This window comes from Acomys russatus, chromosome 11 (assembly GCF_903995435.1).
Source record: "Acomys russatus chromosome 11, mAcoRus1.1, whole genome shotgun sequence".
In the NCBI taxonomy this organism is placed as follows: Eukaryota; Metazoa; Chordata; class Mammalia; order Rodentia; family Muridae; genus Acomys; species Acomys russatus.
In genome coordinates this window covers 40,213,902-40,276,602 of record NC_067147.1, presented here as the reverse complement: position 1 = coordinate 40,276,602, position 62,701 = coordinate 40,213,902, and the positions used below count along the sequence as shown (strand labels likewise).

At 42.4% G+C, this 62,701-nt stretch overlaps 4 protein-coding genes across 7 annotated transcripts in view; all 4 read left to right on the top strand.

The window, feature by feature from the left end:
- The first annotated feature begins 2,636 nt into the window (after positions 1-2,636).
- Positions 2,637-33,901, top strand: Ddx50 (DExD-box helicase 50). 4 transcript variants are annotated; one of them, XM_051153134.1, is made up of 16 exons: positions 2,814-2,975; positions 7,225-7,334; positions 7,680-7,970; positions 10,578-10,653; positions 11,002-11,180; positions 13,054-13,171; positions 13,277-13,462; positions 13,906-14,051; positions 19,181-19,330; positions 22,405-22,566; positions 24,448-24,567; positions 25,286-25,359; positions 25,569-25,728; positions 29,457-29,591; positions 31,241-31,285; positions 33,398-33,901. In XM_051153134.1, the coding sequence occupies exons 3-16, from the start codon at positions 7,788-7,790 to the stop codon at positions 33,674-33,676; spliced, it is 2,013 nt and encodes a 670-aa protein (XP_051009091.1). In that variant the 5' UTR covers positions 2,814-2,975; positions 7,225-7,334; positions 7,680-7,787; the 3' UTR covers positions 33,677-33,901. The 4 variants fall into 4 exon arrangements, with proteins under 4 accessions (XP_051009090.1, XP_051009091.1, XP_051009092.1 ...); XM_051153135.1 differs by lacking the exon at positions 2,814-2,975 and adding an exon at positions 2,994-3,427; XM_051153133.1 differs by lacking the exon at positions 7,225-7,334 and having other exon boundaries at positions 2,637-2,975.
- A 1,969-nt stretch (positions 33,902-35,870) lies between these two features.
- Positions 35,871-35,984, top strand: LOC127195640 (dolichyl-diphosphooligosaccharide--protein glycosyltransferase subunit 4-like). The gene has a single exon (XM_051153142.1). It carries the CDS (start codon positions 35,871-35,873, stop codon positions 35,982-35,984), a length of 114 nt encoding a protein of 37 aa, XP_051009099.1.
- Positions 35,985-39,122: 3,138 nt separating this feature from the next.
- Ddx21 (DExD-box helicase 21) lies at positions 39,123-57,774 on the top strand. The gene is made up of 15 exons (XM_051153143.1): positions 39,123-39,302; positions 41,504-41,941; positions 44,733-44,808; positions 45,499-45,677; positions 46,727-46,844; positions 47,936-48,121; positions 49,137-49,282; positions 49,903-50,052; positions 50,653-50,814; positions 51,682-51,801; positions 52,329-52,402; positions 54,509-54,668; positions 55,275-55,409; positions 56,555-56,599; positions 57,026-57,774. The coding sequence occupies exons 1-15, from the start codon at positions 39,216-39,218 to the stop codon at positions 57,281-57,283; spliced, it is 2,334 nt and encodes a 777-aa protein (XP_051009100.1). The 5' UTR covers positions 39,123-39,215; the 3' UTR covers positions 57,284-57,774.
- Positions 57,775-61,440: 3,666 nt separating this feature from the next.
- The window catches only part of Kifbp (kinesin family binding protein), a 20,656-nt gene continuing 19,395 nt past the window's right edge, over positions 61,441-62,701 (top strand). Inside the window, exon 1 of the mRNA XM_051153137.1 lies at positions 61,441-61,929. Coding sequence (XP_051009094.1) covers positions 61,516-61,929 — 414 coding nt within the window. The 5' untranslated portion in view covers positions 61,441-61,515. The remainder of the gene's footprint in view (positions 61,930-62,701) is intronic.

The following is a 62,701-nucleotide window of genomic DNA, read 5'->3' as shown; positions in this document are numbered from 1 at the left end:
CAAGTGCTCTTAACAGCTAAGTCACAGAATTAATAAGCTAAAGCCAAAAGGCAAAGGGATTTTTAAAAAATAGGCCCTTTGATAGAGAACAGCAGGAAAAGAAGACGTCTGACTTTAAAGGGTGTATCAGTAACTCTTGAGACAGAAACTGGGTCAGCAAGATGGCTTCACTGGTAAAGGCTTTGGCCACGGAGCCTGATAATCTGAGTTTCATCTCCGGGATGCACAGCATGGAAAGAGAACTTCTGCACACAAAATAAAATGTGGAAAACCAAACCAAACCTAAAGCTGGGCCTCGGGGTACATGCCCTTCTCTAGCCCTAGCCCTGGGAGGCAGGAACAGGCAGATTCCTGTGAGGTGAAGGCCAGCTTGCTGCTCCTCCATAGTAAGTTCCAGGTCATTCGGGACTACATGGTAACGCTCTATCTAAAACAAACTAAATCTTTGGAAAATGAAGTTGTATTTGGAAGTGGGGACGACCACGGTCTGTGCCTGTAGCTCCAGGCACTAGGAAAGCTGCCTCAGGCTAATCACTGGACCCCATGAACTGATGATGTTTTGAATCCATGTCCGTGATGGTTTATACTGATGGTCATCTCGACAGGAACTGGACTCCCCTGGGCGCGGCTGTGAGAGAGCCTCTGTATTTGGTTGAGGTGGGGAGACCCACCTAGCTGCCAGGCAAAAGGAAAAGAAGGTGGGTGGGTACCACCATTCACCTCTGCTTCTTTCTAGTGGATGGGATGGGACAAGCTGCCTGGTACGCCCGTAAGCCACGCCTTCCCTGCCGTGAGGGACGGTAGCCTCCAACTACGTATGAGCCAAAACAGAACTCTTCCTTAAGTCCCTTCTTAGCTATTCTGTCACAGCAATGACAAAGATAAATGACGTTTGAATTCCCGTTGGTTCCAAATCTCATGATCAGCCATGAAACGAGTTGGACAGTATAGCTCTCATTCCCACCTTTCTTAGCAGTTAAGCTGATGGCTAAGCTCCACTCCTTGGGCCAGTCACTCATGTGTTTATATCAGTCTCCACTCTCCTTTTCCACCTGCCTAGGTAGAGGTCAGAGGATTGGGTCAGATCCTTAGGACTTAAAAAGGCAACATTTGTTGTCACAGAGAGCAGTCACTTGAGGAAGGAGTGTTGAGTCACCTAGGCCCTCCTTTTTTCAGGTTTGCCATTAGAAGTTTTGGCATGAGGAAACAAAAAACTAGTATCCCAAAGAGCTGAAATTTGACTTCATCGGTGTGACTTTCAACCCCATTCTGCGTGTGGCTATTAACCTTCTATGCGTCTCGTATTCTGCTGTAGGGGCACAGCGACGATCACTGTAGACCTGGGTGTAGGTGTGAAGAGATAAGGTGCAGAGAAGCCGCTTAGACTTAGATTTACAAAGATCTAGGTATAGAGCCCGGCAACCGTTCCTCCAGCCTTCGGAAAAGCCTTTTTTCTACCGTTATTCCTTAGCCACATCTAGTGTTCATAGAACTGAATCCCTAAAACTACATTGAGACAGTCATTGACCTTAAGCCAATCCTTAACTACACGGAAGTCCGGAAGCTACCACAGACTTACTATTGTGATTCCGGTTATTCAAGTCTAATCTCCAAATTCAGCACGTTTCGCCGCCGTATTGTAATTGTGCTAAAGCCTATGTTTGAGCCTGAGGTTCCAAGGCTGCTGCCTTACACATTGTCAAGTTTTCAAGAATGCTCCCGCATCTCCGTCTCAGTTTCACTTTCCCCCAGGAATGAAATAGCTGATCGACTGTGTGATCATCAATCAATGGGTTTAAGGGCTGGGGTTGCCGTTCAGTTGGTAGCAGGATCACCTGCCCTGTAAGGTGCTGTGGGGATCGCACCCAATCTTTGTTAATACGCACAAAGACCAAGAAGTCAATTCGCTGACACTGGTATCTTTTGTATAAATTTGTAACTCAAAGCCGGCTAATCCTAATCAGTAAGATTAAATGTACTTATTACTAGTAGGTAACGTCAGACACATTGGCCTTGTTTGTGTTTTTTAAATCTTGGATTCCTTTGGGTTTCTCCAATTCCTTCTGTTTCATAGGAGCAATCGCCTTCCAACTTTGGGAAACTATAGCTCTGAGAGTGGTGTCCCCATCTTGGATTCTGATCAATTTACTAGTCTTGCCAGCACTACTGATTTTGGACAAATAATCTCCTTTCTCGGGTGGGTTTAGTTTCTTCTTGGGAGCGTGAGAACCAAAATGAAGCCGTAACTTAACGCCTGCTTAAGAGGCTGGCCTCCGTGAGGCTCGCCCTCCGCCGCAGACCCACCAGACTCTGCAAACCCCAGCGAGCTTCAACGTTAAGGCCAGTCCACCGGTCTAGCGGGAATCCGTTACACGCTAACGCTCCACCCACTACGGGGGGCGGGGCGAAGGGCTGCAGTTTCCGGCGGCGAATGGCTGGACGGCGCGTGGCGCTCCCGCCTGCCCCAGTTCGTGCTTGCACACGAGCCGGTGCGTCGCGCGTCAGCCCCTGTCCCCCCGCCGCCTGTGAGGGGGCTGCTCGAACGCTGCAGGGCATGCTGGGAAGGGAGGTGTTCCAAGCGGGGGAGGAGGACACTTGGAATTCGTGCTGCGCCGGGGCCCGTGCTCTAGAGCAGCCTGTCACTTCAGAGCATGGGCGGGCCCATCGGGTCCTCTCACGCTTTCATTGGCTGAGGGAGGCTGCGGCTCTCTGGAAAGAGTTTTCCTCCCCGAGAATTCGGGCTGCTTTGCTCCGGCCGTGCGGTGCGTGGCCCGGAAGTGACGCACGTCTTTGGCCGCCGGCCGCCCTGCCCCCGCTTCCTTTCACGCTGTCGGTGCCAATAGGTGGTCGTGGCCACCGCACCCGGCGGGAGGTGGCGGCGGCCAGTAATGCCCGGGAAACTCCTCTGGGGAGACATCATGGAGCTCGAGGCACCCTTGGAAGAGTCCGAGAGCCCGAGGAAGGAGAGGCAAAAGGTGCGCTGCGGCTGGGCCGCGCCTCCCTCGGGCTGCGCTGGCCTGGGCGGGGAGGGGAGCGGTCTCTGAAGGGGACGACCTGTCAGGATCCGGCGCGAGCTTCCAAGGGAAGCCTTCCCCTCGCCATGCTCTGCCCTGTGAGGTCTGGGGACGCCATCCCCATCGCCACACTCCCGGACCTGGAGGAGGACGGACCTAGGCTGCGGCTGGGCTTCGTGGCACTTCAGCCCGACGTCTGCCTTTACGCCTGGATCTCTCCAAAGAGATGGGCAGACTTGAGCTCCCGTCGCCGTGGGATCTGCTCATTTACCCTTTCTATGGAGGCGAGGCCCTTCATTTGATTTTCCAGGGCCTTCGAAGAACATAATTAAGAAACATGATGGCTTTGCCTGTGTGTTGCTTCTCTGTCGCGGTGTCGTGTCTGCAGCAGTCTCAGGGAAGGCTATCCTAGGGTAACAATCCTCCATAATTGGGTAATAGAAGCTTAAGGAATAGTGTCACGGCCAGGGTTACCAGGGTTTGGCTGTGATGGACTTCGTGGGGTTGTATTATGATTAGCCTTTACTGTCAGTATTTTCAATCCACAGGTATTTATTGAGGCTAATTTGTTCCAGACTCTTTGCTGAATACCAAGGAGCGTAAACTAATTTATGCAAAATGGTCCCTGCCCACCAGGAGCCTGTAGAGGATATTTTAGAGCCTCTACCCCTACCTCAGTCCGGAAAAAAAAAAAAAAAAAAAAAAAAAAGAAGAAGAAAAAGCAAAAACAAACCAACAAAAATTCTCGAAAAATAGAGTTTTTGTTTTTGTTTTTGACATTGGGTTTCTCTGTGTAGCCTTGCTTGTCCTGGACTCACTTCGCTTTGTAGACCAGGCTGGCCTCGAACTCAGCGATTCGCCAGCCTCTGCCTCCTGAGTGCTGGGATTAAAGGCGTGCGCCACCACGCCAGGCCTAAAATAGATCTTAAGGTGCTAAGAAAATGCATAGGTACATTTTTTACTGGAGACATTTGACCTGGAGTGGGGGGGGGGGAGAGAAGCTGAGGAGGATGAAAAGACTGTGGGGAAAAAGACATTTGATAAGAAATTTATTCTGTAGAGTGCTAGACATCGGGGATATACCCCTAGGACTTACTTATCACCAAGGTAAAGTTTACCTTATAGCTAAACAGCGTGCTCTTCCTCCTCTTGTGTCACCTTCCTAATGAGCATTGGGCTGAGGTCACTGGCATGCCTGACAAATACTCAGCTTTGAGCTATTTCCCAACCCTCATTTTTCTGATTTTGTAGAATATGCTAAATTTTGAATTTACATTTTGACCTTTTTCTTTTAAAGATTTATTTGTTTAGTATACAATGTTTTACCCGTATGTATGCCTGCAGACCAGAGGAGGGCACCAGATCGTGTTATAGATGGTTGTGAGCGACCATGTGGTTGCTGGGAATTGAACTCAGGACCTTTGGAAGAGAAGCCAGTGCTCTTAACCTCTGAACCATCTCTCCAGCCCACATTTTGACACTTCTATTTTTCAGTGCTAGGGTTTTAACTGGACCACAGCCCACATTTTTTGTTTTGTTTTTCGAGACAGGGTTTCCCTGTGCTGGCCTTTGCTGCCCTGGACTGGCTTTGTAGATCAAGTTGGCCTTGAAACTCACTGGGATCTGCCTGTCTCTGCCTCCCGAGTGCTGTGATTAAAAGGCGTGTGCCACCATACCCAGCCACAGCCCACGTTCTTAAGTGTATGACTTGATGACGTTAAGTGTAATAGAATTGATCTGCTGTCATGGCCACCAACCATCTCTAGAACCTTTTCATCTTTCCAAGCTAAAGCTCTTTGCCCCTTGAATATTAACTCCCAAGCCTTTGATTTTTACTACTATAAGCTCCCAGGGTAGATTATACATGTAATCTCCAAGCAATTACTTTAATTTTAGTTTCTCTTGAAACCCTTATTTTTCCTTTCACACCCAAATCCTGCATCTGATAAGGTATGGATAATGCTTTTTTGTTTGTTTGTTTTTGTTTTTTCGAGACAGGGTTTCTCTGTGTGGCCTTGGCTGTCGTAAACTCACTTTGTAGACCAGGCTGGGCTCAAACTCACAGAGATCCACCTGCCTCTGCCTCCTGAGTGCTAGGATTAAAGGTGGGCGCCACCACGCCTGGCAGATAATGCTTTTTTCTAACACACCAGTGTACAGTAGTCTCATTCCCTTCCAAGGTTTTGTTCCACTGTTATCTTTACGATTGGCATTTTTATGTGCTTCCTTGTAAAGTTTACTTTATACAGTTTGAATAGTTCCAAAGATTCTTGAGGAAAGTGACTGTATCTTTGTGTATCCTTACATTTCAGTATATTCTTTTATGTTGGTAGCTTTCACGTTGTAAATTCTCCAGAAATATGAAATATGATACTTGTTGATTGTCCTTTATGAAAGAGAACTAGAAACTTGGAATTGGACTAGAATACCAACTTGCAGGAGTAGAACATAGGCTAAGTCTGGCATTGAGATGAAGATAATTCTAGTTTGGATATGTTGAGATAGGGAATTCATGTTCTTAGAAAATGAAGGAAAGAGAACAGAGTCTGGAAGTGTGTGTTGAAGGCAAAGACTTGTACTTCCAAGTAAGGCTGTTCAGGACACACCAAGAAGGCTGAGCGATAAGAAGACACACAGAGTGATGGACACAGAGATAGTCAGGACCTGAGCCCCAGTAGAGAGGAATGTTCATTTTTAACACTTTAGGATGTTGCAGGGTTTAGAGTTAGGTGTGTCATGTTGACTTGCTCCATCTTCTCCCTAAAGTACAGGGCCCTGGAGCAGCCCAAACCCCGTTGCTGACTATATAAATAATTGTTTTTCTATAGGACTTGCTGGTATATGGATCTATGGACTAGTACAATTAATTAAAAATGAAATAATGTAGAACATTTTTAAGATATTTTCACATATTACTCAGTTTTCTCAACTATTCTATGAATGAGAAAATTTTATGCTAAAGCACTTCAAAAATTGTATCAGTATGGTGAAAGTTCAGCGCATGTAGTTTTTAGTATAATGAATTACTGCTATCTAATCAATTAGATTAGTGATTTATTTATTTGACCAAGTGATTCTGAAGGACTAAATTTCCAAATCATTTTCTTGTGGTCTGTAAATATTAAAAAAAGAACTTGCCTCCAGTTTAGTATTTAAAAAAAAAAAAAAAAAAACTAAATATACATTTTTAAAAGTGTGTATGGGAGCCGGGTGTGGTGGCGCGCACGCCTTTAATCCCAGCACTCGGGAGGCAGAGGCGGGCGGATCGCTGTGAGTTCGAGGCCAGCCTGGTCTACAAAGTGAGTCCAGGACAGCCAAGGCTAACACAGAGAGACCCTGTCTGGGAAAAAAAAAGAAGTGTGTATGGGTATTTTGCCTGTCTGTATGTTTGTGTACCGTGTGTGCTTGTCCTCCGAGGCCACAAGAAGCTGTTAGAGGGTATAGAGCTGCCATGTGGGTGCTGGGAATTGAACCTGAGTACTTTGGAAGAGGAGACAGTGCTCTTAGCCACTGAGCAATCTTTCCAGTCTTAGTTTTACATCTTAAATTGAAGTTACAGAATAGTGCCTTGGTGTTTGGCTTTTTGTTGTTGTTGTGTTAAAGAGTGTTATAGTCCTTCATGCAAGTGTAACAATTAGTTTTATATAAATTACATAGTTTTGTTTTTCTTTAATCAATTGTCAGAGTTCAGAGAAAGCTACATCTACTAGTACATGCCTGTAATCCATGCACTTGGAGGTGGAAGCGGGAAGGTCAGGTGTTAAAGGCTACTCTGAGCTACATGAGACCCTGTCTCGAAACAACAATGAATTCAGTGAGGACGTGTGATAAGCAAGGAATGTAGACTTCAGACCAGGCAGGGCTACATCCCATTCGTCCCACTTCCACCAGCAGAATATCCTCTAGAACCTTGGCGAGTACTTGACCTTTTAATGATGTTTCTTCATTTTAAAGTGACAAAGATAATACAGGTTCACCATCCCTTATCCAAAATCATTGGCGCTAGATGTGTTTTAAAATTCTTATAAGCTGGAAATCGTTAGAAGGGTTGGGAACCTGCAGCCTTATATTAAATATGGATAGTCACACTAAATGGGATAAGGCAGTGAGTAGCTTCACCTTCATTGTAGTTAAATTTTGCCATCGAGTGAACTCAGATCAGATAAGGTTTTGTCTCCATATAAGTTACAAAAACACTTTCGGTTTTCAGAGCTTTATGGATTTCGGAATTTCGGATAAGGGATTATGGACCTGTACTTCCCTGATAGGGTTGTTATGAAGATTTAAACAAGATAAGCCGAAAACATTACACAATGATGGGTAGGTACTCAATACATTTTTTTTCCTTTTGAAGATGTTAGAAGTTTTGTGTTTTAATTTAGAATTTTGAGACTTCATTCTTTTCCTGAGGATGAACTATTTAAGTTTCCTAAAAGTCTTAGGATGGGCATTAGAATTGTAGAGATGAGGTCTTGAAAAGGCAAGAGATGGCATGATAAGTAGAAGCAAGTAAGATGCAGACCCCGGCATTACTAAGCAGCGTGGATTTCTTCCAGGTAGGGTTGAGTGTAATTGTAGGCTGAGCTTAGCAGGCTGGGAGTCGTGCTTGAGCTGCTTTAGAGTCCTAAAAGGAAAGCTCGTCATTGTTTGTTTCCTTGTCTACAGAGTGATAGAAGGAAGTCAAGGCACCATTCTGAATCAGATGAGAAAACAGAAACAAGAGAAAATGGTGCTACAGATGACCTGGATGCTCCCAAGCCCAAAAAAGCTAAAATGAGAGAGAAGCTAAATGGAGACACTGAAGAAGGGCGCAGCAGATTTCCACATGAATTCTCCCCGTCTCAGAAGTCAAGACGGAAAGACCTGCCAAATGGAGATGTTGATGAGTATGAAAAAAGGTCAAAGCGAGTGTCATCCTTAGAAAATTCTCATAAGTCAAGTGATAAAGTGGAGGAGGTACACAATATTATATTGCGTATGGTGTTGTCTTTGAAATGTAGGCCAGCCTGATGTTTTAGGTTCATTAGAATTATTATATACTATTTCCTGCTTATTGTCTAGGTTTCTTTCTTTTGTTTTTTGTTTGTTTGTTTTCTTGTTTGTTTTTCCAAGACAGGGTTTGTCTGTGTAGCCTTGGCTGTTCTGGACTCGCTTTGTAGACCAGGCTGGCCTCAAACTCACAGTGATATACCTGCCTCTGCCTCCGTAGTGCTGAGATTAAAGGTGTGCGCCACCACGCCCGGCTTTCTTTCTTTTTTTTTAACATTTATTATTTATTTTGTGTGTGAAGGTCAGAGTGTAACTTGTAGGAGTCACTTGTCCTTCTGCCATGTGGGTCCCAGGGATCAAGCTCAGGTTGTTAAGCTTGGGCAAGCAGGAGCCTTTGACCACTGAACCCACTTGCTGCTTCTCCACCTCCTTTATTTTTCCCTTCTTGAGACAGAACTCTGGGTATTAAATTTTGGGAAGTATAGAAGACATGCTTAGTATAGACTCTATTCCAAGACCTGCTGTAGTTGTGTGTATTCATTTGTTTGAGGTGGGGTCTCATTATAGTAGCCCAGGCTAGTCTCTGACTTCCCAGGTAGCTGAAGGTGGCTTTGGAGTTTTTTATTCTCTTGGCTCTATCTTCCATGAGAATTTTTTTGGGGGGGGGGTGCATTTCAAAGAGACAGGGTTTCTTTGTGTAGCCTTGGCTGTCTTAGACTCATTTTGTACATCAAGCTGGCCTTGAACTCAAAGCAATCCACCCGCCTCTGCTTCCCTGAGTGCTGGCTGGCGTGCGCCATCGTGCTCAGCTGTGTTGGATTTATATCTACTGTACCTCTTAGAATAGTTATTTTGTTTTAGTTGAATGTATATTTAAGTATACTTGTGCATTTCTGATGCCTACTGAAGCCAGAAGAGGATGTGATCCCCTGGAACTGGGTGTGACCTGCCATATGGGTGCTGGGAACCCAACCTATGCCCCCTGAGTGCTGGTACTAAAGGCATGCACCACTGTGCTTGGCCTCTTTATTTAATAATAACTTATAAACCTCAAATCTGATGAAAGCTAATAATTTAAGCCTTCATTATTTCTTTCAGCTGTACTAGGGATCAAACCTTGGGATAGGCCCCAAGATCCTTAGAGGATTGTAGAGAGAGATATTGCATCTTTGTATTGATATCCTTTGTTTTTCTGTTTGTAAATTTACTTGCCAAGAAGCACATATACTAGCTGAGTTTAGTAGAGTGAATAGTGAAAAGTATAGTGAGTTTAGTGAGTGTATAGATTGTTCCTGGGTTTGTTGGAATTTGCTTAAGGCAATATATAATAGACTAAACTGTTGGTTATTGTGTGTGTTTGTGTGAGCCTATGCCACATGGGTGTGGGAACCCAGGGGAGCCAGAAGAGGGTGTTGGATACTTATAGTAATAGTTATTGGTGAGCCACCTTACATGGGAACTAGAAACTAAACTCAAATCCTCTGCAAGGGCAGAATTAGTTTTTAATGTTGAGCTGTATTTGGTTATTTTGTTCTGAACATAATAGATTTCAGGAATTACATAAGGGTATAGATTATGCTGTGTACAAAGCTACATGAATTAAGTATAATCTAATGGTGGGCAGTTAGTTAAATAAAATATATAGTCTATGCAGTAGAACACAGCTATCCCAAGAGTGTGCAAGAGGGGTTAGAAAGACACTTTGTGTTTTGCTAAGCAAAATTATAAAACAGTTTATGTAATATTTTTCAAATTTTCAGTTGGGTGCAGTTATGCACACTTGTAATCCCAGCACAGGGGGAGACAGAGGCCGCTGTGGATCTCAATGAGTTCAAGGCCACCTGGTGTACAAAGGAGTCCAGGACAGCCAAGCATACATAGAGAGAAAGCCTCTCAACAACAACAACAAAACATACTTTGCAAATTTTCAAAAAGACTTTCTTTGTGTGAGACAGGGTTTTTCTGTGTAGCCTTGGCTGTTGGGACTCATTTTGCAGACCAGGCTGACCTCGAACTCACAGAAATTCACCTGCCTCTGCCTCCCAAGTGCTGAGATTAAAGTCGTGCACCACTGTGCCTAACAAAAGACATTTTTACAAGTGTATCTATGAGTGTTTTGCCTGCATGTATGTGGACAAATATGTGCCTTGAGGCTGATGAGTCCAGAAGAGGACCCTAGTCCCAGCTTGTTTTGTCTTACTACTTAGAGCACACTTTATTAGTTTCTTAGTCACATTCATGTAGATATTATATTTTTTATTTGTTTGACTTTTTTTTTTTTTCAAATTTCAGAACAGCCAGGGCTACATAGTGAAATTCTGTATACATGCATGAGTATATGTATGTGAAAAATAAATAAGCTTGTCATTTATAGAAATGTTTAGCCATGTACAACTGTAATCAGTGATTTAGAGGTAGAGGCAGTCAGAATTAAGGACAATCCTTTGCTGTATAGCATGTTTGACTAGCCCCAGCTACATGAGACACTGTCTGAGAAGCTTCCTCTTTGCCTCTCAAAATGTGTAAAAGATAATACAAACTATATTATTTAGAATTTTGGTTTCATCTTGACAGACTCTAACTTGTGAACAAAAGGAAGGAGCCTTCTCCAATTTCTCCATTTCTGAGGAGACCATAAAGCTTCTGAAAGGTACTGTGCTTTTCATGTCGTTGAAAATCTGTTGCTGCTGATCTTAGACAACCCTGATGCCTTTCTGACCAAAGAAGAATATGAAAGCTAAATAGCCCCCTCTTTTTAATTGCAGTTATTTCTACATCATTCTTTTCTTTATTCTGACTTGTTTTAACTGTAAGAGTTAAATGTGTTTTGTCAAATCAGACCAATTTTATCTAATTCCTGTTTGGGGTAGGAATAACTGTAAATATAACTAGGTAGTGTGTCTGTAGGAGGTCGTGGAGGAATAAGGATTGTCTTTTTCAAATGAATTTATTTTTTCCTAATGCTAGTCACAAAATTTAATGAAATCTCATTTTACAGGTCGAGGGGTAACATATCTCTTTCCTATTCAAGTTAAAACCTTTGGTCCTGTATATGAAGGAAAAGATTTAATTGCTCAAGCCCGGACAGGAACAGGAAAGACATTCTCTTTTGCCATACCCTTGATTGAAAGGCTCCAAAGAAATCAAGAAACAATTAAAAAAAGCCGCTCACCAAAGGTAACGGTTATTAAGGGAGTTAAAGCGCTTAACATTAATGAAAAGGGACAGAGGAAAAATGGTAGTCTTCTGGTTTCGCTTTTTGTTTTTTGTTTTTTTTTCTTGGTGCTGGGATCAAACCCAGGGCCTTGTGCATGCTAAGCTCATGCCCTCTCACTGAGTTGTACCCCAAACTCTGAGAGCAGTATACTAGTCTGCAAGTCAGGAATACCCCTCCCCTCATAGAGTCATTACCCCTTTTTTAATAAGTTAAATTTTGATTCTTAGAGTAAAAATTTTGTTGTTTTCACATAGGAAAAGTTTAAGGAGAGCTAAAGTAGATTAGTTAATAAGCACAAATGTAATATCTCTAGATGTATAGGTATCTTCTATAACTTTGTATTATGAAGTCAGTTTACCTTATAGAAATATTTATATTTAGTATTTTTAGTGAACTTTCTCTTTATTTCTGACCTTTGCTTTTAAATAATGAATTTTCTAATGAGGTATTCACTTGGCAATTCAGTAAATGTTCAGTATTATTTCACAGGTTGACTTTTTACGGAGACTATTACAGCAGTGATATTGCTGTTACTGAGTACTAGACATATATCTTATTTTATAAATAGTGAAAAATCAATTAACAGATGGAACTAGTAAAATTCTAGTCTAAAATTTGACATTTTTAGAACCTGTGCACTTTAAGGTTTGTAACAGTGAAGAAGAAAAGTCATCATAATGATTTCAACAGGTATGTTTGTGCTTTTAAATGCGCCCAATGTCACATTATAAAAGCAAATCCACATGTATGTGAGGAGAATGACGTCAAATGATTTAGGGTCTCATTTCATGTTGGCTGTATTAAGTAAATTGCTTTTCTTTCTTGAAATTTGCAGGTAATGCAATAATTTTTACACAGTTGCAAGTAATGCAGAGAGGAAATATTTGGACCCCAGCTTAGTCTGTTAGAAGACTGTTTCTGAGGTCACAGTTCCACTACTTCTAGTTATTGGTCCTTACAGCTTCACTGTGACTCAAGTTCCATGTCTGTAAAATTGGATATTAGTGACACCATTGTTTCTTCATGACAAAATTCACTAATTTACACAAAGCACAAGCACCTAGTGTATGGACCATCTTTACTTTGACAGATATTTTGAGTATTTGTTCTGTGCCAGCTGCTTCTTAACATGCAGAGGGTGCAGCAGCTCACCTGACATAGCCTTCTGCATCTGAGTAGATGAGCTGGACAGTCAATGGACATCGTCTTGTCTCTCTGTCTATAGATACATAACTGTATTTTAGGGGAGTAATATAAATGTGAAGAGGGGGGAATAGAGAGGGGCAAGAAGTCACAGAAAAAGGCTTGGGAACCTCATGAAGGTAGTGCTCTTATTTATTTTTTTATTTGTTTATTGAGATAGCGTCTTATGTAGCAGGCTGGCCTTAAGGTCACTATATAGTTAAGGACAATCCTTTTGCCTCCACCTCCCAAATGCTAGGATTGTAAGGATACATTACCACTCTTACTTCTATGCAAGGCTAAGAGGAGTGGACACTAGGCTTTGTGCATGCTAAGCAAACACTCTGCCAACTGAACTATCCTCAACTCAGGACGGTAACTATTGAAGTCTGATAGAGTATGCTATAGTAAATGTGAGCTGTTTATTGTTGATATTTGTGTTGTCTGCCCGCACATCCTGGGGCTGGGCATGAAACCCGGTTTATGTATGCTAGATGATTGTTTTGCTGCTAACAGTACACCCAGCTCTGTCTTTAAGTGCTTAAGTTAATGTTGAGATTCTTATTTGAAGTACATCTTTATAGAAATGTCCTTCAGGTTAAATTTTTAGAAAAGATGTATCTTTGTTTTTTTAAAAAATTTCTTGCTTAGGTACTTGTTTTGGCTCCAACAAGGGAACTGGCAAATCAAGTAGCCAAAGATTTCAAAGATATAACTAGAAAACTCACTGTGGCGTGTTTTTATGGTGGAACATCATATCAAAGCCAGAGTGAGTAAATATTTACAATAGTTCACAGTTGTATTGATTAATTTTAAATCTATGTGAAAGTATACATTTGATCTTAACATATTCCTGGCATTTCTCTCCTCACAGTTAATCAAATTCGGAACGGTATTGACATCCTTGTTGGGACTCCAGGGCGGATCAAAGACCATCTGCAGAGCGGCCGTTTGGATCTCTCAAAGCTGCGCCATGTTGTGCTTGATGAAGTAGATCAAATGTTAGATTTAGGTTTTGCTGAACAAGTTGAAGATATTATTCATGAATCCTACAAAACTGGTATGTCCTAGTTGAAATAAGTATATTAATTAGCAGCTGTTTTTTGATATAAGCTTGTGAATTTGTGTCATAAATTGTGTCTATTACTTTATCTCCTGATACTCTAACAAAATTAAAGTTTTTTGGAATCCTCTCCCTGAAAAAGCAAGTACAGAACTATACTTTGAATCTTCTCCTGATTATTCTGTAATCATTCTACGTAGATGTACTAACTCATTTTTATCTATTTCTTTCTTAAACTCTTTGCTTTTCTTTCTAGTTAAGTTTTCTTTTCATTTTATTTGAAAGTTTAATAGTTGCATTGACGCTTGTATGTTAAAAACTTGCCCCAAGCTTATAGTTTTTCATTTTTTGGTTTTGTTTTGAAGTTTGGGGTGATTTTTAAATGCTGGCTACATCATGGGACATTAAGAAAACATTTGAATTCTTTTTGTTTGTTTAAGATTCAGAAGACAATCCTCAGACCTTACTTTTTTCTGCAACTTGCCCACAGTGGGTGTACAAAGTTGCAAAAAAATACATGAAATCCAGATATGAACAGGTTGACCTTGTTGGAAAAATGACTCAAAAAGCTGCAACCACTGTGGAAGTAAGTAGCTTTGCCAGCATGTAGATTTAGCTTTTTAAATTGGTGTTTACTTTTGAAATTTGATGAAGCTTCAACTCAAGTTTGAGGTATCTCTTCCAAGCCTCACCTCTTTTCCTGCCCTTAGTAAGATACATACGTAGTGCTGGGGACTGTGGCTTAATGGTAGAGCACTTGGTTAGCATTCACGAGATTGTAAGTACAATTCCCCACTCTCAAAGGGAAAGAAATGTCATGTGTATTTCTACAGTTTGAAACTGAGGGACAGAATAAATAGGATGGTAGGGGTGGGGGTGGGGGTGTGAACAGGAAGGCTTAATGTAAAAGCAGCTGTGGAAACACGACAGTAACATTTATTGCTCCAGAGGCCAGGTGTGATGGTGCATGCACCGAGGAGACCGAGCCAGATGTATCCCATTAAGTTACTGTGGGCAGACGCTACATAGGAGGTACAATATAGCCTGAACTACAGTGTGAAGAGCCATCTCAAAACCAATAACACATCCAGAGAGAGAGAGAGAGAGAGAGAGAGAGAGAGAAAAGAAGAAGAAGAAGAAGAAGAAGAAGAGAAGAAGAAGAAGAAGAAGAAGAAGAAGAAGAAGAAGAAGAAGAAAAGAATGTGATAGAAGGCAGTTATTAATGAGAAAAGAGTATTACTGGGACCAGTGAGATGGTTTAGTAGGGAAAGGTGCCTTTGACTAAGCCTGATGACCTGAGTCAAGACCTATATAATGAAAAGAGAGAACCAACTTATGTAAATTGTCCACTGACCTCCACACATGTACTATGGTATATGCAAACACACACACATAAGTGTAATTTAAACAAACTTTAGAGTAGTATTGAGATAGTTAGCTAAACATAGCTAGAGAGAGGGCTCAGTGGGTATAAAGTGCCTTGCAGGCATGAAGACCTGAATTGCATCCCTACAATCCACAGAAGAAACAGACCCAGTGTGGTGGCTCTCCTAGCTGAATTGGTGCATCCCAGCCCAGTAAGAAACCTTTGCCCTCAAAAATTCAGTGAATGCTAACTGAAGAATGATACCCAATTGTTCTCTGGCCACTACACACATGTGCACACCCAGGCACACATACATATCCAAAGTTTTAAAAAAATCCTCCTCTCATACCGTATGCTGAAATTGTTTCTTGAAAAATTAATAAAAAAGTGAATGGCTACTTGATTGCCTGAAGAGGGAGTCTTGTTTTTGTTGATGCAAAGTTGAGGTTTACTAGAAAACCTTTTAAATGTAGACTTTGTTTGGGCTAAGAGAAGGAAAGAGGTGCACAAGAAGAAAGTAAGACATACAAGAGAATAGGTGTGGGCTTTTCTGAGAGATTTGCCAAGGAAAACTTCTAAATATAGAACTCAGAAGAAGAAACCTGAGGGAAAGGTTGATAATGTGATGTTATTAAAAGAAAATTGAGAATGTTTATAATAAGAGAATTAAAGGTGTTATGTGCAGTATTCGTGACTATAAGGAATATGTCATTTGGTAGGCAAAAGAGATGGCTAGAACAGTAGCATAGCCCACAGAGTGCATGCAGCAATTAAATGGGATGATGAATTTGAGTGATTCAAAACCAAGTCAGATGGGTTCCATTCCAGCACCACAAAGGACAAAAAAATTACAGAATGCTATATATAGAATCATACTGTTTTTTAAAATACATTATTATTGTTAACATGTCAGCAAATTAAAAACATAGACAATGATAAATGGGTTTATTTGGCATTACTAAAATGTAAGCACAAAGAATGAATAGCAATATGAGTACTTTTTTTTTTCCCCCTCAGATTTTTTTTTCCTTTTCATGTTTTTTCAAGACAGGGTTTCTCTGTGTAGCCTTGGTGTCCTGGACTCTTTACGACCAGGGTGGCCTCAAACTCACAGAGACCTGCCTGCCTCTGCCTCTCTGAGTGCTGGGATTACAGGTGCCTGGCTATTATTATTGTTTCTTGAAAAGGGTACATTGCAGTGCTAGATGGTCAGAGGAAGCTTCTTATATTTTATAATGTTAATGGTTTTACAATAAAAGTATAGAATGTAGGCTGGAGAGAAGGCCCAGAGGGTAAGAGCACTGGTTGCCCTTCCTGAGGTCCTGAATTCAATCCCCAGCAGTCACATGGTGGCTCACAACCATCTATGCTGAGATCTGGTGCCCTCTTCTGGCATGCAGTTGTTCATGGAGACACAACATTGTATATATAATAAATAAATCTTTTCCAAAAATGTAGCAGGTACCAGTATAGAATGTAGCAGTGAAAAACAATAATTAGGACATTTTCAAACATACTCAAAGATTGAATGGCATAACAAATACATCCTATTTACTAGGCTTTAACAGTTTTTTTATCCTCATTTTTCACTCTTACGTTTGAAGTAGTGGCAGCCATCATTCTATTTTCATTTATGTAAGGCTGGTTTCAGACTAACTTGTTAGCAAAAGATGACCTGCTGCTTTTATCTCCCACGTGTTGGGATTATAGGCAAGTATCGCTACACTAGATGTCTGTGGTACTAGAGACTGAACTCTACCCTAGTTCATGTCCCAAGTCTTGAGATTACAGGCATGCATGCAACACTGAGATTGACCTTATATTTTATGTGTATGAGTTTTTGCCTGCATCCGTGGCATTAGGTCTCCTGGACTTGGAGTTAGATGGTTGTGTGGGTACTGGGCACTAAGCCAAGGTCTTTTGGTAGAGCAATATGCTCTCTTAACCTCTGAGATATCTCTCTCTCTTATCCCTGTTCTGATTTTGAGAAAGTGTCTCACTGTGGAGCCTTAATCTGTCTGGAACTTTGTAGACCAGGCTGGCCTTAAATCATGTTGCCTGCCTCTTGTCTCTCTAGTGCTGGGATTGAAAGTGTGTACCACCATATCTTGTTTTTAAGTGTCTTGCTGTGCAACCTAGTTTGGTCTATATCTTGTGATCATACCCCACTTCTTGATTTTGAACTACTGGTGTGCTATCATGTCTGATTCCTGTTCCCACCTTCTACTTTTTTGTAGACCAGGCTGCACTCACACTCAAAGAGATCCACTTGCCTCTGCCTCCCTGAGTGCTGGGATTAAAGGTGTATACCACCATGCCTGGCTCATCCTTTCTGTTTCTCATCACTGTTTTGTTTAGTTTTACTTTATGAATGACTTGCCACTCAACATGTTCTAGAAAAACAATAGTATATATTAAAAAATACTGTTAGGACCAAAACTCAGCTAAACATGGTGACTGGTGACACATTTCCTCTAAAATGGATAAACTAAGGCAGGATGGTTGTGAATTCAAGTCCAGGGTGGGCCACATACCTTGTCTCAAGTCATCTTCTATAACTAACTGTACAGGCATGTGCTACTGTGTCAGTTTATCATAAAGTCTTCAGTGTATCTCTGTCCTGTTACTTTACATATTGGTTAAATTGTGAGGTTGGTCTGATTAGTTTGTTTGTTTGTTTGTTTGTTTTCTTTTTAAAAATATGTTTTGCAGGTAGTCTGTAATTGCCATATCACAATTATTTAAGATTAAAAGAAAATCTGTGTTAAGCCAGGCTTGGTGATGCATGCCTTTAGTTCCATTGTTGGTGTTGGGGGTATGGGGGCATAGGCAGGCAGATCTGCATAGCCAGTTCCAGGTATGCCAGGGCTACTTAATGAGACCCTGCAGAAAATAAAAATGGGGATAGTGCTGGAGAGATGGCTCAGAGTCTTGGGTACTGTATGCACACAGTCAGACAAAACAAATAAAACAGGTTTGTAATTCTTACAGATATTTCAAACAAATAAAATTATATATAGCTGTATAAAAGGGCCAATGAGCTGATGTAGTGGGTAAAGATGCTTGCAACCAACCTGATGATCTAGATTTGATTCTTGGGACTTGCATAGCAGAGAGAGATACTTGACTTCCACAAGTTTGTTCGTTCTTTCTTTTTCTTTTTTTCCTTTTTCTTTTTTTGAGACAGGGTTTCTCTGTGTATCCCTGGCTGTCCTAGACTCACTTTGTAGACCAGGCTGGCCTCGAACTCATCGATCCACCTGCCTCTGCCTCCCGAGTGCTAGGATTAAAGGCGTGCGCTACCACGCCCGGCACGCAAGTTCTTTCTTTCATTCTCTACTTATGCAGTGTGGCGTGTGCTTATGTGTAAGCATGTATATGCTAAAAATACACAAAAGATAAAATGAATAACAAAAAAGAATATTAGATTTAAAATACATTATAACCTTTCCCAATATTTTATTGTGTGAGATTTGTAAGCTTTCAGATAGGTTGAAGGAATTTTATAGTGAATATATACATATATGTATGGAGCATCTAGATCCTAGTGAATGTTTTATTTCCATTTTTATATTATCTTTTTGTTTTGTTTGGTTTTCTTGAGACAGGGACGTGGATCTTGCTATGTAGTAAAGATTGCCTTGACTGATCTTGGTGCTTCCTACTTGAATTGTGCTCTCCTTATCTCCTTTTGAGGTTGGATCTGGCTATGTACCTTGGGCTGAGCTCAACAATCTCAGTCTTCTAAATGTGAGATAGCAGACAGGGAGGCTGGGTAACATCTGGCTTTTATTTGGCTTATATTTTATTTTACTCATTGTTTTTGGTGCTGAGATTGAATCCAGGGCCTGCTCTTGTAAACTGAGTATCATCTAGTATATTTACGACACATAACCACACTTCTGTCTTCCTCATCCCAAAGTAGCTCTGAAACTTAGCGAATCATTTCTCTATCTGTTCTTCATTAGTAGACCCTGGCAACAGCAAATCGTATTTCTTTGTGGATACCTTTTAGGATATTTCATACAATGTTTTTGTGTCTGATTTTTTTTTCTTAGCTAAATTCATATAATATTTATTTTTGTCTTCTCCCTTCCACCACTAGGAGTTGGCCCTAGAGCCTGGGCCTACCATTCAGTTGCATCCCTAGCTCTCCTGTCTGAGACTAGGCTAGCCCTGAGACTACTGGCTAGAGGTATATGTCGCCAGCCCTGGGTCATGCAGTGCTGGGAACTATCCCAGGACTTCATTTTTGCTATGGAAACACTCTGCCAGCTGAGCTTACATCCGCAGTCCCTTTACAAGATAATTTTTGATGAAACATTTTTTTTTCTTTTCTTTTCTTGAAGCATTTGGCTATCCAGTGCCATTGGTCTCAGAGACCAGCAGTTATTGGTGACGTCCTTCAGGTCTACAGTGGATCTGAAGGGAGGGCTATTATCTTCTGTGAGACCAAGAAGAATGTTACTGAAATGGCCATGAATCCACACATAAAACAGGTAAGCTTTCTTTTTCCTTCTTTTAGATAATAGAAATGGATCACTAGGCAAAAATGCACATTACTCTTTGTGGATCAAACTTGATATTCTATTCAAAATAGAGCATTCAGAGAGACATTGTAGTAAACTTTTTTCTTACCTATTAAGTTATAATATTTTTTGGGGTTTTTTTTTTTCTTCTAACAATCAAACCATGGCTCTATGCATGTTAGGCAAATAGTATATTACTGAGCCAGCCCCAAGAAATTTAAAAGTCATAGCATGGGGCTGAAGAGATGGCTCAGTAGTTAAGAGCACTGGTTGCTCTTCCAGAGGACCTAGGTTCAGTTCCCAGCAACCACTGGGGATTGAATGGCAGCTCACAACTCTGTAACTCTAGTTCCAGGGGATCCGACACCCTCTCTGATAATAAAAATAAATAATTTTTTTAAAAAAGTACTCTCCCAAAAAGTACCACAGGACTCAAGTTCAACTCCCAGCACCCAAATAAGACAGTTCACAACCTGTACTCCAGTTCCAAAGGATCCCTCTTTGGTACTGGTATTGCTCATGTTTACATGCCAAACACTGATACACATATACACATAATTAAAATTAAAATAAACCTTTAAAGAACTCATATAAATTGGTTGTGTTTTTGAAGTTTATATGGTATTAGGAGAAAATTATTATTATTATTAGTTTTTTTTTTTTAAGATTGATTGATTTATTATTTGCATAGCATTCTGTCCACATTGTGCCTACATGCCAGAAGAGGGCACCAGATCTCATTATAGATTCTTGTGAGCCATCATGTGGTTGCTGGGGATTAAACTCATGACTTTTGGAAGACAGACAGTGCTTTGAACCTCTGAGCCATCTTTCCAGCCCCCTTGTTTTTGTTTTTTGAGACAGGGTTTCTCTGTGGAGCCCTGGCTGTCCTGGATTTGCTTTGTCAACCAGGCTGGCCTCAAACTCAACAGTGATCAGCCTGCCTCTGCCTCTGCTTAGATTAAAGGTGTATCAGTTTTCATTAGAAAATTTTTCAGATGCTATTTTAGTATGTGTGCGTGCATACAGGAATGCACACACAGTCCCACAGAGGACACCGTCAAGTATCCTACTCTATCATCTTCTTGCCTTTGTCACTTGATTCAGGATCTTTTAATGAACCTGTTCCTAAGCGAGCTACTAGCATGTTCCCTGCAACCTGTCTTCACCATACTCCCCACCATACTGGCGTTATAAGTCTGAGCACAGTCATACCTGGTTTTTCACATCGGTTCTAGGGATTTGAACTCTGATCCTCAGGTTTATGCAGCAAATGCTCTTACCCAATGAGCCATCTCCCCATCCCGTTTGAAAGACATTTAAAATATGATCTAGAAAATATGAAAGTTGGTAAGAGTTTTAGTTGGTGGATCTCTGAGTTCAAGGCCATCCTGGTTTACAAAGAGAGTCCAGATCAACCAAGGCTACACAGAGAAACCCTATCTTGGAAAAAAAAATTGTAATATATTAAGCTTGTGTTATACAAGTGAGTTATAAGCTGGGTGTGTTGTATTCTGGATTCCATGGTATGTATACTCCCTCATATACAAAATAAGTGAATATTAAAAAATTATTTAGGAAACAAAAAAGCAAGCAGTCAGCCAACAAACAGAAATGTTGTTGCCTAAGTATTTTGTGTATATACACACAAACTAAAACCCCAAATAGTCACTCTGTATAACAACGAAAAGTAACTTTTGACTTAGTAATGTCTGGAAAATTTCCCCAAGAGAGGAAAACCTTAAGTTCACAGGAGCTATACATACCAAATATTCTTTTCTGATAAAAGAAACAATTACAGGAAGTAGTTATTTGTTTCAAGTAATCAGTGCTGTTGATGGAACAAAAAATGAAAAATCCCAACTTGCCCATATGCAGCAAACTTTTCATTGGAATATAGTTTTGTTTGTTTGGTTGGTTTTCAAGACAGGGTTTCTCTATGTTATCTTGGCTATCCTAGACTTGCTTTGTAGACCAGGCTGGCCTTCAACTCGCAGTGATCCACCTGCCTCTGCCTCCCAAGTGCTGGGACTAAAGGTGTGCGCCGCCACTGCCTGGCTTAGTTTGTTGCTCGTTTTTTGTTTTTTGCTTTTTTAAATAATAGTAAATTTAAAATTCAAGATCCAGACCCAGTATATCCATAAAGGAAATAATTACTGAGCTTCATCTTCTAGACAAGAATATAAATTTAATTTTTTAAAATGTATTTATTTATAACAAATACAGTATTCTTCCAGGGTGTATGCCTACATGTCAGAAGATGGCAGCACCAGATCTCAGTATAGATGAACCACTATGTGGTTGCTGGGAACTGAACTCGGTTCCCTCAGAAAAACAGCCAGTGCTCTTAACCTCTGAGCCATCTTTCCAGCTCACAAAGTTAAATTTTTATTTATTAATAAAACACAATTTTTGTTCGAGGATAGCCTGGTCTACAAAGACAGTCCAGGACAGCCAAAGCTACACAGAGAAACCCTGTCTCAAAAAAACAAAAACATATACCACGATGGCCTCAGTTTCTCTGTGTAGCTTTGGCTATCCTGGACTCACTTTGTAGACCAGGCTGGCCCCAAACTTATAGAGATATGCCTGCCTCTGCCTCCTGAGTGCTGGGATTAAAGGCGTGTGCCACCACGCCCAGCAGGTTTTCTATTTGATTAGATTTACTCAAATTTTAGCTGGGCAGTAGTGATGCATGCCTTTTATTCTAGCACTTGATGAGGCAGTGGCAAGTGGATTTCTGAGTTCAAGTCCAGCCTCATCTATGAAGGGAGCTGCAGGACAGCTCTGGCTACACCAAGAAGCCTATCTTGGAAATAAAAGTAGAATACTACATATGTGCAGGCGTGCAGGACAGTCAGGGCTACACAGAGAAACCCTTTCTTGGAAAAGAAAGAAAGAAAGAAAAAAAACAGTTACACATTGTTACAGATAAAATTGGAACCCCTCCCCCAAACAAACAAAAAACAAGAAAAGGCTGCCGACTGCATGGTGTTGGGATACTCAGTTGATCGATACCCGCATCTTTTTCTTTTTTCGAATAGAACGCCCAGTGTCTTCATGGGGATATTGCACAGTCACAAAGAGAAATTACATTGAAAGGCTTCAGGGAAGGGAGTTTTAAAGTTTTGGTGGCAACCAATGTGGCTGCTCGTGGTCTGGACATTCCTGAGGTTGACCTGGTGATTCAGAGTTCTCCTCCACAGGTAGGAAGTGGGTTTGATTTTAGAGCACCTTTATAAATGTTGCTTTATTTACAAAGTATTGTTTGAGATATGAAAGATACATCTTTCATTTGTTGTTGATCTTTAGCCTCTTTTGTTAGGATGACATCACACTGTCCAGATGTGCTATCCTTGTAAATAAGTAGCTTTATTGTTTGCATCTAAAAACTGATCAGCAAAATCATACAAGGAGCCAGGCATGGTGACATCTATTTAAAGCTGCAGCACTTGGGAGGCAGAGGCTGAAGGATCACTGCAAGTTCCCAGCCAGACTCAATAGACATCAGATCCCTGGACAAGACCAAAGAGTGATGGCAACAACATGCACATCTCATTAAGCAGCTACACAACGTTTCATATACAGAACTCTAGTGCACTTGGACTAATAGCTTTTTATAAAATATACAACTTTTTAAAAATGTATTCATTTATTATATGTATAGTGCTCTGTCTTGATGTAACAGCTGTAGGCCAGAAGAGGGCACCACATCTCATTGTAGATGGCTGTGACCCACCATGTGGTTGCTGGGAATTGAATTCAGGATCTTTGGAAGAGCAGCCAGTGCTCTTAACCTCTGAGCCATCTCTCCAACCGCCCAGCTATATTTTAGATTAAAACAAAATCACACCATTTCCTCCTTCCCTTTTCTTCCTTCAATCCCTTCAAAATACCACTCTTAATTTCCCAAATTCATAGCCTTTTTTCCTTTGTGTCTACACACATACTTCTAGATACATAAATACAACCTTCACATTCATTATAGATGGTTATGAGTTGTTGGTTTTTAAAAAAGATTTATTTATTTTATATTTATGAGTGCTCTATCCAGGTATACTTGCAGGCCAGAAGAAGGAATCAGATCACATTACAGATGGCTGTAAACCATCTTGTGGTTGCTGAGAATTGAACCCAGGACCTCTGGAAGTGCAGACAGTGCTCTTAACTGCTGAGCCATGCTTCCAGGCCCCTTATGTTAATCTTACGTATATAATTTCAAGACAGACCTCTTGGTATTAGATAACCAAATGGAGGACTCTTCCCTGAGGAAAACTATTTCTCTTGCTCTTAGCATTCCTTCCTCACCTGTAGTTTCTTGCCTAGAGTTGGGGCCCTGTGATGTTTTCTTTTTCTTTTTTTCTTTTTTTTTTTTTTAAACATGTCTGTGGTTGTCCTTATTTGGGTCTTAGATAATAGCTTTTCTTGTTTGTTTGGTTTGGTTTTTTGAGATACTGTTTCTCTATGTATCTTTGTCCTGTTACTCACTGTGAAGATTAGGCTGGCCTTGAACACAGATCTGCCTATCTCTGCCTCCTGAGTGCTGGGATTAAAGACATGTGCTACCACCACCCAGCTAGATAACAGCTTTTAAACTCAAAAATTTACTCCAGAATTTTAACATATAAATTACTTGTGGTGTCATAAAGTACAGAAGAACTAAATTTAATTATACTTTTTTTGAGAAATTATCTCAAACCAGGCAGGTCTGAAATTCACAGGCTGGCTTTGAACTTGATGCCTTAGTAGACTCCTAAGTACTGAGGTTATAGGACTGCACTACCATGCCTAATTCCTTTTTTGGTGTTTGTTTTGTTTTGTTTTCCAAGTCAGGGTTTCTCTGTATATCCCTGGCTGTCCTGGAATTCAGTCTATAGACGAGGCTGGCTTCAAACCGATAGAGATCCACCTGCCTCTGCCTCTGCCTCCCCAGTGCTGACATTAACAGCTTTTTTGGAGTTGTTGAGACAAGGCCTTAGACTTGGGTCAGCCCTCTTGCTTCCGCCTCCTGAGTACTGATTATAGGAGCATCATTATGGTGGCTCGCTTGTCAAGTTTATAAAACGATGTTTCTCTTTTCTTCTTAGGATGTTGAATCTTATATCCATCGCTCTGGGCGCACAGGTAGAGCTGGCCGGACAGGAATTTGTGTATGTTTTTATCAACCAAGAGAAAGAGGTCAACTGAGATATGTAGAACAGAAAGCCGTAAGTAAAGTTAAATTATCTAAATGGTACCTTAGAAAAGAGTTTTTATATTTGTTTTCACAAATAAATCTTAACATTTCTCACCTTAATGTGCATTTGGAAGCTAAGCATATAGAGAGCTTAATTTTATATTAGTTGCCAGACTTTGTTTTATACAGCCTTTGTTGTGAAGTCAGAAGATCTGACATGCTTCTTCTTTCTTTATTTCTCCCTTGATATGAAAGTTCAAAGTGTGTTAATGGTTTCAGCATCTTGTAAGCATTGTGGATGGTAACTGACTTTGATTTGGTACTGCTGTTTTAGATAGGTTGATAATATAATAGCCAGCTTTATTAAAATACAGTTTCTATGGTCTGCATTTTCTTGTACTCTTCTGCATTTTACCAACTACCTTTATGTTTATATCTAATGTATTTAATAAAATGAAAGTGGTTAGAAAAGATGTTGAAAGGTTAAAATGGCACCTTTTTCTCTCTTTGAATTAGCTTTGTTTTGCAAATTTAATTCCACGATTTAACTAAGGAACAATTTTTAAAAGTTTTTTTTGTTTTCTCGTTTTAGAATTGATTATAGATGACTTGTTAGGAGAAGCAATTTTTTCATCTGCTAGGGCTTGGAAATTTCCATTTCCAGGAAATGGAAATTCAACAAACTATATTAATTTAGAAATTAACTATGACTACTTCCTTTTTCTTTAATATAATTCTTTCATTTTCAGGGAATTACTTTTAAACGTGTAGGTGTTCCTTCTACAATGGATTTAGTTAAATCTAAAAGCATGGATGCCATCAGGTATGCTTTCTGACCTTGCTGAGTAATTTCTCTTCTGTATTAGGCTGTTGATCCTTAAGCTGTCCTAGTTCAAATATAAGAAAAATTTTGTCAAGGTTTTAGTTACATTATTATATGAAAACGTTACTCTTTCTTTTCCCATTCATGACTTTGCCTTTACTTTTCCCCCTGTATCTTGACCAAGAATGTTTACTATTTTTAAACCATAGGTCTCTGGCTTCTGTTTCTTACGCTGCTGTTGATTTTTTCCGACCATCAGCTCAAAGACTGATAGAAGAGAAAGGGGCAGTGGATGCCTTGGCTGCAGCATTAGCTCACATTTCTGGTGCATCAAGCTTTGAACCACGATCTCTGATCACCTCTGATAAGGTAGAAAAGTGTGGGCAAGTGATATTTGGCTTGAGATGATTAGAACTGAGCTGTGGCAGTTATATAATACATTATTGAAATGCTGCACCTGATTCCTTCAGTATATTAGAGTTGTTGCTGCTGTTACCTGCAATCCTAGCACTCAGGAGAAAGACTAGTACAATAAATAACATCTACCATCCACATTAATTCAACAACTCTTAAATATTATATAATATTTTATATTCATATATATTTTCTCTGTAAACTATTTAAAAATTGAAACATGAAGACAGGCCTGCAATGGTGGCGCACGCCTTTAATCCCAGCACTTGGGAGGCAGAGGCAGGTGGATCTCCGTGAGGTTGAGGCCAGCCTGGTCTACAAAGCGAGTGCAGACCAACCAAGGCTACACAGAGAAACCCTGTCTTGGGGAAAAAAAAAGAAAAGAACAGGGAAGACATCATTCCTAAATATATCAACACTCTACTTAATCACAATATCACCATCTAATCTGCTTACAAGGATGCTTCCATATCAATCATCTGATATCTATATCCAGATGTTTCTTTCCATATAAAACATAGCTCTCACTCCAAAGGGAGTATGAAATAGTTTTATTTTGAGCTGTCTGTGAGTTACCATGAATTTAGATTTAGGTCAACATAAAGGATATGTTGAATGTGATTATTAGTGCTTCCATAGTCATAGAAGTAAAGAAAGTCTTAAATTGTAGGCTACATACATTCTTGGGGACATCAGGCAAAGGCTATAGCTAGACCGGAAAATCTCTTCTAGATTTTAGATGATACATGATAACAGTCTTTGCTTTTGTATCCCCAGAAGATACTGGTCTGCTAAGATTGTAAAAATTTTTGGTTTTTTCCCCCCTGAGAGTTGAAAGGCTGTTAGGTCAGATACAGAGGTGGGCATTGAATGATTTTGTTAGTTTAAGTGGGAAGGTAAAAATTTTTGCTCTGGATTTGTAACATTTCAGTTTACTAAAGTTTTTATCATTCATCCAGCCAGCCTGGCAGATTCTTTTTCTTTTCTTTTTTTTTTTTTTTTTTTTTTTTTGGTTTTCGAGACAGAGTCTCTCTGTGTAGCCTTGGCTTTCCTGGACTCACTCTGAAGACCAGGCTGGCCTCAAACTCACAGAAATCCACCTGCCTCTGCTTCCCGAGTGCTGGGATTAAAGGCATGTACCACCACGCCCGGCTAGCCTGGCAGATTCTTAAACACAGGTGTGGCTTGTGACTTTCCTGCCCCTTGCAAATTTAGTTCTGATTTTTATCACTCCCAAAGTATCTTAACGATTTCTAGAAAGAAAAGAAAACCCTTTTTGCCAAATTGAAACTGGCAGTTTTCATTTTCCTAGTTGGCTATGGAATCTCAAAGTGAGTAAACTTGGTTTAGGCAAAGTAAGGATATGTGTAGGGTGTGTTGACATGTCTGAGTATATGTGTAGCCCTCTGGATGACTGCTTCTAGGTTAGTGTCAGATATCCAATATACCACACTATAGGTGTGGTAGTGCACACCTATAATCCCAGCACTCTGTGAATTTGAGGCCAGCGTGGTCTACAAAGCAAGTCCAGGATAGCCAAAGCTACACAGAGAAACCCTGTCTGGAAAAAAACCAAAAATTTTTTTCTTTCTAACTCTCTGAATAGCAATCTACTCATTGGCGATTCTTCAGCACTGAGTAGCTAGACCATCCCTAAAAACTCATCAAATGCTTTGTGAAATACTTAGTCAGTAGTAGTGAGCATGACTATAATTTTAGCATTCAGGAGTCTAAGCCAGGCAGATTTTGAGTTCCAGGCTAGCCTGGGTTACATACACAGCAAAATTTGTCTTGAAACCAAACAAAAGACAGAATAGGTGGCTCATATTTGTAAACCCAGCACCCAGGAAGCAGATACAGTAGACTCACAACTTTGAGGCCAGCCTGTTAAATATAAAGTTTTTTAGACCACCTGAGGCTATATACTGAAAACCTGTCTCAAAAAACGAAAACCAGTCCAATGAGTATTTATTTTTGAGACAGGCTCTCAACTGTATATCCCTGGCTGTCCTGGAACTCACTGTTTAGGCCAAGTTGGCCTAGAGCTCACACGGATTTCCCCCTAATTAGGCATGCGACACCATGTACCAGTCTGGGATATTTCATATTTTTGGAGACAAAGTCTTGCTATATATCCCAGATTAGCCTTGAAATCACAACAATTCTCCTACTTCAGTCTTTCAAATAGAAACAATTTTTAGGCCAGGTGGTGGTGGTGCATGCCTTTAATCCCAGCACTTGGAAGGCAGAGGCAGGCGGATTTGTGAATTCAAGTTCCAGGAAAGCCAAGGCTACACAGAGAAACTCTATCCTAAAAAAAAAAAAAAAAAAAAAAAAAAAAAAGAAAGAAAAAGAAATGATTTTTTCTTTGTTCTTTTGGGTTTTTTGTTTGTTTTGTGGTTTTGTTTTGTTTTGTTTTTTTGAGACAGGATTTCTCTGTGTAGTGTTGGCTCCCCTGGACTCCCTTTGTAGACCAGGCTGGTCTCAAACTCACAGAGATCCACCTGCCTCTAACTTTTATTTAAATATTTTGGGAACAAGGTACTAGTGGCTTGAAATTTCTTTTATGGATTAAACCATCTTTGAAGTCTCTCTTTTTTTAAATTTTATGTCGAAGAGTTTTTGCTTGAATGTGTGTGCACCATATGCATGCAGTGCCTTCAGAAGCCAGAAGAGGGCAGCAGATCCATAGTGACTGGTTGTGAGCTACCTTATGGGTGCTGGGAATTGAACCAGGGTCATGTGGAAGAGCAGCTAGTGCTCTTAACCACGAAGCTATCTCCCTAGCCCCGGTTTTATCATGAATGACCCATAATGCATGTTCTGCAGGGTATTCTGCTTGTTACCTGTGTGACTTTACATTTTTTCACTCTCTTGATTTCTCCAGATGTCTAAATCTGACTTTACTTCTAATCATTAACCCACTCCTGCAAAGACCTTACTCATTTCCTCAGCCCCCTTATTTTGACTTCCTCCTTTATTTTGGTCTCTGCTTAGATACCACCATACTACAGAAATCTTTCCTGATTGCCTTGGTCCCCTCCTCACTTTTTTATATTCCCCAGCCCTGCTGTATTATTCATGATGCATATATCACTGGCATTTTATATAATTTGCTACTATTTCCACCCCCACTTCCCCCAAGAAAGCCATGTCCACGAGAGAAAGGTTTGTCATTTCTCTAGTCCTTGGCATGGTCTGTGGTACATTGTAGGAGGCAGTCACTATTTTTATGTTGTAGTTCTTAAAGTTTAAAGATTTTGATGTCTTTTTTTTTTTTTTTTTTTGCCATTAAGTAACTGACTTTTCTTTCCTTTTTTTGGTTTTCAAGAGAGGGGTTCTCTGTGTAGCCCTGGCTGTCCAGGCTGGCCTCAAACACAGATCCGCCTGCTTCTGCCTCCCAAGTGAGTGCCAGCACTGACCAGCTCTAGTAACTGACTTTTTAACATTTTCATATTTCTGTACGTTCCCCCCGGCTCTTCCTGTGATGCTCTGCTCTAATTCTTTCTTATTAGCAGGTAGAACATGGTGCCAGTGTACAGAACACGCTTTCAGTGGTGTATAAACAGTGGTCTTCTAAGACAGTTTCAGAGAAGTCAGGTCAGGAAGCACCGTAGACTTCAAATGGAGTCCTGTCTTGCTGCTGACTTCTCCAAAGTCTAACTGGGTTTTTATTTCTACAGGGGTTTGTGACTCTGACCCTGGAAAGCCCAGAAGAAATACAGAATGTCAGCTGTGCTTGGAAAGAACTCCACAGAAAGCTGAGTAGTAATGCTGTGTCTCAAGTAACCAGAATGTGCCTCCTGAAAGGAAATATGGTAGGTTTTTCTAGATAATAAGCATTTTAATCAATTACTGATAATTTTATAAAGATTTCAAAGATTTGTACTCCCACCCCCACCCCCGGGTTTTGTGGAAAACTAACACTATTTTATCTAAGTGTTGGTTTGTTTCTACTCATAAATTTGGTGGATTATATAAATGGCGCATAACTTCAGAGCTTTATGTCATTCTTTTTTGTTTGACTAATATTTAAGTTTTTATTGCTATTTTTTTATATGATTTATTTATTTTTATTTTATGTGCATTGGTATTTTTGCATGTATGTCTGTGTGAGGGTGTCAGATTTTAGAGTTACAGACACAGACAGTTGTGAGCTGCCATGTGGATGCTGAGAATTGAACCTGGGTCCTATAGTTTTTTATTTGGTTGGTTTGGCTTTTTCTTTTTTTTTTTTTTTTTTTTGGAGACAGGCTCTGTCTGTATAGCCATGTCTGTCCTGGAACTTACTATGTAGACCAGGCTAGCTCACAGAGATCCACCTGCCTCTGCTTCCTGAGTGTTGGGATTAAAGGTGTTAACCATGCTATCTATCTTATAGCTTAATCTTACTGATTGATTTCATTTAATGTTTTAAAAAGATCTAAGGTTATTTATCTAACTTTACTACATAGTTTTGTTCTAGCTTAAAAGCTGTTAATCAGACTGTTTATTGGGAAATAATCATCTCTCCAAGTTTAGAATTACTTACTGTCAACAAAGAATTGGGACAAATAATAGATAAATACACACACAAAGTATAGAGGGAAAGAAAATTCAAACAAGACCTTTAGCCCAGACCAGTTATTGAGTATTGATTTTAGCTAATGGAATCAAAGGAAACACCTTAGTTTTTACAACTCTGTGAGAGAAAAACTTTGTTTTCCTTATTTTAATTTTTAAGAATCTTAAGGCATGGTGGCACATGCTTTTAATCCCAGCATTTGGGAGGCAGAGGCAGGCAAATCGCTGTAGTTTGAGTCCAGCCTGGTCTATGAAGAGAGTCTAGGATAGCCAAGGGTACACAAAGGAACCCTATCTTAAAACAAAACAAAAAACCAAAAAACACAAAAACAAAAAAACCTTAAGTCTTTTGCAATGCTAGGGTTTGAAGCACTGATTTGCATATCATAAGCAAGGACCATACCATATACCTGTGTTCCCAGCTTTTCACTAATTATTTTTTTGTTTATGTTTTCCAGACAGGGTCTCTCTGTGTTAGCCTTAACTGTCTGTCCTAGATCACTTTGTAGACCAGGCTGGCCTCGAATTCTCACTAATGTTGTTTCCTTTTGAGATGGTTTCTCTGTGTAGCTGGCCTCTAATTCACAGCCTGCCTCTGCTGGGATTAAAGGCGTCACCACCACCCAGCTAGAAGGACCATTTTCTGAGGGTCTATATATAGTGCCTACAGAAATTCTTGTAGAGAATATTGTAGGTATTTAAGACTCTTGCTAGTTATACTTAGTTCTATTTCAGATTAGAAACTATATTCAGTACTATAAATCATCTATGCTATGTTACCTGTTTCAGTCCTGTAAACAAACAGTCATGGAATTCATGCTTTTTCAAAGTAAAATTCAACAAATATTAATTAGTAAAAAATTAACTCAAGTATCTAAATAAAAATTTTTTATTTTTCTTTTAGGGTGTTTGCTTTGACGTTCCTACAAGTGAGTCAGAAAGATTACAGGTATTTAAAAATTTTTTTACCTATTAAATAGTTGAGTATGTTTAATAGGTTTCTTTAAAATATTGTTTTGAAAAACATAAAGTGTCATTTATCATGCCTACATCAAGAAAGTTCTTAATATGAAATATTGCCTGTCCCATAATTAAAAATAATTATATTTAATGTCAAGCATAAACAATAATTGGAGGCTGGAGAGATAGCTCAGTGGTTAAGACCACTTACTACTCTTATAGGGGGACCCATGTTCCATTCCCAGCACTCATATCAAAGTTCACAAAATCAGAGGATCTGACACTACTTTCTGACCACCAATAATCCTGCACCCCTGTAGTGCACAGAGTACATGTAGGCAAGATGCTTGCTCTCACACATAAAAAAAACCAAAACTCTTCTTTTAAAACATTGTGTAATTAGCCCCCATAGTTGCATAACCAGCCCCAACAATTTGATGATTTTTTTTTTTGGACAGTTTTTTTTTCCCCCATCTCCTTTCTGTCCATTTCCATGTTTACAGACAAACTCCAGGCATTTTGTTATTTCAGCCTTTTTTTTTTCTTTTTCTTTAAGTATTCCTACATATTTAAATGTTAGGGACATAAATAATTACAATACATTCTTTAATACTGTATTTAAATGTTCCCTGTTGTCTCTTGGTTATTTTTCTTTGATGTTCTTAGGTTGGAAGCTAAGACCTTACACACGATAGGTTAACACTGAACTTCCTTTTTGTGTGTGTGGAGAGGTTCAAGACAGGGTTATTCTGTGTAGCCCTGGCTGTCTTGGAACTTGCTCTGTACACTAGACTGGCCTTGAACCCAGGGATCTGGTTGCTGTGCCTCCCAGGTACTAGGATTAGAGGTGTGCGCCACCATGGCCTAGTGAATATTTTTTAACATAAGGTCCATAAAGGTTATCATTGTAATTTGCCGATTCCTAAGTCTCAGTCTATAACCTTCTAAAAAATGTTCAGTTATGTTTATTGAAGAGATATACTAGATTCTTATACTCAAAATTTTTGCTTTTTATATCTTTGCTTTTAGGTGTACATTTTGGGTAGGCATTATTGAGACAGAGTTCTGATATATAGCCTAAGCTGGCTTGGAACTCACTATATAGCTTAAATTTGATCCTTCTAAGTGCCATATACCCAGCTTATTCATATACCTATTTTGAAATAATGGCATTGTACAATTTATTACAGGTGGGACATGTGCACACTGTGGCCTTGTATATGAGTTCAAAAGACAACTTGTGGAAGTTGAGTTTCTCCTACCATGTCTGACATAGAATTTAAGTTATTAGTGCTACGGAGCCATCTCAGCAGCCCTGATTATATTCTTGTTGGAATCTTTAAAATATTGTGGCTACAAGGGGCCAGTGAAAGGTGAAAGATGCCTGATGTATATTTGATCCCTGGTACCATATACAGGTGGAAGAAGAGAAGCAATTCCTCAAAGTTGTCTTTTGACCTCCACATACATGCCCACGCAAATGCATGCAGAAAATATCCACATACTTAATTTTTTTTTTAATTAAAGTTTAGGGCTGAAGAGATGGCCCGGGGTTTAAAAGCACTGGCTGCTCTTCCAAAGGTCCTCCTGAGTTCGATTCCCAGCAACCACATCCTAGCTCACAATCATCTATGAGATCTGGTGCCCTCTTCTGGCGTGCGGGCACACATGCAGCCAGAATACTGTATAAATAAGAAATAAATAAATCCTTTTTTATTTTTTAGTTTTTTGAGACAAGGTTTCTCTGTGTTGCCTTGGCTGTCCTGCACTCACTTTGTAGACCAGACTGGCCTCGAACTCATAGCAGTCCGTCTGCCTCTGCCTCCGCCTCCTGAGTGCTGGGATTAAAGACGTGCGCCACCATGCCCAGCATAAATCTTTTTTTTTTTTTTTTTTAATTAAAGTTTAAAGAAATATTATGGATCCTTTTCCTCCCTTTGGAATTGAACTCAGGACCTTCATGAATGCTAGGCAAGTGTTCTAGCCTGATTTTTACTTTATGTTTGGAGACAAGTAACCTGCCCAGGCTGGCCTGGAACGAACTCACTTGTTTATGGGTTTTATTTTGTATTTCTATTAATTCTGTACATTTCTTTAACAGGCAGAGTGGCATGATTCAGACTGGATACTCTCAGTGCCAGCCAAATTACCTGAAATTGAGGAATATTATGATGGAAACACATCTTCTAATCCCAGACAGAGGAGCGGTTGGTCAGGTGGCAGGTCGGGCCGTTCAGGCCGGTCTGGTGGTCGGTCTGGTGGTCGATCAGGTAGACAGAGTCGACAGGGAAGTCGGTCTGGAAGTCGGCAAGATGGTAGAAGACGAAGTGGGAACAGAAACCGATCAAGAAGTGGGGGCCATAAACGGAGCTTTGACTGAGTGTTTGATAGTTAATCTTCCAGTGTGAGCTTGCCTATTTCTCTGTCTAATCATGTATATTATTCACCAAAAATCAGATCATCATAGTTGAGGTATTTGTCTGTAATTTGCAAAGACGTTGGTCGTATTTTTTTAAAAAGTATTTCACAAGAATGGTTGTAAACAAATCTACTTATCTGGCTATACGTTTGAATTAAAAAAAAAAAAGTCCCTTTTATTGTCTGTTTCCATTCTGTGTTAAGAATTTTCTCAATGTCATTTTAAAGATTTCTTCTAAGACATGGCAGTCCAGTTAACCTTAAGGTTTTTAATAGTCTATACAATTTGGCATATAGGTCATGTGATAAAAGAGAAAACTTTCTACTTATTAAGGGCTGGTAACTGGTGACTTGGTTGATGAAGTATACTGGTCTAACTTATTGACAGATTTAGGGAGGTAGTGACGCAAGCAGTTACACTCCTTAATTTATCAACCACTTATTGAATGTCTGTATATCTATTTTCTGGTAATCACTAGAGCACATATATAAAAATAGGGCACATTCACTAATTTCATAAAATGTTGTCTAGCAATCGACCAGTTATAACAAGTGAATAAAGACTAAGACAAAGGGTATGGAATGCAGAGGACTGAGATGTACCTACTCAGTTTAAACATTCAGGAAGGCTTTTTAGAAGAAAAGCTGACATACGCATCTGTTTATATAACTATGTCTCTATATATAGTAGGAAGGGACCTTTAGTTAGTTTTGTGGTTTAGTTTTGTTTTTGAGGCTCCTGTGTAGCCTAAACTGTTCTCAAACTTGCAGTCATTTACACTGCCCAGGTGACTTTGGAAGTGAGGGCTTGCAGGCAGAGAACAACACATACAGCAACTCAGAGAGTAAATCTGAAGACTCGTAGTTCACTGTGGTTTGCAGGTAGCAGGTTAAGGGCTGGAGCAAGAAAGAAGATTGAATAGGAACGACCAGTGCTAATAGCCTTATCTTCATTGTTACGGAGTTCCATTTTTCCTGAAATAATGGGAAGAATATTACAAAGATTTTAAGGTCAGAAATAATATGATTAGAGTTTATTATTAATTTTATATGTATATGTGTTTTTGTCTGCATGTATGTCATATACTATGTGTGTGCCAGTTATTGGATGCATTGGATCCTCTGGAACTAGAAAGACAGATGTTTGTGGCTACCATATAGCTGCTGGGAATTGAACCCAGGTCCTCTGAAAAAGCAGCTCTTAATTGCTGAGCTATTTCTCCAGTCCTGAGGAGTAACATGATTAGGTTTCTATTTCAGAAAGATTACTGGCTTCATACAGTGGAGAAGGGCTAGATGAAAATCAGGAGACCTTTGAAGAGGCTATGAGAGGGCTGGGTATATATAGCTTAGTGGTGGAATATTTAGTCCTTAACACTGAAAGAAAAAAAGTTGGAATTCAACAGAGAGATAAACTGATTAGTAATATTTTATAAGAACCAATGCACTTGAGATGATAATGTGTGGGGTGAAGAAGACTTAAGTACACAGAAACCCAGTTTTTTAAATTACAGCACAAAATTGTTGTGGATATTAAGAAATATGGGGCCAAGCATGGTGGTGCATGCCTGTGACCCCAGCACTTGGGAGGCAGAGGCAGGCAGATATCTGTGAGTCCAAGGCTAGCCTGGTCTACAAAGTGAGTCTGGACAGCCAAAGCTACACAGAGAAACCCTGTCTCAAAAAAACCAAAACCAAAAAAATAAATATGGGTAAGTTGGGCATGGTGGTACATGCTTTTAATCCCGGCACTTGGGAGATGAAGGTAAGTGGACTTTTCTGAGTTTGAAACCAGTCAGGTCTGCATAGTTGGAATTCCAGGCTAGCCAGAGCTACATGGCGAAACTGTCAAGAAACAAAGGACAAGGGTAAATTACAGAGGATTTTTAGGAGATGGCATTGTTAGGACTCAACTGTTGGTTGGACTGGAAGATGAATGGCAGAAGGAAACCAAGATTTTTGTCATTAAGATAGGATACCAACTGACACTAGGAGGCAGGCGTAGGTGGATCTCTACAAGTTCAAGGACAGCCTGATCTACAGAGTGAGTTCCCAGACAGCCACGGATAACAGAGAAATCCTGTACTGAAAAACAAGCAAGACAGAAACAAAGCTTGTGTGGTGGTAGCGTCAGAATCCGAGTGGAGCTGGTCAGGATGATCAGGGACATACAGCTTGCCATCTTCCCCAAAATGCTGGGCATGTCGCTTTTCTTGCTCGAGGTTCTCTATCACTCTGTAGCAGTCAACAATCCTAACAAGCAAGAATGAAAGTAGCACCTTCTCTGCCCCATGGTTCCTAGACATAGTCTGAGGCAAGATGAAGGATGTGAGGGGCCTTTACACTTCATCTTTCCTACTCATGACAGCATACAAGGCAACTATACCTGGATTTTTCCAAGCAACTTTTATTTCCTACAGGCTTGCTTAACCCTATGGAACAAGAAACTGCCACTGAATAGGGCCCAGTAAAGGAGCTGCTTTCTCTTCTACTCGCTCCCCCAATACAAAATTACAGGTATATATTTTTTGTGGTCCCCCCAAACAACAAAAACAAGAATACCAAGAAGAGGAAGTAAAGTTAATGGGAAGTAGTGAAGATATGATTAATTCAGGTGTGTGTGTGTGTGGTGTTTAAAGACATTTGTTTAAAGATTTACTAATGTATATATTTGTTTATTATGTATACAGAGCTCTGCCTGCATGTGTGCCTGCATGCCAGAAGAGGACACCAGATGTTATTCTAGATGGTTGTGAGCCACCATGTGGTTGCTGGGAATTGATCTCAAGACCTCTGGTAGAGCAGGCAGTGTGCTCTTAACCTCTGAGCCATCTCTCCAGCCCCATCTGTATGTGTGTTAAAGACAAGGTCTCTCTTTCCACATAGCTCTGGCTGTCTTGGATATCACTATGTGGTATCAGATTGGTCTCAAACTCGGAGATCCACCTGCCTCTGCCTCCCAATGGTGGATTAAAGGTGTACCATTACCCCTGGCTGTTACTTACATTTTAATATTAAGTAAACCCTGTGAGAGTCTGAGAAACAATGGGCAGTTTATCTTACAGGTCTAAAGCCTAAGATTTCTTGCAAAGATACAGATTTGGGAACAATAAAGTTGTATTCAATATAAATGCAGTTATCCAACCAAGGATAGCATTGTAAGAGTTGAGATTGAGGAAGGAACCATGAGCAGTGAGTGTCTGTTCTTCCAGAGGTCTGAGTTCAATTCCTGGCAACCACATGGTGGCTCACAACCATCCATAATGTGATCTGATGCCCTCTTCTGGCCTGTAGGTGTACATATGTAAAATAAAATAAACTTAAAAACACACACACAAAAACCCAGCTGAGCATGGTGGTGCACACCTGTAATCCCAGCACTTAGGAGGCAGAGGCTGGCAAATCTCAGTGAATTTGAGGCCAGCCTGGATTATAAAGTGAGTCCAGGACAGCCAGGGCTACAAGAGAAACCCTGTCTAAAAAAACCAAACCCAATCCCAACCCCCCCCCCCAAAAAAAAAAACCAACCAGAAAAAAGCTTAACCAGGTGCGGTGGCACACACCTTTAATCCCAGTGCTCAGGAAGAAGAGGCAGGTAGATCTTTGAGTTGAAATCCAGCCCAGTCTACAGTGTGAGTTCCAAGACAGCCAGGACTATACAAAACAAAAATATTACTTCTGGAACATTTTCCATTTCCAGCCTACTGAGACTTACCTCAGACCCAACAGTCCAAAGCAGCAACACTCAAGAGTTTGAATCCGTAACTACTTCCACTATACTTTGTTGTCTTCCCAAAGTTAGCATAACATTACAATGGATCCATGAAAAACATTCTTAGGGCCGGTGAGATGGTTTAGGCCATTATGGTGCTTGCAACCTCATGATACAAACCTGAAGAACTGAGTCCTATACCCAGAACACACATAAAAGTGGAAGAGCTGGAGAGCTGGCTCAGAGGTTAAGAGTTCAGTTCCCAGAAACCACATGGTGGTGGCTCATAACCATCTACAATGAGATCTTGTGCCCTCTTCTGGCCTGCAGGCAGAACACCCTTTGTTGTTGTTTTTCGAGACAAGGTTTCTCTGTGTAGTCCTGGCCTCAGTTTGTAGATAGACCAGGCCGGGCTCGAACTCACAGCGATTCAACTGCCTCTACCACGACCTGCTTATGAACCTTATGATATATGACTCTTTGAAAAGATTGCACAATGTGACAGGTTTGCGACCCACAGGTTGAGAACCTTTGTTCTATGGCCCATGAAAGCTAGCAAGATTTGGATGTCCGAATCTCACATCCGATAGGAATGCTCTGGAAGTTGTAAAGTGCACACATGAATAAAGGACCAGACTTTTCTGAAACATTTTTGGTTTTTTTGGGGGTGGGGTGGGGGTGGGAGGAGTATGGGAGGAGTTGACACAGAGAAACCCTGTCTCAGAAACAGGCGCCCCCCCACCAAAAAAAAAAAAAAAAGATCACATCGTTTGGTTGGCTGGCCTTAAACTGCACCAGGGTGAACTTAAATTTAGATACCCAAACTTCGAATCCTACCCAGATCTAGCCAATGGACAGGACATTCTTCACAGTTGAGTGGAGAGTGGGGTCTGACTTTCACACCAACTCTGGTGCCCCATATTTGACCACGTCCCCTGGATGGGGAGGCCTGGTGGCACTCAGAGGAAGGATAGCAGGCTACCAAGAAGAGACTTGATACCCTATGAGCATATACAAGGGGAGGAAATCCCCCTCAGTCACAGTCATAGAGGAGGGGAGTAAGGGGAAAATGGGAGAGAGGGAGGAATGGGAGGATACAAGGGATGGGAAAACAATTGAGATGTAATATGAATAAATTAATAAAAAATATTTTTAAAAAAGAAACATAAGGAAACAAAAAAAATTAGATACCCGTCTGCCTCTTTCTCCTGAGTGCTGAGATTAGTGGTGCGCACCCTTAATCACTCTGCCAATCTGTTTTTGTTTTTTGAAGTTCATATTGTTGTGCGGCATGTATATGGGTGTTAAGGTGCACGTGTGAAAGAACAACTGTGCGCAGTCGGTTCTAGATTCCAGGGATCACGCTGGTCCCTGGGTTCGTCTGTCACCCTCTATCAGTTTTCCACAGGTGACTAAAGATACATATTGCACGACTTCTGTTCGTGGAAAAATGTGGCGGTAATCCCAGACTTGGGAAGTGAAGGCAGCAGGGTCAGGTTCAACATCGCACTAGAGTTGTAGCCGGCTAGGCGTGTTTATCTCACAGGGCCGGTAGGTAGGAATCTAGCTATAGTTAGAATAGGAAGCGCATACCCACTCTGCACGCGCACTCACCTCTTCTGAGCAAAACAGCGCGAGCTGCAGCCTCCCCGCAGCACGCTGCTTCCGCCGGATGCGCTCCGTAACGGAAGTGATGAAATAGGCCCGGCGGAGAGGCGGTCCACTTTCTCTCTCTCTCCTTTGCACGCGGTTGAGGAAGCCGGTAGGCCTGAGCAGCTCGATCTGAATAATGCCGGGAAAGCTCCGCAGTGAGTCCAGGTTGGCATCAGACGCAGCCGAGGAGAGCATGGGGACTCTGCCGAAGCCAAGCGAGAAGGTGAGACTGGGGCCCCGGGGCGCGGCGGTCCGGGAGCGCGTGGCCCTCTGCTCCGCGGGCCCCTGTGACACGCCGAGCCGCCTGGCCCGGCTTGAGAGTGCGGAAGAGGTTTGCGGATCCCGTCACAGTGGGCACTGGAGCCGCAAAAAGCATGGCCTGACATTTGCGCACATGGGCGGCATCTGCAGTGACAAGGTTCCCACCTTAAAAAACAAAACCAAACCTAGAAAACGAGGTCCTCTTAGTATTTATAGCTCAGACGGATGTGTGGAATTGAAGTTAGGCTAAGGGAACACCCTATTATATAAAAGATCAGTGTGAGCACTTTTTTGGGGGGGAGCACAGGGTTTCTCTGTGTAGCCTTGGCTGCCCTGGACTCACTTTGTAGATCAGGCTGGCCTCGCACTCACAGCGATCCACCTGCCTCTGCCTCCCGAGTGCTGGGATTAACGGCGTGCGCCACCTTGCCCAGCTTGTGTGAGCACTTTTAAAATCGCCTTGTCCCTTCTTAATTCCTTGGATGAAAAGACCTAACTTGTGACAGTCTCTAATGATCAAAGTAGCAGGGAGCGAAAGCTCTCATCTCCTGTGTTTTACGACTTCGTTGAGATTTTTGCTGTCCTGGGGGCTTTTAGAAAGTAAGAGCCTTTCAAAAAACGGCAATATTATTTGGGTTAGGTGGGAACCGCAGAGAGCACAGCGTTCCCGGTTTTCATCCGCGTGTTCAGCTGTGGGACGCTGAAGTCAGAAAAGAGGGACCTGACTACTGTTTTATGTTCCGATCTCGACTTCCTGGCTATTTTTCACATGTAACAGGTGTTCGTGGGGCGAAGAGATTATCCGGAATTTATTATTTCAAAGATGTTTTTTGTGGTACCAGAGACCAAACCTTGGTCAGCTGGCTCACGGCTCACGTGCTGGCAGGTGCTGGACCACTAATTGGTACCAGTTTTAAGTAATGTGAGCTATATGCTTAAGTAAAGTATTACATATGAGAATGATAGCTATGGTGTCTTTAGGTGAATCCATTTTGTCCTTTGAAGCACAAATTTCGAGTGCTTTACCATATAGAAATTGAGGGAGGGATGACAAACCTGCTTTTGAGATCATCTGTCTGAGGACATATAAAGCTCTGTTTCTCTTATAGTTAACTTTGGACACTGCTTGGCCACTGTTAGTGTGTGTATACCTGTGTGGGGATGGATCTGCTTGCCGCTGCATGTGTGGAAGCCAGAAGTCAATGTTGCATGGGCTTCTTTATCACTTGCCACTCTTTTTTTGTGTGTTGGGGGGGGAGGATTTGGGGGTAGGGTTAACGACAAGGTTTCTCCATGTAGCCCTGGGGCTATCCTGGAACTCTCTCTGTAAACAAGACTGGGTACAAACTCAGAGACCCACCTGCCTCTACCTTGCAAGTGCTGGGATTAAAGGTGTGTGCCACCACCAAAGGGGCTTGCCACTCTGTTTCTGTTTGGGACACAGTTTCTCTCTGAATCTGGACCCCTAATTTACCGGAGCTGACTAGCTCCCCGCTCCATTGGAGGGCAACAGCATGCTCCACCACAGTCAGCTCAGGTCCTCATGCCTGCAGGGTAAGCGTTTTGCCCCTTGGAGCTCTTGGTCATCTTTGTAGTATGCAGTTTAGAGCCTTGCGGGATTCCTTAAAATCTCTTATAGGAAAATTCAGTTTTATAACGGTTGGCCAGTATAAACTGAAGAGTTACTTAGAATTCTTTTATTCCCCCATGTTACTATGTCTATTGGTGTATAATTCTTTCCATTTAACTAAGAGATGGTACTAAGCCAGATGTAGTAGCACACACCTTTAATCCTGGTACTTTAATCCAAAGATGCAGAGGCAAGCATGTCTCTGAGTTTGACGTCAGCCTGCTCTATAGAGCAAGTTCTCAGGACAGCCAGAGCTATATAGTGAGACCCTGTCTCTAAAAATTATAATTACATCATTGCTTCCCTTCCCTTTCTTCCCTCCAGGCCCTTCCATGTAACCCCCACCTTGCTTGCTTTCAACTTCATGCTAGCTATGTGTGTATAATTTCAGGGTTGATTTTTAATTTATATAGTTGAATTGTCCAGAGCTGTGTTCTTCATAACTGTAAATAGTCCTCAAATGATCCAGAATCGACGGATCTTATACAAGTATAGCAGCCTTGTTCAGTGCTTGTGTCTTTATTAATTTCTAGAAAACTAAAAAAGAGAAGCCCAAATCAAAGACCAAAGAAGCCACCGAAGGAATGGAAGAGGCTGTCTCCTCCAAAGCTAAAGCAGTTAAAAAGAAAGAGCCATCTGAAGATGACGTGGATCCCCCTAAATCCAAGAAGGCCAAGAAGCCGGAGGAGGCACCGCAAGATGGCGTTGCTTCTAAAGCCAAAACCTCCAAGAAGAAAAGGGAGCCCCTCGAGAAGAAGGCAGCCTCTGCTAACACCAAAGAAAGCAAGTCCGAGGAGCCTTCTGAAGAAGAGGCTGACTCTCCTAAGCCCAAGAAGACGAAGAAAGGGAAGGAAGCAAATGGAGATGCTGGGGAGAAAAGCCCCAAGCTGAAGAATGGGTTCTCTCATTCGGAATCTAATGCCAACTCCAGTGAAGCTCTGGGTGAAGAAAGTAGTAGTGAGACAGAAAAGGTAAGGCTGAGCTTCCCTTCTGTTTTTTCATATTATGGGGTGTGTATGCGTAAACAGCACTTGGAGGCGATCGTTTTCTCCGTGCACTGTGTGGGTCCTGGGGGTTGAACTTGGATTGTCAGGCTTGAGGGTGAGCTGTCCCGCCAGCTGACAAAGTTGTATAGAGAGGTAGGCTGTGTTTGATTGCTACAGAGAAATGTGTGATTAGTACACATAATTGTAAACATTTTAAAATTGTTTGGGTAGTGGAGGTTGAACCCATACATGTTATTTTAATGGGAGAAGGAAATTTGATGTCAGCCCCTCTCTGGGGTGGGTAGCAAGCTACAAGGTACAGAGTTATATCCCCACCCTGTCAATCTATCCCCCCGGATGGTTTCTCTGTGTAGCCCTGGCTGTCCTGAAACTCACTCCATAGACCAGACTGGTCTTGGACCCAGAGATTTGCCTGCCTCTGCCTCCCAGGGGTGGGATTAAAGGTGTGCATCACCACTGCATGGCAGAGTTATTCTTTTAGAGGACTTGGGCTCAATTCCCAGTACTCATCGGTTCACATTTGTATATAACTCCAGTCCTAGCAAGGTCTGACTGACATCTGGTCTCCACAGGCACCAGCATACATGTGGTGCACAGCCATGCAGATAAAACACCCATACATAAATAAATAAACAAAAGCTGTATCCCATCATGTTAAGACACTGTTTACAGATGAGCTGGTATGCTGAAGTTCAGGGGAAGCCTTGCTCCACTTGCCAAGTCTGAAAGCAGCTGAAAAGTTACATCTGCTTCACTTGGTCCCAGGAATTTTGATTCCATTAAACCACCAAAATAAGGTGTGCAAACTATATGACTTTTTTTTTTCTTGGCCATTGAATTACTTAATGTTAAACAAGACTAAAAGTCCACTCTGACACAGATTTTGTAATTGTCCACAAACTTAAGAAAAACAGCCCTGGTTGGGTGTATTAGTGCACGCCTGTAATCCTAGTACCATGGCGGCTGAGGAAGGAAAATTCGGAGGTCCAGGCCAGCCTGGGCTCCACAGTGAAACCAGTCTCAAGAAAGGAAAAGGTTCGTGGTCAGATTTTACTTTTTTTTTTTTCCCCCCCTGACTGAAAAGTATCCAGAGAATTGGAAATTTTACCCTGAAGGAAAACACTTCCTAGAATTTGAACTTCTTGGTAAACTACCAAGTACTTCACAGGTAGAGAGGCAGTGGGTTGGTGGTTTCATGTTTCCTTACAGTACATTGTACATACACAACTTGAAAAAGTCAGGCAGAGTGATACCATTGACAGAAGTGTATTCTGCCTTCTCCATTCCTATATGAGCACTCTCCTACTTAAAATGTTAAGTGTATTTAATAGTTATATGATGCATGTAACATAAATGTTTAGAAATTGATTTCTTCATTCCTTTTCTAGTAAATGTTTGAATTACATTTTTAAGTTTATTTTATTTTTATGTGTATGGATATTTTCCTTGAATGTGCATATGTGGGCCTTGTTTAGGCCTGGTGCCCACAGGGGCCTTGGGTCCCCTGGAACTGGAGTTATGGATGGTTGTGAGCCACCATGTGGGTGTTCAGAATCAAACCTGGAACTTCTGCAAGAGTAACAAATGTTCTTTACTACTGAGCCACCTCCCCAAACATTTGGTTTTTCTTCTTAAACTTAAGCTATATTAATACTTTATGGTAACCATTCGTTCTCACTTAAAAAAAAAAAGTTGATGTGTTTTTACCTGCATGTACTGGTATGCATGTACACCATGTGTGTGCACACCTATTGCTCATTTGAATCAAGAGTCTCGGAAGTTACACATGAAATTGAACCTGGGTCCTTCCTCTACAAGAACTCAGGTCCGCCTGTCTCTGCTTCCCAAGTGCTGGGATGAAAGTGTGTACTGCCTGGCTTATTGCTTTTCTTATCCCCCCCCCCCCTTTCTTTTTCTTTTTCCTTCAATGATGAGATCTCACTGTGATTCCTGAAACTAGGTAAACTCGTGGGGATTTGCCTATACTGCTTCTCAAATGCTAAGAATTAAGGCACATGCCAGGCCGCTTTATTAGGCATCAAGGCAGGTTGGGGCAGGGTCTTCCTGTGTATATTTCAGATTGGCCTTGAACTCGCTGTACAGCACACAGAACACACAGGTGTGTATCTAGAGGTCAGAGAAAACTTTCAGAAATTGTTCCTTTTCCCACGGTGGAGTCTGAAGATTGAACTCAGTTGTCAGGTTTGGACAGCAAAGGCTTTTACCTACTGAGCCATCTTACCAGCCCCTCTCTGATTGGTTCGTTTGTTTGTTTGTTTTAAGTTTTCTTTCTTTTTTAAAAAAAATGTATTTACCTTTATTTTATGTGCATTGGTGTTTCGCCTGCATATGTGTCTGTGTGAGAGTGTCAGGTCTTTAGAGTTACAGACAGTTGTGAGCTGCCATGTGGGTGCTGGAATTTGAACCAGGGTCCTTTGGAAGAGCAATCGGTGCCCTTAACCACTGAGCCATCTCTCCAGCCCACTCTGATTCGTTCTTAAACTGATGTGTTTAGATGGGCTCTTTTGTCTTAAAGTTTTTGTGGATGGCTGGTACATATATCATGGCATGTGTGTGGAGCTTGGACAACTTGTGGCGTTGGTTCCCTGGAAACCCTGAGGGTTCTGCTGATCAGATGCAGTCATCAGGCTGTGGCGGCAAGTGCCTCTACCCCGGAACTGTTCTCTTTCTCCAGAGGCTTCCTGCATTCCCTTGCACCTAGATTAACGATTTCTGTGGTCTTTTGTTTTGATAGGAAATACCCTTGGAGCAGAAAGAAGGAGCTTTCTCTAATTTTCCCATATCTGAAGAGACTGTCAAGCTTCTGAAAGGTGAGGTTCCAGAGCATCATAACTTGAACTCTGTGTGGTGCATGGAGACCGATTCTTACTGTAGGCATCAATGCTACAGAGGAGCAGACCTGTGCATTACAGATCAGGCTGTACTGTTGCTCATTCGGAAGTATGGTGATTGATACACTTCTGCTGTGGTCTCTGTCGTCCTCTCCCACCTGAGGTTAATGTCACCAGGATGCCTTGGGTCCTGTGGTCTGTGTGAACGAGCTGAGGAGGTCCAGGTTCTTCCCCGGCACAGCACGGTGTGGAACACAGAGCCTCCTGGACTCTTAGGTTCACATGAGCTTCACAAGTAACAACCACACTATTGCAATGATAATTAGGTTATTAACAATAATTTTCAGTCAGGAGGATTATTCATTGACCCTGACTTTGTAGGTGTTTGTGAAAAGGTAGAATTCCCGAGGCAGGCGGATCTCCGTGAGTTCAAGGCCAGCCTGATCTACAAAGCAAGTCCAGGACAGCTAAGGCTACACAGAGAACCCCTGTCTCGAAAAAACCAAAACAAAAAAGGGGTGGGGTGGGGGAGGTAGAGTTCCCTACCTCTGTAGGATCACAGGTATGAGTGTGTTTCAGGTGGGGTTGGCGTTTTACAAAACCTCTTTGATCCCTAACACAAAATAAAACAAAAAGCAATGGTAATTGAAATGAGTGATTTGTTCACAGCTCGTGGAGTGAACTTCCTGTTTCCTGTACAAGCCAAGACATTCCACCACGTGTACAGTGGGAAAGACGTAATTGCCCAGGCGCGCACAGGAACTGGGAAGACATTCTCCTTTGCCATCCCTCTGATTGAGAAGCTTCAAGGTGGGCTACAAGACAGGAAGAGAGGCCGAGCCCCTCAGGTAACTATCTTGAGCTCATCACAGGCTCAAGGCCAGCTCCCGTAAGGCCGTGTGGGCTTGGTTTGCACATGCTGCTTACCTCCAAGGTCCGTGTGGCCCTGAATTTATCTGACCGTGGGCTGGGGTGATTGTTCTCGCTTGTGGGTATCAGCTCTGTGTGTTCATTGCTGTAAGCTGCCCTGTGGGTGTTACCCTTACTTACTAATGTGCACATTCCCTTTAAAATGTTGGTGTACACCAGCCGTGGTGGTGCACGCTTTTAATCCCACTACTCAGGAGGTAGAGGCAGCCTGGTCTATAAAGCAAGTCCAGGATGGCCACGGCTAACACAGAGAAGCCCTGTCTTGAAAAACCAAAAAAAGAAAAAAAAAAGTTGGTGTGCATGGGGCTCATAGACTTGATCCTGGGCATTTATTTATTTATGTGGAGTTGGCTGATCTGTAGCTCACTGACACCTACTTGCCTTTGCCTCTGTGCTGACACTGTAAAGCGTGTACTACCACAACTGGCTTCTGCATCGTTGTTTTTGCTATTACCCAGAATGAACCCAGTGAGTGCAGAAGACCCTGTCAACAAGTGTTGGGCTCTGCCCTCTGTAGTTTAGTCCAAGCGTGGCCTCCATTGGCCCACGGACTTCAATCATTGACTCTTTAATGTCTGCCCAAAAAAGATTGTTGAGAATTAAGTCAGAAAAATGAGTAGAAAGTACTTTGTAGCGCATAAGGCGCCAGGGAAAACTGGAGCATCAGTTAACGTCAGTGTGGCTCCTCTAGGTCATTTTCCTGGAACTCTGTAGTTCTCCACCTAGTTCTCCGGAGTAGTGAGCATCTGGACACCTGCTTGTAAGGGGTGTGATCACAGGCTCTTAGAACTGCCTGGGCTGTATGAGTGTTCCTGTGATTTTATATAGTGCGTGATGGTTACTGTGGAGCACGTGATAAGTGTTTCACTATGTCAAGGTGAGTAGGCTGATGGGCATTGTGAGTTCTTCAGTGGCTGAGAAACAGGTACTGCCCAGCATGCTGAGAGTCTGTGCTTCTCTCTTTCAGGTTCTGGTTCTTGCCCCTACAAGAGAACTAGCAAATCAAGTGAGCAAAGACTTCAGTGACATCACAAAAAGGCTGTCAGTGGCTTGTTTTTATGGTGGAACTCCCTATGGTGGACAAAGTAAGTAAAGCGCGCCACATTCTGGGTGCCTCCTCATCTTGGAGACTATCTTCATCACATTTTCAGGGTTTCTCTCTTGCCTGTTGTGTAAGGATGGGGAAGAGCAGGGTCCTGGCTGACTTTTTTCTATTTGTAAAGTTGTATTAAATAATATAAAGTGAACTGGAGAAGTAGCTCAGAGGCCAAGAACACTGGCTGCTCTTCCAGAGGTCCTGAGCTCAATTCCCAGCAACCTCATGGTACCTCATAACCATCTGTAATGAGATCTGATGCCCTCTTCTGATATGCAGATGTACATGCAGACAGAACACTGTATACATAATAAGTAAAAAATTAAAAAATAATAATACAGATTGCCTAGTATAATCCCTAACTATAGTGGCAACACAGTTTAAAAGAAAAAAGGCCTTCTTATTGCCTCTAGATTAGGCACAGTGAGTTAGTACCACGTTCCCAGTGTCTGTACCTCATTAGAGTGTTTGACCTTTTACACCCAGTCACTCTACAGAAGTTTCTTATTTCTTAGCCATACATAATGAGTGACATATTTGTTAAGGCAGGAAAAACAGTTGACTTCAAGAGCATTCTGAAAGAGCCAGGCATGGTGATGCATACCATTAGTCCCAGCACTCAGGGAGGTAGAGGCAGGTGGGTCTCTGTGAGATTGAAGCCAGCCTGGTCTACCAAATGTCCAGGACAGCCAAGACTATACAGAGAAATCCCGACTCAAACACACACACACACACACAGACACACACACACATTCCCCCCCCCCCAAAAAGAGCATTCTGAACTTAATATTGGTACCATGTCTCAAAACAAGATAAAATAATGTTTCTTTTTGTCTTAAGATTATAGATCTGTGAAATCTAGACATTGTCCTGGTGTGTTAGTACACTGGCCCTGTGTTTCCCATGTGCTCTCCCACTGAAGTGGATGCAGCTTCATTCAGTGTTGTTACTGTCATTACTTACAGCATATTACTTTGTAGCTGTCTAGTAATAGTTTAGGCTGAGTGTATTTAGGTGGATATTCCATGCTGATAAAAGGAATTTTAAAGCAAGGCAACTCTTTCTGTTGATGTTTTATAGTTGAACGAATGCGGAATGGGATTGATATCCTGGTTGGGACCCCAGGTCGTATTAAAGACCACCTGCAGAACGGCAAGCTAGACCTCACCAAACTTAAACATGTTGTCCTGGATGAAGTTGACCAGATGTTGGATATGGGTTTTGCTGAGCAAGTGGAAGAAATTTTATGTGTGGCATATAAGAAAGGTGAGCCCCAAATTTAAGAAGCAGATCGAAGGTTTGTGGGGAAATTGTCTTCCAGGAGATAAGTAAGGACACTTACTTGGGAAAACATGGGATTTTTATTTATTTTTGTTTTTTTGAGACAGGGTTTCTCTGTGTAGCCCTGGCTGTCCTGGAACTTGCTATGTAGACCAGGCTGGCTTCGAACTTAGAGATCCACCTGCTTTTGCCTCCCAAGTCCTGGAATTAAAAGTGCACACCACCGTCCACCTACCTCAAACTTGGAATTAAAAAAGTTTTTGTTTTAACTTGGAAATCGAAAGAAGATTTGTTATATAATAGATGAAAACTTGGGTAAATAAAAGAAAAACGTGCTATTCTGCCAGCCAGCAGCCTTCAGTGTATTTATCCCTGGTGTGTGTGCACTAAGTATAAGTTACCTGTTAGGATTTGAACTCCCTTGAGTGATTTGCTCTACCATCTGCCTCTTTCCACCTTTATCCCTCTAGAGGGTTCTGCAGTAGCTGGAGCTGTTGTGCAATGCTTGTCTCCTACTGACTTGGCTTACAGTGCACTGAGCTGGGTCTGTCAGCTTGCACTCTTCGGTGCTTTGAGAACTTTGAGAAGAATAGTACTTCTAAGCCCAGATAAGCAGATACATTGGGGATCTTTTGTAGATGTAGAGGATTGAACTGAAAGCTTTTTCATGGCCTACTTAGAGGTCCATGCTGCTGGTACCTGGACTTCCAGGATTGGTCGGCCTCCTTCATGGGGCAGATTTCCTGTGTGGGACAGAGCAAAGGCTAGAAAATAGATGGATTCCACACACTTGCATCATTTAGGAATTCTTTACTATGACAGATTGTTTCAGTTTTTGTGTGTTGGGAGTTTTTGGCATCTTTTTATTTTTGTGTCTTCGATGCATGGCTAACGGACAGCAGTTGGTGGTAACGGTGGTGCACCAGGAGGTCAGGTGAGGTGGGGTGCTGTGGATGCAGGCTTGCGTGGATTATTCACACTGGCTTCTTTTTCCCCCAAGATTCTGAAGACAACCCCCAAACATTGCTTTTCTCTGCAACTTGCCCTCATTGGGTATTTAATGTTGCTAAGAAATACATGAAATCTACATACGAACAGGTGGACCTGATTGGTAAAAAGACTCAGAAAGCAGCCATAACTGTGGAGGTAAATGATTCATTTAGTTGCCGGAATTAGTATTAAATTTCCTGTTTGGTGGTTTTAAGAATAGCAAATACAAACTCTTTCCAGACAAATACTAAGTCCCTATGCAGAACCAAATAAATACATATTTCTCTTTTATGTATGGTATCTGTGCTTTCAAGATTTCACCATCTAGTAGCCTGATTGCAGAGTCATTTGATAAACAAATATAGCCACTAGAGGGCAGCAGAGCAAACTGAAGCATCATCTTGAATCTGTTTCATCTTAGGCTCCGGTACCTAGATGAATTCATTTCACCCAAGAGCAGGCCTGAACAGTAGTTGTTACAGGTTATATTTTAAGTGGATGAAGGGACTCTTGTTCGTTATTGGTTTCCCACAGGAGTTTGGAAAATAGTGTCCTGATTATAGTAGAATGTAGACACTGGAGAAAGGCCTGGGGATAGACCACATTGCTCTTGAATTTGGTTTATTTAGTTTCCTTCTTTCCCTTTAAGCAGTGGTGGCAGCAGACAGCCATTACAGCCTGCATTTACTTCCTGTCCCAAGACATTAGACTTAAGCATGAAGAAGGGAGCTGTAATGTCCCAGCTGGGCTTTACTAAATGTCTCTTCTGTTAAAAGCACCTGGCGATTAAGTGTCACTGGAGTGAGAGGGCAGCGGTTATTGGGGATGTGATCCGAGTGTACAGCGGTCACCAAGGGCGCACCATCATCTTCTGTGAGACCAAGAAGGATGCCCAGGAGCTGTCACAGAACACATGCATAAAGCAGGTTGGTCCTTCTTGTGCCTGAAGAGGCTGGGTCATCAGTAAATCTTCACCCTGGACTCTACTTCCCTTCTGTTTTTCAATCACCCGGTGGCTTCCGGTTGTGTTAGATTATTATTAGAGAAGCTCCTTTATTGGTCTGGGTTGGTGGTTCACCTGTAAAACTATTTACAGAGTAGGTATAGTCACTTTTGGGTGGTCACACTTTGGAGAGTACAGTTAGAAATGGTTGATATGATAACTGAAGGTTGCAGACAGTTTGAAGATTTTTTTTCCGTGTAAGAAACACATGTAAGGGAGCTGGAGAGATGGCTCAGAGGTTAAAAGCACTGACTGCTCTTCCAGACGTCCTGAGTTCAATTCCTGGCAACCACATGGTGGCTCACAACCATGAGTAATGTGATCGAATGCCCTTTTCTGGCCTGAAGGTGTACACACAAACATACCACTCGTGTACATAAAATAAATAAAAAATTTAAAAAAAAGAAACACATGTAAGAAGTCATCTGTTTCTCACTTTGTAATACTTCCAGGAGTATTCTGAAATTGAGCCCTTTGGGCCTGTTGGGTCTGGAATTCTTACGTCAGTTTATTTCTTTGGCAGGATGCCCAGTCTTTACATGGGGACATTCCACAGAAGCAAAGGGAAATCACCCTGAAAGGTTTCCGAAATGGCAATTTTGGAGTTTTGGTTGCAACCAATGTTGCTGCGCGTGGGTTAGACATCCCTGAGGTTGACCTGGTTGTTCAAAGTTGCCCACCAAAGGTAAGTTTTGTTTTTGTTTTTGGGTTTTTTGTTTGTTTGTTTTGTTTTGTTTTGTTTGGTGTTTTTTTTTTTTTTCGAGACAGAGTTTCTCTGTATAGCCTTGGCTGTCCTAGACTTAGGCATATGTGTTTAGATGTCTGCCCCTACTCCTTTCCTGTTTCTTTTTTCCACCTTCTACCCTCAGTACTTACCCTGCCACCTTCATGGTAGTGTGTTCTAGCAGACTCCCTGTTTTTGATTAAAGCCTTTCATGGGCCCTTTTCTGATTTCCTGGATTCTAGCACAAAGTCAGGATGGATGGCTAGATAGATAGGCTGGCTGGCTGGCTTAGAGAGGAGGGAGGAATTCGGTCTTCTAAGTTGGTTTCTCCATTTCCCTGCAATTTCATCATTTAATTTTTCATGATGTAGTAAAATTCATTGTGCCTATATATTCCTTGTCCATTTATCTTTTGGTTCCTTGTCCTTCTATTGTGAATAGAAACATTCTAACTTTGTGAGCAAATTTTTAAGAAGACTTGAGTGTACTAAAATAAATTTTTGTTTGTTTGTTTTTCAAGGAGTGTTTCTCTGTAGCCCTGGCTGTCCTGGACTCGTTTTGTAGACCAGGCTGGCCTCGAACTCATAGAGATCTGCCTCTCAAGTGCTGGGATTAAAGGCATGTGCCACGATGCCTGGCTACTAAAATAAGTTTTAATACTTTGCTGCAGCCACTTGAAGCTTAAAAACACACACACCCTGAGGATGTTTACACACAGCATAGGGACCACTGTTGGGGAAGGTCTGAGACTCCTAGGCAGTTGGTTTCACTCACTGAGGTCTGCCCAGTTAATCTCTGTTATATCATTCATGCACTTGGTTTCCATAGGATGTGGAATCTTACATTCACCGTTCGGGGCGGACCGGCAGAGCTGGAAGGACAGGGGTTTGCATCTGCTTTTATCAGCACAAAGAAGAGTACCAGTTAGCACAAGTGGAGCAGAAAGCGGTAAAGTGATTTCCTGAGTTGCATTCAACACATGCTAAGATCTGAAGGCAGTGTCAGCCTTTGGGTTCAAAGCTGAAAGCCATTTTCTTTCTGTTCCATGGTAGAAGGCTTGCTAAGTAACTTGCATTTGAAAAAGGTGATACGTTTCTTATATTTGGAAGACAATTTTTAGACAGTAGAGTGACACGACCAGAATTACTTCAGGAGGTTAGAGAGTATTGGGAAGGCATGGTGGGAAGGAGCATTGGAAGAGGAAGGGAGCAGGGTGTGTGGTTCATAGAGCTACAACACTTGAGGGGCAAGAGGATTACTGTGGGTTTGGGACCCTGTCTTTGGGGTAAGGGTAGGGTTGCGAGACTAGCTTTCCTTACAGAATTGATCATTCCTCCTCTCAGAGGAAGCCCCTGCACTTGAGTGGGCTTCACTTGGCAGCTGCCACATAGACTAGAAAGTGGTTTATTTGGTAGTTTTAAGAAAAAAGTTACTTAATCTTGGTAGAGCCATAAAATTGGTTTGTTTTCTTGTAGGGAATTAAATTTAAACGGATAGGTGTTCCTTCTGCAACAGAAATAATAAAAGCCTCCAGCAAAGATGCCATCAGGTATGTTGTCCGCCATCACCTAGGTATGTTTCAGCACTGATTCTTAGACTTCTAAAGTTTCTTTTCTTACTGTTTATAAAGAGTTAATCAAACAGTTGCTTATCATAAAACAGACCACTTGACAGAATAAATATCCTTGTTTCTGCTCATCTCTGCGCCATCCTGTTCTGCAGGGGCGGGAAGCCCTGTCAATAGTTGGGTTTGTGTTGGACAGTTTCAGGATATTTCCTACCTGGTGCCTGGTTAGGTGGGATCACAGAGAACATTCCACATTCACTTATTTTCCTATGTAGTAGAATGAAATCTGATAGAAGCAAGGATTGATCAGCTGCTTTGCATGAAGGTGTTACTGGTATTGGTATTATTGTGTAGAATTATCCTGTAGGCTGAGGGTTTTTAGTTGCTTAGGATTTCTGGCTGTGGTCCCTGTGCATCATAGTCTGGGGGTGAGTAGGATTAACATTGTGAAAACAAATCTGTTTTCCACATACTTCTGAGGGGTGACTTACATGCCCTGCTAGTACATAGTGAGCTCAGAGCGCTTGCAATACAGTTACTGCCATAGGAGTGTGATATGCAGGACAGGGCCCCAGAAGTCAGCAATTTGCACTTAAGTTGAACGGTGAGCAATCTCTTACTGAAGCCCCAGGGCATGGCTAAATATGGCACTCCCAGAATGGTGCCATGGTGCCTTAGGGATCAGGAAATGATTGGGGGTGAAGATGGAAAAGAACCTAAAAGCAGCTTCCCATCACCTTTGTAATTACTGACCTGAGGCTTCACCTTTATGGAGCACTGCATCTGACCAGATGTCGCCTGAAGAGCAGTGGCCAGGAGCAAGGAAGGTGAAGTCTCCCTTGAGCCGTATCTAATAGGGTCATCCAGGGAAGAATGGCAGAGCACCAGTGCTATGGTCAGTCAGTCACCCTTGCAGCTGACCCAGGGTTTCAGGAAGTTGTTTCTACCAGAGAACCCAGTTTGAAAGGGTAATGAGTAGGCAGGGAGTCCATGAGCAAAGAAAGTGCTGTTAGTGTCGTAGTGAGCTTGAGGGCCTTCCCCAAACAGCATTTTCAGGGTTTTGGTTTGCCTTGGTTTGGTTTTTCGAGACAGGGTTTCTCTGTGTAGCCTTGGCTGTTCTGCACTCACTTTGTAGACCAGGCTAGCTTCAAGCTCACAGTGATCTGCCTGCCTCTGCCTCCCGAGTGCAGGGATTAAAGGTGTGTGCCACCACACCTGGCCTCAGGTTGATTTTTTTATTATAGCATGTTTTCCTTTAAGTGGAAGTACAGGGTTGGTGACCAGGAAGAAAAGGCAGATTAGTAATGGTTAGGAGATGTTCTCAAGGGTGGCAGCCCTTTGCCCACCCAGCTCACCCTGCATAGCATACAGATATGGTGATTTGTTATTGCCAAGACAATGACCATTCTCTGGCAAACACTGTGTTCTTAAACCTGCGTGGTGGTGCACGCGGGAGGTAGAAGCAGGCAGGATCGATGTGAGTTTGAGGCCAGCTTGGCCTACAAAGTGAGTCCAGGAGAGCCAAGGATACACAGAGAGACCCTGTCTAGAAAAACCAAAAAAACAAACAAAAGAACCTGATACAGAGCATTTGTTAAACCTTCAGGATATAGGGCTGGAGAGATGGCTCAGGTTAAGAGCACTGGCTGCTCTTCCAGAGGTCCTGAGTTCAATTCCCAGCAACTATATGGTGACTCACAGCCATCTATAACGTCATCTAATGCCCTCTTCCAGCATGCAGGCAGAGTACTGCATAAATAAATAAATAAACAACTTATTTTTAAAGAACATTTCAGGACATAAGACTACATAAGGAACCCTGTGTAGGGCATGGTGCTGCATATCTGGAATCCCAGCAAGAGGATGCCCATGAGGGCAAGGCTGTCCTGCTCTGCATAGCAGGTTCCAGGCAGCCGCAGTAAAACCCTGTCCCAAAGAGCACAATAAAAGCAAATAAATGCACTGTGGATCTCAGTGTGTCTTCTGTCCCAAGAATTCCTGGAACTCACTAAAGCAGCCGACCTTGGACTTCAGATCCCCCTGCCTGCTCCTCCTTGATTTTCTAACGAGCTCACTCTCGCACCACAGGCTGTTGGATTCTGTGCCTCCTACTGCCATTAGCCATTTCAAGCAGTCAGCTGAGAAGCTCATCGAGGAGAAGGGAGCGGTGGAGGCCCTGGCAGCCGCGCTGGCCCACATCTCAGGGGCCACGGCTGTCGATCAGCGCTCCTTGATCAACTCACAAGCGGTGAGTGTTGGTGCTTTATAAAACGGCATAGGCCAAACTAAGAGTTCATTTGAACTTCCTACTTGGCTTCATTTTCTCTAGGAGGTGGGAAGGCACTGGCTGTGTTTACCATTTTCCTAATTAAAAACAACCAGAAAGACCAAAGTAGAGGAGTATTTCCCAGGGGTAGATTGGAAGGAGAAACAACATTGGCTGTTAATGGGTAATAAAGTTTATTTAAAAGTTTTAGGCAGCGCCTGGTAGTGTACACTTTTAATCCCAGTACTTGGGAGGCAGAGGCAGGAAGATCTCTTAAGTTTGAAGACAGCCGGGACACACAGAAAACCTGTCTCAAAAAACTAAAAAAAGGAGGCTGGAGAGACTGCTCAGCAGCTAAGACTGCTTTTCCAGAAGACCTGGGTTCAAATCCCAGCATCCACATAGCAGCTCACAACTGTCTAACTCTAAGATCTGACACCCTCACATAGAAATTTATGCAGGCAAAAACCACTAATGCACAGGAAATAAAGGTAAATAATAAATAAAGGGCCAGTGAGACAGCACAGCAAGTGCTTGTGCTGCTGATTGCTTTTCGAGACTTGGGTTTGTGCTTCTTTCTCCCGGAAGGGCTTTGTGACCATGATCCTGCGTTGCTCAATTGAAATGCCCAACATCAGCTATGCTTGGAAAGAACTTAAGGAGCAGCTGGGCGAGAGCATTGATGCCAAAGTGAAGGGGATGGTCTTCCTCAAAGACAAACTGGTGAGTACACTCCTCAGTGACCTCAGCTTAGCTTGGTGGTTAGCATGGTAACCAGGATGTGTCCTCTCTCTGCCTGGGGCACGCTGTATCTCCGCAGTCTCCACACAGTGCTGGACTCCTGACACCCAGCTGCTTCCCCGCTGTCTGCACGTCCATGCTTTATAATGGGGCTCGGTTCAGTATTTTGAATTCAAATTTGAAACTTAAAATCTTACCACCTAAACTTTTATGATATCAATCTTCCTTTATGGGAAAATGAGAATAAAAGAGGCAGATACGTTATTACCGGAGAAGTAGAAAACCTAGAGCCTGAGATTAGGTGAAGATGCTTATGAGATGGGTAATGCCTGATCACAGAAGCCATGAACCAACTTCCGGAAGCTGAGGGTAAACGTGTTCTGCTTACCAGTGCCACACATCACCCTAGCACCCTTTTCTGCAGCGATGCCTTGGTTGCTTACAGCACCTGCCCCTTCACCGTGTTCTTAAGACTAAGCTGTGACTGTGTGGCAGAGTTCTTGGGACATTGTTCACCTGGTGCATTTTCCCTCTCTCTGATTGCTTACAATGGAAGGCCTCAAAGCCTGTGATCTATCAAGGCAAAGCCTCTCTGCATTCCTGAATGCTTCAGTGTTCCTGGAGTTGTCTGTACATGGAGCAGCCCACAAATGTCAGAGTCCTCTGGCACCTCACTGATACCTAATGCTATGCTGGGTAAATTTCTGGGTGAATAAAGTTTAGCTCAAACTGTGTCATTACTGGAGTAGTTTGCTGTTGGGCACTTCCGTGACTGATACGGAAGGTGCTTATTATCAAAGATCTGACAGTGAACTATAAATCGTTTCTCATGTTTTCACAGAAAACTGAATTATGAAAAACTAGAAATGAGCAATAGAAGATGATTTTCTGTTTTCTTTGTATCATCCTGAATATGGGTTAGCACAGTGTGGGATAGCCGGGAGTGCCTACTCAGGCGGTCGTATACCCTTCTGATCCATGTGGGGCATTTCCCCCTCCTGCCGCGGCTGTCAGGAGTGTGTGTCAGCCGAGCTCTAGAGTTCCAGCTCACTTAGCACCTGCTAGGTTTTTTATGTTTTGCAGTATTGGTGTGTTAGAGGGTTAACTCTTCCTGCTTTGATTTCTAGGGAGTTTGTTTTGATGTCCGCACTGAAGCAGTCACGGAAATACAGGTATATTATTCTAGATTTTATTGTTTGTAGACCCAAATCATACAGTATACATTCTGAAAGTAGAGTGACAGTGGACCACAGAGCAGTCTCCGTTTTATTGTGACCTTGCTTCTGGACCTGCCATGCTCCTTCCTGGAGTTGGGCCCAGCATCTGCCCTGCTTCTCTGTGCCGCATGCCTTCCTGCATGCTTGGTGTTGGTATGTTTCTTAGCACTGTGGCAGGTTATCTGTCTCAGATAGCTGCAGCCAATTTCAAAATGTAGACTGAGGGCTGCCTCTCTCGCCACACAGCTAAGCAGGACCTCTTTCTTAGCACTAGCAGCTTTTTAAGCACCTAGTTACCAACTTGTTCCTTGAAGATAAAGTAAAAATTTTTGTGGCTTCACCAAACTTAATAAAACCATGGAACAAACCTTCTGCCCACAGGAGAAGTGGCACGACTCAAGACGTTGGCAGCTGGCTGTGGCCACGGAGCAGCCGGAGCTGGAAGGACCCCTGGAAGGGTACCGAGGAGGCAGGGGCCAGCGGGATGGTGGACGTGGTGCTTTCAGAGGACAACGGGGTGGAAGCAGGAACTTCAGGGGACAAGGCCAGCGAGGAGGAAATAGAAACTTCCGAGGACAGCGACCAGGAGGTGGGAACAGAGGCCAGAAGCGTAGTTTCAGTAAAGCGTTTGGCCAGTGAGTAGAGCAGGGGGAGACTTGACACTATGGACTCTGGTGCTCTTCCTGCTGTCACAGCCCCTCGGGCTTCCTCTTGATCATTTGCTCACCCACACCCCCACACCCCCATTCCTTGCAGAGAAAATAAAGTCCCTAAGGGATTCCCTAATCTCTGGAAAATCAAATGAGTCAGGGCTGTTTATTTTTGCTTCTCAATCCTTGGCCTCCTGGCCTTCTCAGCAACACATAGAGTCTGCTGAGGTTTGATACTAAGCAATGCTTTTCAAAGGCCATTTCAGACCTAGCTGATTTAATAGTTTGTGCCAGGCTCTGGACGCAGACAGGGTAGATTCGCTCCGTAGTATCTGCACACTCAGTTTCGCATTAGGTGACTTGTGTTCCAGTGAATTCTCCACAGTGTATATACACAAGTCCATTTTCATAGGAACCGGTGTCTTTTAAAGTTCAGTCCCAAGTGTCTGAAGTCTGTAGATCTTTTCATGGGTGATGAGACTGGATACATGATATTTAAGTGCTTGTGCCCTACTTTTGGAAGATTAATTTACCAAGAAGTAATTAAGGGAAGATGGGGCTCAGGTGGCTCTGCTGAAGAGTGTTTGAGAACACAGAAGTGGTCTTTATCTTCACAAGTGATGAGGCAGGAGGAAGCATGCTTTGAGTGGTGACCACTTCATGAGTCGTGACTCTTTTAAAGGGACTATCTACTAGGGGGCAGAATGGGACAGTGTTCTCAGTGGCCTAGATCTTAAGCCACAACTGAAGATCTCTTACTGTTAAGCTGCTTCTCCATTGAAAAGTTATCACCCTTAGAGAATCCTAAGACAAGCTACAAGTTTAAGCTGTTGCTTTGAGGGCACTGAAGAACTCAGCGTAGCATCTGGCCCAGTAATAACTGTCTGGCACAGAAGCTCAAGTGGTGGGGTCCTAGCCTTCTAGCCATTCTGTGCAGAGGATTGGAGGACAATCAGAATCAACTAAGATCTTCAGACTCGTTCTCTGATTTCAGTGGGACCCTTCCCTCCTTCCCAGAACACCTGGCGTCAAAGGGCTCTGGAAACCAAATCGGCTCCTGGCAGCTGAGGTGGTGTCCTGTTTTCTATTTATATTCACTCTGTGCTGGGAATTATTTCAGATATTTTTCTTTGTTGATGGTTCTGTGGCTTGTAATAAGTTTGGGTTTTGTCCAATTATGTGGGCACAATTTAATGAGTCATTTCACTGTTAGGATAAAAACTTGCTGTATCACGCAGATTAAAGGCCATGCTGGCTGTACTTTCACAGCTGGTGAGCCGTGCTAGCACCTTTCTGAACTATGAGTTGCCCTATGGGAAAATGATCTGCCATAAACCAGTGAAGTGAAAGGTTATTCAATTTACACAATGTAATTCAAATAAAACACAGCTTTATGAACACAATGAAGATAAAGTTTTCTCTGGATCCCAGAATCTAAACAATATTTATGTGTATAATTAAGCTAATATTTGGGTTAAGTGGGCTTATTGGGAAATGTTATCATTTTTACTATTTTCTACAAAGAAAATATTTTCCAGTTTATCAGATATAACTCCAGACTTTGGAATTACAACCTGTTTATGTTCCAGCTGTCTTGTGTAGTTGTTTCTCTGCAATTGTACATAAAATGTTTTTACATTAAAGTGAGTAACTGTATAAAGTACTGCACTATGCCATAATAAAAATACTAATGCTTTATACTTAGTTTTTGGTGGTTTTCATTTTCTAAAAAGAAAATAACTTGACATTTTTATTATATCAATGACTGCTGGGTATACAACCCTAGTAAAACTTGGGGCTAGCTTGGTAAAGGTTTGCTTCCTGTGCATATTGCATTGGGGGGGGGGGTTCAAGCAGGAGGCTCAGGAAAGGAGGTTAGCCTTGGCTAAATTCTCATAAAAATAAAAGTGATCTTACCTTAACATTTCAGTAAGCAATTTTATACAAATTCATTTTCTTTTTGGTTTTTTTCTGAGACAAGGTCTCTCTGTGTTAGCCTTGGGTGACCTGGACTCACTTTGTAGACCAGGCTGGCCTCAAAATCACAGCAAACTGCCTGCCTTGTCTAAAACAAAAAACCCAATTCAGGGCTGGAGAGATGGCTCAGCAGCCACATGGTGGTGCACAACCATCTATAATGTGATCTGATGCCCCCTTCTGGCCTGCAAGTGTACACGCAGGTAGAGCACTGTATACATAATAATAAATCTTGAAAAAACAAAAACAGTTGAACCACATGGTGACTCACAATCATCTACAATGAGATTGGGTGCCCTCTTCTGGTGTACATGCAGACAAAACACCATGTACACAATAAATAAACATTTTTTAAAATCAAGAATAGTAATCCTAATAAATGTATAGTTCCTGAGTGGCACCCACAGGGACAGCAGCTGCCTCCACCCTATGAGGTACAAGCTGTTAAAGACAATAGTAGCCTGCAGCCCTCACTGCTGCAGTACCTCCTCTCCACGGTGATGGAGCTTCACCCTTGAGATTACCAGAAGAACTAAAATTGGATTTCAGGGTAACTGGGGCAAAGGTTAAGAAATAGGCCTACAGGAGATAATCTGGCCAGCTGCGAAGAGCAGCCCCACTAGAGATAGCGTTCGTTGCCTAGTGACTGTCCTTGAAGGGTCCCACCGGAGATAGAGTTGTAAAAGAGACCCAGTTTTATGGCCACATTCCTTTCTGGCCACTGGAGATAGTGTTAATAAGAAACCAGACGCTTCCCTGAACAAGGTAGTGAACAAAGAACGCTAAGCCACGGGTGGTCTTGGTGCCTTTTTCTGTAGCTTGTCACTTTCTTTATGTTACTCAACCAATAAGCACTTGCTAGGCTGGAATTCCCCTGCTTTGGGGCACTGGGAGGGATAGGAGCCTATATATAAATTTACCCTCTGCTCAGAGATCAGGGCTCTTTCTGGGTACCACTGTGTTGGTGTCCAGTCAGAGCCTGGCTCTGAGTCTATTAAAAGTTCTCATGTATAATGCATCGGTATCGAGTCTAGGTGGGTTGGGGGGGGCGGGGTCTCACGATCTGGGTACAGCACCCTGGGCCTCTTGAGGCCTGAAAGGTCGTTCGGTCCTGACCCATGGCCCCAATCCAGGGGGAAAAGGGGTGAAAAAAAGCCTTCAATCCCTGAGCTTTCCACCAAATCTCACCCTGGAAAATTCTGCCCCCTAAGAAATCCTAAATAAGCTCTGCCTACTTTTCCATTCACAGCTGCTTGCTCAGGAGCAGAGGCAGCCACTCCCGGATTTTTCCCACCCAATAAGTCTCCTATGTGAGGTTTGCTGTGCAGTGTGACTTCACGGAGCTGTTACACTCTCACCCAGCAGAGCAGACCTACAATACTTCTGTAGAAGAAGCCTTTTTCTTCAAAAGAGCTCTAACACATACAAAATGAACCCCAGGTGGACTGGCTGGTGGCATACCCATAAATCCTAGCGCTTTGGATGCTGGTGTGCAGCAGGTGCACGCGAGGATGTTGAGTTTGAGGCTATCCTGGGCTACATAGTAGCAAGTTGTCTCAAAAATAAACAGTTGAAACAGAGCAGGAACGTATTTCCTAACTTGAAACAAGATCTGGCTCCTGTGTAAGCCTAGAGATAATTGCCACTACGCCTGGTGATTCAGAGTCTTTATAAACTTTTCAGGGGGTTGGGGGCATGTAAGGTGGCTCAGGGGGTAAGGGCTGAGCCTGAGGACCTGAGTTTGATCCCCGAGAGCCTGTTCTCTGATCTCTACATGCACTCCGTGGTACACGTTCCTTCCAAATATAATTTTTAACTCGGTGATAGCCTAATACACTAATATTGAATGATTCCTATCAACCGAGCAATTAACGAGAGAAATTAGTGTTAACAGTATTTCGAATTTCATTTAAGCTAGAGATTGAATCCCCGGTCTCAGGCACGCTAGGTAAGTACCTTACCTCTAAACTACATCCCGGACCTTTCTGACTTAACGCCTACATCACTCAGGATGCTCAGACGGAAACTCTATTCTCCTCCTTAACAGTTTCGTTGCCGTGACGACGGCTGTTGTGGCGACCAGCTCGCCCTCCCATTGGCTGCTGCTGAGCGGCTCGCGCTCCCCTCTACGGACTTCATTGGTCGGCGCCACAGTCACGACGTGTCGCAAGTGAAGTGTCGCAACGCGGAGGCCTCCGGTGTCTTGTCCTCGGGAGCGGAGGAGGCCATCAAGCTCAGGCTGCGATGGCCGGCACTCCAGGGCCAGAGATCCGCGAAAAGTTCCAGGCGGCGCTGGCCCTGTCTCGGGTGGAGCTGCACAAGAACCCGGAGAAGGAGCCGTACAAGTCTAAGTACGGCGCGCGCGCGCTGTTGGAGGAGGTGCGCGCGCTGCTGGGCCCGGCGCCCGAGGACGACGACGAGCGGGCTGCCGATGATGGGCTGGGGGACCAGGCCCTGGGCGCGGCCGAGCCACGGGATGCCGAGGGCCCCGGAGCGCAGCGGGCGCTGCGGCTCGCGGTGGTCGAGTTCCACCTTGGCGTGAACCACATCGATACGGAGGAACTGTCTGCGGGCGAGGAGCATCTGGCCAGGTGCCTGTGGCTGCTACGCCCCTACCGCCTGTCGCTCGACTGCGTGTCTCTCTACATCCAGGCGCAGGTGAGATGTTGAGGTGGAGCTCTGCGCCCGAAAATTCCTCCTGGCTGGGGATGTGTCTCAGTTGGTTCAGTCCCCAGCATCGCAGAACACCGGGCCTGTAATCGCAGCACTCGGGAGGCTGCGGCAGGAGAATTGCTTCGAGTTTCTGACTAGCCTAGGCTGCAAACCGAAGCTTAGTACCTTTGAATTTATCTTAACACCTACCCAGCGTCTGCTTGCGAACTCCCTCTGAGCTCTCACCGCCTACTCCAGCCTCGCTTGCCGTCTGTCTTCCTTAGTCCTGGGCAGAACATTAGCGTCTAAGTCTGGGCCAGCTCAGTTTCATCCTTTAAAGAAAAATCCAACGTGATTCAAATGGTATGAAAATGAGAAGGGGCAGCAAGAATAATCCAATCTTAGTTCAAAACAAAATGTCCAAAGTCTTCAACAGAAAAGAATTCCTACCTTTTCCTCATAATGTGACTCAAGACCTTTTAATAACTTTACTTTTTTTGCTTGTGTTTAGACAGGGTTTGACGTCTCTAATGCTTTAACTTAATGTTCCGGTCTCCACCTCCTGAGTGCTGGTATCCTCCCTGCTCCCCATTTCAGACAGGGTCTTGTTTTGTAGCCCAAGGTGGCCTTAACCCATGATCCTCCCGCCTCAGCGTGCTTGCTGATATTACAGGAATGAGTCACCACGACTGACTCTTGTTTTAGTAACATTCATTGGTCCAAACTGATTTCTCCTTCCAGCCTTCAAATTTTTATAATACTGTGTCTTCTTTATAGG

Coding starts and splice junctions, on each gene's coding strand:
- Ddx50 (XM_051153133.1), top strand. CDS start 2,889: ATGCCCGGGAAACTCCTCTGGGGAGACATCATGGAGCTCGAGGCACCC. Junction 13,172..13,276: donor AACATCATATCAAAGCCAGA/GTGAGTAAATAT, acceptor CTCTCCTCACAG/TTAATCAAATTCGGAACGGT. Junction 24,568..25,285: donor GATATGTAGAACAGAAAGCC/GTAAGTAAAGTT, acceptor TTTCATTTTCAG/GGAATTACTTTTAAACGTGT.
- LOC127195640 (XM_051153142.1), top strand. CDS start 35,871: ATGATCAGGGACATACAGCTTGCCATCTTCCCCAAAATGCTGGGCATG.
- Ddx21 (XM_051153143.1), top strand. CDS start 39,216: ATGCCGGGAAAGCTCCGCAGTGAGTCCAGGTTGGCATCAGACGCAGCC. Junction 50,053..50,652: donor AGAACACATGCATAAAGCAG/GTTGGTCCTTCT, acceptor TTTCTTTGGCAG/GATGCCCAGTCTTTACATGG. Junction 50,815..51,681: donor TTCAAAGTTGCCCACCAAAG/GTAAGTTTTGTT, acceptor TGGTTTCCATAG/GATGTGGAATCTTACATTCA.